Below are 60,948 nucleotides of genomic sequence, written 5' to 3'. Positions count from 1 at the left end.
GTGATAATAAACCTGATTCTGATATGGGTCCCTATTGTGGACTGAGAATGGGAAGGGGGCGGGGAGAGGGAAATCATGGTTGGGAAAAGGGGAAGGGAGAGGGCAGGGAGTGAGGCCTAATCATACTTTGTGTAAAGATTAACTTAAGAGCAATTTACTTCATCAACATTAACTCAAAATTTCATTCTCCACAAATTCTGCCTAATCTTCTGGATATTTGTAATTTGATGTCATCAGATCCATTTAGTTGAGGATGTGCTCTTAATCACCATACCAACCAGAATGAGTTACTAAAAGTCCATAAGGGGTAAGTTCTGTCATGCATACCTATTTTCACCTGCTGACTGTCCACTTCCAATAAATGGTAACTGTAAAATTATGGAACAATTTAACACACCAGTCTCATCAATCTTTAATGGTAGCTTTTCTTCCCTGGGTAGCAATACTTTATTCCCTAAGGGCATAATGATAACCAATGCAATAGATGTATGTTCAATAAAATTTATCTTAATGAAAACTTGTTATAGACAATGCAAGAACTAACCCTGGAATCAGCTAAGAGATTTATTGTTATTATTTCAAGATTGTTATTTTAATATTGTCCAGTGCTTAAATCAAAAAAACTTAGGGTTATTCCTTGTCCTTGGACGTGGGCCCTGCCACCTCAAATGCTCTCAGGCCTGATCCCTGCCACCTCAATTCATCCCGCATCTGGCCTTTCCGATTCAGGCTAGTGCTGAAGTCAATCAAACCTTGGGTCTTTCCTCACTCTCGGGCCCAGGATCTACCTGAACTCTGCCTCACCTCGGTTCTGCCTCATCGAATTGCCTCCACGTCCATCCAGCAATGGTCAAACATTGGCTCATTCCCTGCTCTCATGCCCAGGCCCTGGTGCCACAATTTGGCCTATTCACACCATAATGCCACTGTCCTACTCCTCCAAGACTTCAGTTCACACTGCAAAAATACCAGATTGTAAAGGAAGTTCCAAACCTCAGCTCCAACAAAGAAATTACAGACTATTGTTTACAGTGATCATTTAATAAATGTAATTAATGAAGTATGTAGTTGTTTTCTTTGTTTTATTTGCCACCAACAAGTAGTCACTGATATTCACCAGTGCCACCTTATACTAGATACAATGGATATAGCTCTAAGTAAAATAAAAATAAAAAATAAATGCTTTGTTTTAGGTCTGCAGTAATAATTTTCACACACCCTTTTCCTTAATTAGTCAAAATCTGTGCTTGTTCATCGATGAGGATTTTCATCCTTGACAGCTGTTTTTGTCAAGAGGACAATTCAACATGCGAGAAGTGGTCCAAATTATCCATCATTTTGCCAAGAATCTTTTTTGTCGGAGGGTTGTGGTACGCACCTCAGTAGGCTGGTAGAGGACTTTTATATTGTTAATGTTGTGTGTAAAACCCATTCTCTGACATGTTTCAGTGACATCAGCAATGATGGATGGGAACACGATGCCCCAGTGCATTGAATTGGCTTTATTTCTTACATCCTTCATATGCATGAGGAGTAAAAATCTTTACATTACATCTCTATCTAAATATGCAATGTGCAGTTTATAGTAATTTGTAATAAATAATATGTACAACAGAACAGTCAATATAGCATTGAAATACAATTGTATCAGCCTGAATTAATCAGTCTAATTGAAGAAGCTGTCCTGGAGCATATTGGTCCTGGCTAATATGCTGCAGTACCATTTCCTGGATGATAGCATCTGGAAAAGTTTGTGTCTGTGGTGACTTGAGTTCCCAATGATCCTTCGAGACCTTTCTACACACCTGTCTTTGTAAATGTCCTGTATAGTGGGAAGTTCACATCTATAGATGCACTGGGCTGTCCACGTCACTCTCTGCAGACTCCTGCGATTAAGGGAGTTCCCATACCAGGCAGTGATGCAGCCTGTCAGGATGCTCTCAACTGTGCCCCTGTAGAAAGTTCTTAGGATTTGGGGGCCCATAACAAACTTCTTCAACCATCTGAGGTGAAAGAGACGCTATTGTTCTTTTTTCACCACACTTCCAGTATGTACAGGCCACATGAGATCCTCTGTGATGTGTATGCCAAGGAATTTAAAGCTGTTCACCCTCTCAACCCGAGATCCATTGATGTCAATAGGGGTTAGCCCATCTCCATTCCTCCTGTAGTCCACAACCAACCCTTTTGTTTTTGCGACATTCAGAGAGAGGTTGCTTTCTTGACACCGCTATGTCAGGTTGATGACTTCTTTTCTGTAGGCTGCCTCATTATTATTTGAGATAAGGCCAATTAATATAGTGTCATCAGCAAATTTAATTAGCATATTGTCATTGTGGGTAGCGACACAGTCATGGGTATACAGAGAATAATGGAGGGGGCTTAGGACACAGCCCTGAGGGGCGCCTGTGTTGAGGGTCATAGAGGCAGAGGTAAGGGACCCCACTCTTACCACCTGACGATGAACTGACAGGAGGTTTAGGATCCAGCTGCAGAAGGCAGGGTGAAGGCTGAGGTCTCTGAGCTTCTTGTTAAGCCTGAAGAGAATTATGGTGTTGAATATTGAACTATAGTCCAAGAACAGCTTTCTCACATAAGCATCCTTCTTCTCCGGATGTGAAAGGATGGTGTGTTAAGCTGTGGCTATTACGTCATCTATCAATCAGTTGTGTCGGTAGGAAATTTGTAGGGGGTCCAATGTGGGTGGTATCAAGCTGCAGATGCAGTCATCGACCAGCCTCTCAAAGCATTTGCTTATTATTGAGGTTATTGCAGATGCAGGTGTCATCTATAGGCTGCAATTCAGCTACTGAAGATCAAGTGAGGTGTGGTCTCTAGGATGAATAGTTTCTTATTAGTTCTGAACATTAGCTGCACTCCTGCAGGATGAATGTACAGCATTGTAGTAAGAAATATTGAAAAAAAATTCAGAACAGTAATGGAGACTTGTTTGACAATGGTTGCCACTAAGAATAGTTCTGTTGCAGGACCCATTGGTAGAATCATTCTTTACATGCACTAAAACAAATATCATTAGGTAGCCAGACTTTATGAGAATATTCCACAGTTTCTCCCAATTGAGGAAAGGGAAGTGGATGGGAGAAAAATGTATGCACTTTGGCAGAAGGAGTGAAGGCATAGACTATTTTCTAAATGGGGAGCAAGTTCAAAACTCAGAGGGGTAGCAGAACTTGGAAATCCTTGTTCAGGATTTCCTAAAGGTTAACTTGCAAGTTGAATTGGTGGTAAGGAAGGCAAATGCAATGTTATCATTCGTATCGGGAGGAGTAGAATATAAAAGCAAAGATGTAATGCTGACCACACTTTTGATCATACCGCACTTGGACTATTGTGGGCAGTTTTGGACCACATATCTAAGAGAGGATGTGTTGGCGTTGGAGAGGTTCAAAGGAGGTTCAAGAGAATGGTCCTAGGAATGAAAGGTTTAATGTATTAGGAACATTTGATGGCTCTAGACCTGTATTTGCTGGAGCTTAAAAGAATGAGGGAGGACCTCACTGAAACCTATCAAATATTGAACTATGTAGATAGAGTGGATATTGAGAGGATGTTCCCTGTAGTGGGAGACTCCACGACCAGAGGGCACAGCCTCAGAATACAAGGACATCCTTTCAGACCAGAGATGAGGAGGAATTTCTTTAGCCAGAGGGTAGTGAACCTGTGGAATTCATTGCTACAGATGACAGCGGAGGCAACTTTATTGGGTATATTTAAAGCGAAGGTCGATAGGTTCTTGATTAGTAAGGGCATCGGGTGAAGGGATAAGTCAGGAGAATGTGGTTATGAGGGATAATAAATCAGCCATGGTGGAATGGCAGAGCAGCCTCAATGGGAGAAATGGCCTTAATATGTTTCTATATCCTATGGTCTCATGGTCCTGTGATGGAGTCAAAGGTTTTAGTAAGGTCAAAATATTCTTGTGTAATGATGGTTGTTGCTCCTACATCTCTCCTGGAGTTATCATATTCTCCCATATAACTATTTAGACAAAGTCCACATTGTGATTTGAGGAACATAACTTATAACATTTTGAATATACTTAGAACTAGACTGACAAGGAGCGATATTAATTTTGCAATAACATTGATGAGAGATCATTAATTCAGTGTCACATGTTCTACATTACAATAAGGTCCATATCTATCCTCAAGTTTGACCATTTCCTACGATGATGAAGGCTATGATCACTCTTCAATGGTTTTTAGGAATAAGCAAGACAAACAACTTTATAATCACCATTTACAAATACCATTTGAGTTATAACTGAGGTGTTAAAAATAACAATTTACTTATAATACAACACGAGTGAATCTGCAGATGCTGGAAATAAATAAAAGCACAAAATGCTGGCAGAACTCAGCAGGCCAGACAGCATCTATGGGAGGAGGTAGTGACGACATTTCGGGCCGAAACCCTTCATCAGGAGTGACGACATTTCGGGCCGAAGGGTTTCGGCCCAAAACGTCGTCACTACCTCCTCCCATAGATACTGATGGCCTGCTGAGTTCTGTCAGCATTTTGTGTTTTTATTTATTTATAATGTGGCTTTAACATAGTAAAATATCTCATCGTTTTATTTAAGGAGAATTCACAGGGAGATACTTATGCAAGGATTATTAAGAAAACCACTCTTCAAAAAATAAATTAACAAAAGACTTTTCCCCCATTCACACAATCAGCCTAAGGTCAGGGGAAATGCTGCAAGTAATGGATTATTAGAGTTCATTGGAAAGCTTGGCTCCAGTGTGACTGAAACTGGGTTAAAAGTGAACTGATAGCAAAAGAAACTTCCATTTCTTTATAGAGCACTTGGAAGCCGAGCAATGTATTTGCAGTAGAACTAGATGACCATAACATCTCATCAATATTAGAGAACACAGTGTTGTGGTGTAGCACAGTCGCTTTACTGCGCCATTGATCACAGCTCCAGGTTTGATTCCCGCTTCTGCCTGTAAGGAGTTTTTTCATTCTCCCCGTGACTGCGTGGGTTTCCTGTGGTGCTACCATTTCTTTCCACATTCCATTAGGGTTAGTAAGTTGTGGGCATGCTATGTTGGTGGCGGAAGTGTGATGACACTTGCGCGCTGCCCCCAGCGCTTTGCTTGGACTGCGCTGGTCATTGACACCAATGGCGCATTTCACTACATGTTCAAAGTTCAAAGTTCAAGCCCACCACTCCTATGCCAAACCTTGTGCCTCTCTATACTAGACCATGTCCTCCTATTCCTTTCCTATTTTGGAGATTGTCTAAATTCTTCTTGTATCTAACTTCTCCTCCTCCTTTGGCAGATCATTCCAGATATCAGCTTCACTTTGTGTAAGACATACCCCACAGATCTCCTTTAAAACACCTTCCTCCCATCTTCAAGCTATGCCATCTTGTTTTTGATACTCCTACCAGGAGAACATAGTTTAACTATCTATCTTAACTGTGCCATTCATTTGCAGTATCTATCACATTTCCCCTCGACCTCCTTCACTCCAAAATAAACAAGACTTGCCTATCCAATCTGTCTTCAGCCTGAAGTCCTTCTGTCCAGGCAACTTTCTGGTGATTCTCCTCTGCGTTCTCTGCAGCACATTCACAATGTTCCTATGACATGGCAAAGAAAAGTGCACACAATGCTCAAAGTATAACTGAACCATAGTTAAGGAAAGTTGTAACATAACATCTCAACTCTTACATTCTATGTCACAAACGATGAAGGTGGGCACATTACCGGCCTTCTTCAACTCTCTGCCAATCTGTGTTGCTGCTATCAGGGAATTATGAAGCTGACCACTATGTGTCTGTTTATCAACAATCGTTTGAGCCCAACCATTTATTACATGTGTCCTATCTCTACTTCACTTGTCAAGTGAATTGCATCACACTTCATGTGATTAAATTCCATCTGTCGACACTCTACTCAATCTGATCTACACCTTACCATAGACAACCTTCCTTGCTAATCACAACGCCAGTATTATTTGTGTCATCTCTAATGCCAGTGACCTGGGTTCAAATCCCATCATTGTGCGTAGGGAGTTTGTACACTCTTCCTGTGTCTGTGTGAGATTCCTCTGGGTGCTCCAACTTCATCCCATATTCCAAAGATGTATGGATTAGTAGGTTAATTGGTCACATCGACAGCATGGGTTTGTTCGGTCAAAAGGACTGGTTGCCATGCTTACAATTTGCTGTTTAGACTATTTAAATGCTGCCCTAGATCAGAGGTGAGAGTGAATTTTATTCACTCTCCATGATCTTCGCTCCTTCTCCAGGGTGTAGGAGCTTTTCACTGTTCCGCTGTGGGGTCAATTTAAATGCCAGCCTAGACAGACTGAAAAGACAAGGGCATTGGTTGGGACGAGAGCCAATTTCGCTTGTTCTCTATGGTAGCCATCTCCATGGCACTGAGGCTATGAAGGCTGCCCCAGCTGCTGTGCTCCATGACCACTAATATGATGAATTGATAAGTGAGGCTTTGGGCCTACTCCGGGGCTCAGATACGGCAACTTAATTTTTGGTTTGGAATGTTGTTGTTGATCGCTTCAATTGTTTGCATGATTAAAATTTCTTTTTTCTTTCTCTTGCACATCGAGTCTTACTTCTATATTTTCATTTTTTTTTTAATTGGGCTCTTTTGGGTTTCTTGCTTTGTGCTACCTGTCAGCAAGCAAGTCTCAAGGTTGTATAATTTGTACATTCTTTGATAATAAAAGCAAGCAAATCTCAAAGTTGTATAACTTATGCATTCTTTGATAATAAATTAATCTTGATTCTTGAATCTTGAAATACCACTTCTATTCACATCCAGGTCATTAGTAACCATTACAACGATGAATGGTAACCACACCAATCCCTGTGTATTCGCTTGTCAAAATCTTCCTATGTGAAAAACATCCTATCTTCTGCTTCTATCACCAAACTAATTTTAGATCCAATTAGCCAGCTCACCTTGGCCCCAAGTGCCTTAACCTTCTGAATAAGTCTACATTTGCCCCTATAACCCATTTAAACTATTCTCTATTATTGTTTATTCCTTTTGTCTTATCCATCTTTCCTGCCTCCTTCTCTTTCCACAGATGCGGCCTGACCTGCTGAGTATTTCCAGCATTTTTTGTCAATATTTTCCACCTAACCTCCTTTCAGCACACCTTAAGGTCAGGTCCTTAATTACATTGGACTATTCTGAATTAAACAGAGCATCTGCTGTTTAACACATGACCCAGACAGCTATCAAAGACAGCAATTTGGTATTCCACTCCACTAGTTTTAAGAAATAACTTATCATAATACAAAATACATAATATCAAAATACAGTCACTAAAAACGATATTTACTCAGCCATTCCTTAATGGCTATTCTTGTAATTAGCAGAGAGCTGGAATCATAAAAATATGAATATCAGAGTACTGTAATTCATTTTGTCACAAGTTCCACCCCATTCCTACAAGTATGCTTCCTGAAACCAGTGAAACTCAGTAGAGTTGTGCAAAGATATAAAATAGGAACAATATCATATGCTTCACAGGATTCAAAAGCAGTAAACCATGGACTTTGTGCTTCTTTACTTCATGATCTCCCTGTCAGGTAAGTGACTGCATCTGTTCTTGAAATCACATTGGTATTTGATAATATGCAAGTTAGATTTTAGTATAACTAGGGACAACTAGAAGAGTCTGCAATTCAGCAGCTAATTTAAAAGGATGGAATATCTTGCGATCACTATCATTCAATCTCTCCACCTCCTGGATATATCGTTTCCTAGAGAATTGGACATATCCAACCATGGAGACATGAGGATAAAAATTAGTGCCTTATATTTCTGGATGTATGTGCAAACTTGTACACAAATCAGCCATCATACTTCCTTCATTACAATATGACATGGTTTCAAATTGCTTTGGGATTTTTTGAAGATGATCCAAGTTTTCCTTACTTTCATCAGCTTTGTGCATCATCTACTCCAGATAGATGTATTTATATTTAAATGATTACATATAAATAACTAAAATAATTATTAATAATTATAAGCTACTTTTATAATTAAATAATTAAAGCTACTTTAAGCACGGCCATGTCCCAAGCAAATGACAAAGGCTTATTGATCATCTATTTTTTAAATCACTTTCTATTTTTTAATGCACAAAGTGGACTGTTACGAGCCATATTGTACAAGTATAAAGCCCGTTTGGTGACTGGGCCAAAATTAATTGCAAAATGTTATGAAGAATTGCGAAATTATCTACTTTTGCAGGAAGCAAAGAAAAGCAGAACATTTTGTGTATGTTTTTTAAGAGGTGAGAGGGTGGTTAAAACTTGGAACTTCCAGAGATCTAAATTGCCCTGTGTATGAAACTGCTCCCATAATTAGAGAAATTTAGGGCCCGAGGAAAGGTGTTTGCAGCAATTTACAAGGATCGACAGGTGATATAAGGAAAACTAATTTAGAAATTATAAAATCTAGGCAAGAATCTATGACCTGCCAGTAAGTTTCTCAGTCCCCATGAAAGCCCATGCATTTAAAGGGTAAACTGAAACTGTTGATTAAAATGCAGAACAGGCTATGAGCAAAACAGCAACAACTTTTTAAACATTTCAAAGTTCAAAGTAAATTTATTACCGAAGTACATATACAGTATTACTCCATATACGACCCTGAGCTTAACTTTCTTGTGGGCATTTACAGCAAATAGAAAGAAATTCAATAGAATCGATGAAAAACCACACGGGGCAGAGAAAGTCAAAAATCCAATCTGCAAAAGACAACAAATTTTGGAAACACACAAAAAAAGAAAATAATGATATTAATTATAGTATCTGTGTAAATCTTCAGAAAGCCACAATACTAAACAGCACTAGAATAGTCCTAAAGTCCCTAGTAATTGAGAAATGAACAAACTTGGCTATTCCTGTATCCCAGGTTTTACCAGCTTAAGCTGAGAAAAAATAAATTGCAATAATAAGATACAATACAACTGATGGATAAATATTAAACATATAAGTATCTGGGATATCAGCAAGCAAAGAAAAAGCATAGATCATAGTGCGAGGAAGGAAAAACTTTTGACAGAATTTAGCTCAAGGTTTAAGAAAATCTACCAATCAGAGCTCAGCAGTAAAAACATAACAAAGACATTAAACACCTTCCATATATCTATATTGATGTATCCTTTCGACATGATACCCTAGTCTGAAACAGATCTGGAAAATTTACAAAGAAAAATAAGAAGAAAGAAATGACAAATTTCAGAAAACGTTATGTACACTCAAATGCACTTAGATTAACACTACTGTGGAGGGAAGGAGGAAGAGGAATAACAGAGATTAAAAACTTCTGAGGACATATTATCATCAATGAAAACAGGATTCAATACTCCATGTGAGCATATGCAATTCTGATAAGAAGTACATACCATTAAACTCAAATGAGAGCAATACACAGAAAAATGAAGAAATTATCACTGTTAACTAATGGAAGAGCATGACCCTTCATGGAACACATGGAACACATGAAACACATCCCCATGATCTGTGCAGACTAGATGTTGACAAGGATGAGTCAAACGCCTGGCTCAGAATTAAAGACCTCTTCCCAGAAACAGAAGGATTCCTTGTGGTAATATAGGACCAAGTGGTTACCACAAAAACAAAACAAAATACATAATAAAAGAGCAACAAATTCAAGATGATAAATATAGAAAATGTCAAGAAAAACCATAAATAATCCAAAACATTACAGGATCCTGTAGCAGTTTAACTCAGTCTGATTACTTACACAGGCACAATCAAGTAGCAAACATCATTCATCATAATCTTGCTTTAAAATACAAACATAAAAAATCATCCCTTACAATAAATACAAGCCTGATCGAGCTTTCAAGTCAGAATACCAAAAATTATATTACGACTGATCCATTATTACAGATAGGACAATCCATAATAACCATCCAGATATAACAATACAGGATAAGCAAGCAAGAACAACCTGCTTAATAGATATAGCCATTCCAAACACACAAAACCTACAAAAATCAGTAAGTGAAAAACACCAGAAATATGCTCAATAAAAAGAGGAAATTGGAAGATAAGACTTTGGGACATGAACAGAGTATACATTGTCCTAATAGCAATATCTACAACTGGTTTCATCCCAAATACACAACACAATAGCATTAAAGAATTAGGGCTACACTGCAATTTCTATACAAATCTTCAGAAAGGCACAATACTAACCACCACTAGAGTAGTCCAAAAGTTCCTAACAATTGTAAAATGATTGTGCTTACCTCTGCCCGCACTTCAGGTTTTACCAGCGTGAGCTGAGAAAAAAATGTTTCTGTCATAATCATAAATAAGCAATAAATATCAAGACCAGTAGAATCCTTAAAACTGAGTCCATCGATTGTGGAATTAGTTCTGTGATGGGATGTGTGAGGTTACCCTCTCTGATGTTCCAAGGGTAATAACTGGTCCTAAAATGGATTTTTTATTTGAATAGCACTTTTAACATAGACAGCACCATGAGGCACCTCACAAGATTAAACAGCTAAGATGCTGACACCAGGCTATGTGATGAGATGTAAGAAGTGAAAGCAGAAATCTTTTTGCTCAGTTGGTCAGGTAGTATCTGTGGAAAGAAGGAACATTAATGTTTTAGCTTCTAGGTCTTTTGTCAGTCCCTTCTAGGGTGGACACAAGAGAGGGCAATACACCAAATACTGCAGGTACATTTTACATCCTGAAATCTCAACTGTCCATTATCCCCCTTAGATGCTGCCTGAAGTACTGAGTCCCTCCAGTGGTTTGAATGCTCCTGCTGGGGTAGAGCCTGACGTGTTAATTGCTTCACTGTCCTCTGACGCTCCCTGACCAGCAGGGTGGTTCCAGCACTTCCTGCTTATATTTCAGAATTCCATCATCTCCAGTGCTTCTTTTTTTGCTTGATTTTCCTCTGCTGACGTGGGCAAGGGGGTCTTATGGACAGCTTAAAAGGGGAGAGAGTTGGAGATGAGTAGAAGGGCAACAGTTGAAGGCATGCCTGCAGTATTAGAGGGTCAAGAGGCCGTATTTAGAGGAATGCAGAGATTCTGGTTGTTAAAAGGCTTGAGATTCTGGAGATGGGAACAAGGCAAGATAACGCAGTAAAATGAAAGCAAGGATCAGTACTTCGAAGATACTGTTTAACTAGAAAAGATCGGCAGATTGACATCTATCACAAATAGGATTTATATAAGAATAAAAATGAGCCAATTTATCCTTGGACATATGGGCCCTATGTACGACCTTAAACTGTATTAGTGAATGTTTGGCACATATAGATGATGTATTAACTAATTGAAGAATTCTATCCCAATTCTCAATAGGAATAATAAGGTTAAGCTCTCTTTCCCAATCATTTTTGTCTTATAAAGGGGCTCTGAACGTATCTTCATAATTATATTATAAAGTTTTGATATAAGCCCTTTCTGAAAGGGGTTTAATTGAAACAAATTCTCCAAAATACCTGAAGACACAAAATTTGGAAAAGTAGGAAGTACAGTATTTAAAAAATTCCTAATCTGTAAATATCTAAAAAAATTAAATCAAGGCAAATTATATTTATTAGATAATTGCTCAAAAGACATAAAACTATTATCCAAAAATAAATCAGAAAATCGTAGTAATCCCTTAGTCTTCCAAGCCGAATAAGCTTGGTCTATAATTGAAGGGTGAAAAAAACAATTGGATACAATAGGAATATTTAAAACAAACTGAGTCAACCCAAAAAATTTCCAAAATTGAAACCATATACGTAAAGTATGTTTAACTATCGGGTTGTCAATTCGTTTCGGCAATTTAGAAAGAGCAAAAGGGAGAGAAGTCCCCAAAATAGAACCCAGTGCAAAACCTGGTACCGATTTAATTTCCAGGCCAATCTTTCAACCAACATATCAAATATCTGATATTAACTGCCCAATAATAAAATCTAAAATTAGGCAATTTTAACTTATATGTTCTGGTTGTGTCCGCTTTTGAAAAAATATTGGAAAGATATTTTTGACATTATCTCTGTGGTATTGAACATTGATTTAAAACCCCATCCTATCACCGCAATTTTTGGTTTACCAATGATGGACTCACTTCATTTATCTTATTCCGCCTGTCAAATGATTGCATTTCTTACACTAATGGCGAGAAGATCTATTTTGTTGAATTGGAAGGAAATTAATCCTCCTACTGTATTTCATTGGTTTTCTCAAATAATATGTTTAAATTTAGAAAAAATTAGAAGTGGTGTATTTGACACTTCTACTAAATTTGAAAAGATATGGAGACCATTTATTCAATATTTTCATATGATGTAATAGGACCCTGTTCCAGGCCCATTTGATTTTCCAATTTTGATTTCATATATGTCAAGAGGATCAGAGTTGACAACACTGATGATTTTGTATTTTTGTGAGATATTATAAACAGCCCTTTATTTTTTCGCTCTTTTTTATTTTCTCTTTTATTTCTTTTTTGTTTTTTTTCTTCTATTAGTTATTAGATTTTTAGATTAGTTTTGTTTGCATAATGAATTTTTTTTCCTTTTTATTTTTTCTTTTTATTCTATATTATGATACCCCCAGCTTTGCCTTGTCTATTTGTATATTGTATCTTTTACGATGTGGGAATACTCATTTATACTGTAATCATTGCTTTTGTAATCTTTTATAGTTAGTTGAAATATGTACATTTTGTAATCCCATTATCTATGTACCAATTTTATTTTGTTGTTATTAATAATGATAATAAAAAGATGGAAAAAGAAAAAGAAAAAGAAAGAAAAGATCAGCAATTGCAAAGATGTCAGGTAATTGGAGCTTGGTGCGAGTTAGGACACAAGGACCATAATTTCAATTGCTCTTAAGTGCTCAAGTGAACACTCAGAGTTATGAGACAGAAGAGCTTCTGAAGGTGCTGGAAATCTTGAGCAACATTCACAAAGTGCTGGAGGAAATTAGCAGATCAGGCAGCTTCTATGCAGGGAAATAAACAGTTGACATTTCAGGTGGAGACCCTTCACTAGGACTGGAAAGAAACGGGGCAGAAACAAGAATAAGATCACGGGAGGAGTGGGAGGAGTGCAAGCTGGTAGGTGATAGAGGAATCCATATGAAGAGATAGGTGGGGAGGGAGAAGCTAGGAGAGATGAGGGGGAAAGGGTAAAGGGCTGAAGAAGAGATGTGGATCATGGAATAAAGGGGAGGGGATGGGGAACCACAAGGAAGTGATGGGCAGGTAATGAGGGTGGGAGAGGAGAAGAGAAGGGATGAATGGGTAACCAGAATAATGATGGAAAATGGGGGAAATAAAGGTGGGGTAATTACCAGATGTTAGAGAAATCAGTGCAAAATGTAGGCTGTTTATTTCCTTCCATTGATGCTGCCTGATCTGATAAATCATTCCAGAAATTTTCATGTGCTACTGAGTTATTAATCTGTTGCAATTATTATACTTTAACATGTCCATTGTATTTTCACATTGAACAGTTGCAAATGCTACTCTAAGAGGACCACAAGTAGTAAATGGAAATGAGGGAGATTCAGTCCAGATTACCTGTACCTACCACATGCATTACCGCAACTATCAGAAATACTGGTGCAAAGGCAGGAGCAGGTCAGCCTGTACCATTCTGGTAAAAACTCAAGGCTCTGAGAAGACAATCTCTGAAGGCAGGATAAGCATTAAAGATGATAAAAGAGCCGGGGAGTTTACAGTCACAATGGACCAGCTAACTCTGAATGATCAAGACATGTACTGGTGTGGAATTACGAGATTTTTGATGGACCTGCAAACTCCTGTAAAACTGGACATCTTTGAAAGTAAGGCTTGAACATACTTCTGTAATTATTCATGCTTTTTGCATAGACTGCTGCATGGTTTAATGCATAATTTGCTAAATTGTTCAAAGCTTTCAACAGAATTGTATTGTATATATGAGCAGAGAAAGGGCAGTTCATATTTAATTTGAAAAGTGTGAGGTGTTGCATTTGGGGAGGTCAAATGTAAGGGGAAAATACTGAGTGAATGGCAGGACCTTAAGACCATTGATGCACAGTGGGATTTTGAGGTCAAATCCATTGCTCTTGAAAGTGGCAACATCAAAAGACGCCACAGTAACATCACGGTTAGCACAACGATATTACAGCTTGGGGTGTCAGAATTCAGAGTTTAATCCCAGGGTCCTCCGTAAGGACACTTCTTGTGGGGTTTCTCCAGACCTCCCAGATTCCTCCCACACACAAATACGTACTGGCTAGTAGGTTAATTGGTCATTGTGATTAGGTTATAGTTAAATCGATTGCTGGGCGGTGCAGCTCAAAGGGCCTAAAGAACCTGTCCTATGCTGTATCCCTAAACGAAAATAAATAACCAGGATGATAAGTAAGGCATTTAGCATGCCTGCCTTTAGCTGCCGGGGTACTGAGTATAAAATTCTTGGAATCATGTTGCAGCTGTATGAAAGTTTGATCAGGCCACATTTGGAGTTACTGTTTGGTTCTGGTTGTCCCATAACATTAAGGGTGGAGAAGATTTGGAGAGGGTGTCTGGGAAGTTCACCATGATGCTTACAGCATAGTGGATATGAGCTATAAAGAAAGGCACATAGCATCTGGGTAACATAAAACTCTCCCTGCACATCTCCCCTAAATTTTCCCCCTTTAGTCTTAAGGTTTTGCCTTCTACTATTTGACATTTCCCTCCTGGGAAAGACTCCATCTACCCTATCTATGTTTCTCATAATTTTATAAACTAATAGATCTTCCGTCAGCTTCTAGTGATCCAGAGAAAACAATTCAAATCTGTCTATTATCAGGTTATAGCTCATACCCATTTATGTTGTGAGAGGTGGTGGTGCAAGCAGGCATGATTCGCTTGTTCATTATGTGCCATGTTGTAAGACATGGGCGATCATGATCCTTCCATGACCGTGATTGTTCTTGGCAAATTTTTCTACAGAAGTGCTTTGCCATTGCCTTCTTCTGGGCAGTTCCTTTACAAAGCTGGGTTGACCCCAGCCATTGTCAATACTCTTCGGCAATTGTCTGCCTGGTGTCATAACGAGGGCTTGTGATAAGCACCCTCTGCTCATACGACCAATCACTGCCTGCTCCCAAGGCTTCTCATGACCCTGATCAGGGGCTAAGCGAGTGCTACACCTTGCCCAAGGGTGACTACAGGCTAGCTCAGACATGGTAGAGACATACTTCCACCTTGCCACCGATAACATTGGAGCGATATTTAAGAGGCATTTAGACAGACTCATGAACATGAAGGGAAGGGAGGAATATGGATCATGTGCATGGAAGATGCAAGTTCTTTCATTTGGCATCATAGCACAGAAACAATGGAATGAAGTGCCTATTCATGTGCTGTACTATTCTAAAAAATAAATAAAAATCTATTAAGAAATTAAGCTATTTCCTATGGGTATTAATTTCATGCCAATATATTTTAAATACAGCACTTGCTTAGTGCAAAGTAAATGGTGCAGCTTATAATAAACATTTACTTGCCCAACCACCTGACAGATATTTCCCTTATTTTTAACAGGTCATCAGTTACTTCCTCCAGTCACAGATTACTTATCAGCACAGGAAATTGGGTAAAAGCAAAATCTTTATAAAATTATACCTTACAAGCACTCGCTGTATATCTGCACAACTGTAATGATGACTGCTGTACATGGGATGATTAATGATACTTCGAGGTTCTACAGGTCAAAATCAGACTCCAAATAAGGATTATTATCACTGTCTTGTGTGATGTAAAACCTGTTGCTTTGCAGCAGCAGAACAGAACAAAAACATAAAATTAATATAATTTACAAAATAAATAAATTGCACAAATAACAGGAATAACAAGATAGTATTCATAGGATTATGGACTGTTCAGAACTCTGGTGATGAAGGGGAAGAAGCTGTTCCTAAATAAGTGTAGGTCTTCACGTTCCCCTGTACCTTCTCCCTGATGGTAGAAATGAGAAAAGGCCATGTCCCCGATGATGTCATCATCAGTAGGCCGCATCTGGAATTTCCAGTTGGTGGACGATTTCCCTCCACGCCGCTCTGGCATATTGGGAAATCATGTACGTTGCCTTCTGCCGGGTGAGTTTTTTTTAAGAGATCACCAGCTCCTAACCCAGCACAGATGGAAAGCGTGCAAGGGAGCCAGCTGGATGAAAAAACTCAGGACCTCTCGCCCCGAAGTCCAGTGCTGATGCCACAACGCCACCAGCCAAGCACCCCAATGATGAGTGATCTTAATAAAGGATGCCACTTTCTTAACGCACCACCTCCTAAAGATGCCCTTGATGGTGGGAAGGTTGTGCCTGCCATGGAACTGGTTGAGTCTACAATCCTCTCCAGCTTTCTGCAATCTTGTGCATTGAAGCCTCTATACCCGGGTGTAATGCAAGCAGTCAGAATGATCTCCACTTTACATCTGTACAAGTTGCAAATCTTTGTTGATATGCCAAATCTCCTCAAACTCCTAATGAAGGAGAGCCTTCTTTGTAGTCACATTAATGTGTTATGAGCAGGATAGAAGCTTGGAGATGTTGACATCCAGAAACTAGAAGCTGCTCACTCTTTCCATCATGACTAGTCTCCTCAATGTGGACTGGTGTGTGTTCTCCCAATGCCCTGTTCCTGAAGTCCACAATTAATTCCTTGGTTTTATTGACATTGAAGGCGAGGTTGTCGCATTCAGCCAACAAATCTTTCTCAATCCTCTCTGCCTCTTTGTCATCATCTAGGATTTTACCTGCAGTGGTGTCATCTGCTTTAGGAAATCAAAGGTTTATTTTAAACTGTTTGAGTCAAGTGAATATTATTGATCATGCAAAAATGTAAAATGGGTGATAGGGAATCAATGTGCTAAATTTCTCCTGCTGATGCCTATGCCCTAATGTTGTGATTATAATGTAAACACTACCAGCACTTGCTGAAACTAGTGCAGCTTGCTGGTTTCAGATGATCTGCAGTTTAATTTGGTGGGACAGAAGCGATTACTTGAAAAGGAAACCAAAATTATTGAGAGACTGACTGAACAACTCAATACTGAATGCCACATCTCCAAATAATGGTGTTCCAAGTGAAAAAAAGTACATTATATCCTTTATTACAAAACCAGCAAAGACGAACGATTTTATACAGCGATAAACAATATTAATGATATAAGTAAATAGGCAGTCAACAAAAAAAAAATCCAAGCCCTGCTCAGTCTCTATCTCTAACTAAACTAACAACACAAAGGGTGAAAATATGACTGTACTCATTTGTTTGTACCACACCCAACCCACGTGGCAAATTATCATAACCCAAAATAAAGCTTGCAACATAAAATACAATACGTACAGACAGAAAATAGGAAAATAGAAACAGTACATGACTCCTACAGGTAGCACGCTAGAAGGAGTTTGGTTACATTAACAAACTAATATTCAGGATTTTGAGCTAGTATCAGTTTAAAAAAGCCCTGAAAATATTAAGCTTTATTGCATTAAATTTAGGCATATTTTTAATGGTCTACCAAGCCATTAGAGAGGTGAATATGGGGAATTCGATGCCACATACTCCTGGGGAGATCCAATCACTGGTTACATTTAAAACTGAGATTGATAGGTACTTAATTAGTAAAGGTGCCAAAGGTTATGGAGAGAAGGCAGGAAAATGGCGTTGAGAGGGAAAATAAATAGGGCACCACAGTAGCGTAGTGGTTAGTGTAGCACAAATATAGCCCAGGGTATAGGAGTTCAGAATTCAATTCTGGCACTACCTGTAAGGAGTTTGTACTATTTCCCCGTGACGATGTGGGTTTCCTCAGGTGCTCCAGTTTCCTCCCACGTTCCAAAGACGTGCTGGTTAGTGGATTAATTGGTCATTGTACGTTGTCCCGTGATTGGGCTCGGGTTAAATAGGTGGGTTGCTGGCAGATTCAGCTCTTTGGGCTGGAGTAACCTGGTCTGCGCTGTATCTCTAAATAAGTTAATCAGCATGATCAAATGACAGAGCACACCTGTTGGACCAAATGGCCTAATTCTGCTCCTATCATTAGTGATCTATGGACTTCTGGGAATAAATATTGTTTATAAAATTTACCAGTCCCTAAAAATTAATTTAATTTATATGGATAGGGTATTCTTATTACAACACTTTTGGCCAATCCCATCAATCCAGTCCCTTCTCTCTTTCAATAGACAAAAGACAATAGGTGCAGAAGTAGACCATTCAGCCCTTCGAGTCTGCACCGCCATTCTGAAATCATGGCTGATCATCTACTATCAATACCCGGTTCCTGCCTTGTCCCTATATCCCTTGATTCCCCTGTCCATAAGATACCTACCTAGCTCCTTCTTGAAAGCATCCAGAGAATTGGCCTCCACTACCTTCTGAGGCAGTGCATTCCAGACCCCCACAACTCTCTGGGAGAAGAAGTTTTTCCTTAACTCTGTCCTAAATGACCTACCCCTTATTCTCAAACCATGCCCTCTGGTACTGGACTCTCCCAGCATCTGGAACATATTTCCTGCCTCTATCTTGTCCAATCCCTTAATAATCTTATATGTTGCAATCAGATCCCCTCTCAATCTCCTTAATTCCAACGTGTACAAGCCCAGTCTCTCTAACCCCTCTGCGTAAGACAGTCCAGACATCCCAGGAATTAACCTACGCTGCACTTCCTCTACAGCCAGGATGTCCTTCCTTAACCCTGGAGACCAAAACTGTACACAATACTCCAGGTGTGGTCTCACCAGGGCTCTGTACAAATGCAAAAGGATTTCCTTGCTCTTGTACTCAATTCCCTTTGTAATAAAGGCCAACATTCCATTAGCCTTCTTCACTGCCTGCTGCACTTGCTCATTCACCTTCAGTGACTGATGAACAAGGACTCCTAGATCTCTTTGTATTTCTCCCTTACCTAACTCTACACCGTTCAGATAATAATCTGCCTTCCTGTTCTTACTCCCAAAGTGGATAACCTCACACTTATTCACATTAAACATCATCTGCCAAGTATCTGCCCACTCACCCAGCCTATCCAAGTCACCCTGAATTCTCCTAACATCCTCATCACATGTCACACTTCCACCCAGCTTAGTATCATCAGCAAATTTGCTGATGTTATTCTCAGTGCCTTCATCTAAATCATTGATGTAAATTGTAAACAGCTGTGGTCCCAATACTGAGCCCTGTGGCACCCCACTAGTCACCACCTGCCATTCCGAGAAACACCCATTCACCGCTACCCTTTGCTTTCTATCTGCCAACCAGTTTTCTATCCATGTCAATGTCTTCCCCCCAATGCCATGAGCTTTGATTTTACCCACCAATCTCTTATGTGAGACCTTATCAAATGCCTTCTGAAAATCGAGGTACACTACATCCACTGGATCTCCCTTGTCTGACTTCCTGATTACATCCTCGAAAAACTCCAACAGATTAGTCAAGCATGATTTACCCTTGGTAAATCCATGCTGGCTCGGCCCAATCCTATCACTGCTATCTAGATATGCCACTATTTCATCCTTAATAATGAACTCTAGCTGTTTCCCTGTATCCCAGCTACATATTCTCTCTCACAAATGCCTATCAACTCCCTTTGCATCTTTTTAACATTAACCAACACTAAGGGGCAGTTTACAGTGTTCAGTTTGCCAATCAGTAAGTCTTTTGGTGATGGGAGGAAACCAGAGCATTTGGGGGAAGGCAACATGGAAACTCCGCACAAGAAGCATCCAAGTTCGGGATTGAACCTCAGTCCATGGAAATGGGAGGTACCAGCACTAACTGCTCCACCATCCTGTCACGAGGTAACATTACCTGTTACTCTGCACAAAGAAAGCACGTGAGAGTCTGATTCACCTCACAGTCCTTCTCTTCACTACACTGTGCAACATGGACTGCAGCAAAGGTTTAGAAGCAAGGCAGTAATCATATCGCATCACTGATCTGGGAAATCAGGGGTTCAAATTCCAACAAATCAGATAAAAAATTAATACTCATTTAATTAATGACATTAATTAAATTGATATAGAAAATAAACTAATATCAAAAAGATATTTTTTGTGAAAATACGTCTAGTTTATCAATGTCCTTTAGGGAAGGAAGTCTGCCAGCCTTGCATAGTCTGGCATATGTATAACTCAGTACTCAAAGCAATGTGTTTGACTTGCAATTTCCCACTCATTGCATGACCTTTACATCTACCTTAGGGGTTCCCAACCTGGGGTCCATGGACCCCTTTGTTAACCGTAAGGCTCTAGAGCATAAAAAGAGGTTGGGAACCCCTGATCTACATGGTCAGCTGATGGCTCATGAGATATAGAAATAAAACATGAGGCATCAATAGTGCTGCCAGGAGTGGTGGTAGAGGCAGATACATTAGGGACATTTAAGAGGCCCTTAGATAGGTCAAATGCATAATGGGTCAATAACATAATGGGCCAACAGCATGATGAGCCTACAACATAACAAGCCCTCAACATATCAGGCCAACAGCATAAAGGGCCTACAATATAGCAAGACAACAACATAACCAGCCAAATGAATAACGAGCCCACAACATAATAGGCCAACAGCCTGCAAGCCTGCAACAAAACAGGCCAACAGCATAGCGAGCCTACAATATAACAGGCCAACAGCATAACAGGTCACCAACACCACAACTATCTTGCAATCAAATACAAATATTGGTTCACACATCCTTCTGTACATGTCATGAATGTTTTTGATTAAACTAGCTGCCTCTTTCCTCACAGGAAAATTAGTTCCAAATACCATTTCATATGGAACATTTTACGTTGGATCTTTTTTGTCATTCTTCTTCTCTGGGGTATAGTGGCCATGAGAATATAGACAAAGAAAACCTGGTAAGGTTTTTTTCAAGTTAATTGTTTCTGTACTTGTAAGTTCATCCTTAAGAACACCTAAGAGCTATTCTTTGGAAACAGCTGTTTATAAATACTTCAGAAATGAAAACACAAAGTATACTTTGTAATCATTTAAAAATGCAATAAAAAAAGTTTAAAAAAAAAGAAATGAAAACACAACACTGTAAATAGACCATAGACTTTAGAAGTAAGCATTTGCCAATTATAAAGTACCAATGGTATTTACATTGTTTCTATTAAAACAATTGTTTCTCAAAGTTTAAATAGCATGCAATGGACTGAATATGCTCCTGCTATGCCATAGTCTTCAATTATTCTATATCTGTGTTGATCAAGATGAGGGAGCACTTTGCTGTGAAACAAGTCCTCTTTCCTTCTTCTTTGATTACAGCTTGACATAACTAATGCCTTTTTAATGCCTCCAACTGCAGATTAACTGTTGACTAGAACAAAGACCATAGAACAGTACAGCACAGTATAGGTCCTTCAGACCATGATGTTGTGACGATCTTTTAAACTACTCCAAGATCAATCTAACCTTTCCCTCCCACATAGCTATTTTTTCTTTTATCCATTCGCTTAAGAGTCTCTTAGGTGTCCTTAAAGTATCTGTCTGCACTAACACCCCTGGCAGCGTGTTCCATGCACCCACTGCCATCTTCTATGTAACAAAAACATACCTCTAACATCCTTCCTACACTTTCCTCCAATCACCTCAAAATTAAACACTTTCCTATTAGTCATTGCCACCCTGGGAAAAAGGTGCTGGCTATCCACTCCATCTATGCCTCTTGTCATTTATAAATCTCTATCAAGTCACCTCTCATCCTCCTTCACTCCAAAGAGAAAAGCCCTAGCTCAGTCAACCTTTCCTTGTAAGACATGCTCTCTAATCCAGGCAGCGTCCTGGTAATCTCCTCCGCACCCTCTCTAAAGCTTCCACATCCTTCCAGAACAGAACATGATACTCCAAGAGTGGTCTAATCAGAGTTTTATGGAGCTTCAACATTACTTTGTGGCTCTTGAACTCAGTCTCCTTCAGTTTTTTTTTTGCATTTTCTCTCTATTTAGAAAACGTCAACATTTTTATTTCTTCAAACAAAGTGCATGACCATACACTTCCCAATACTGTATTTCATCACCATTTCTTTGCCCATTCTCCTAATCTGTCTGACCTTCTGTAGCCTCTCTATCTATCTACCTGCCCTTCATCTACCTTCCTATTGTTCTTCCTAATGAAGGCTAACACACTGTACACCTTCTTAATCACCCTAACAACTTGCAGGGCAACTTTGAGGAATCTATGGACATGGACACCGGGATCTCTCTGTTTCTCCACAGCGCTGAAAGTATTACCTTCAGGTTTGAACCTTCCAAAGTGTATCACTTCACACCTCTCTGGATTGAACTCCATCTGTTATTTCTCAGCCCAGCACTGCATGCTGTCTATGTCCTATTGTAATTTATGACAAACTTTTACTCTATCCAACACCATCAACTTTATGTCACCTGCAAAATTCTCTTGTAAAACTTTCAATAGGATTTACAGGCAGGCTGTCAGTTCCTTGACCTGCTGGGTATCTTGCACTCTCTGGTTTTATTCATTGACACAATAGTATCTTTTAATCAGCATGTGCTTAAATTAATGATTGTTAAGGAGAAATTGATAGCACAAAGCTCGCATTCTGCTTTGCAAAATATGAGTCATTCTTTGTTTTTGTCTTCCAGGGTGTGAGGGTCTGCTACATTACACAGCGGCTCTGTAACTCACCAACACCTTCAAGACTATATAGGCAACTAAAGAGCAAGAACTATCTTCAATGTGTTCGGATTCACCACACACACATTATGGACTGGCCCACGGATGCTGTGCTCTCAAAACCACTGATTGTCTTGCTGCATCTCTGCTCCCCAATTCAAGGGAAATACAGCACACAGGGAAAATGTTGCACGCTGGTGTCGTGCTGTGTAAAATGGAACTTCCAATAATCTCAGTTAAACCCATAGCTGGCCACTGGAAAGCAGAAATGGGGGGAACCAGTCTGTAAGGAAAGTCCAGGGCTATAAACCTACCACCATGTATTTTAGTTTCAATTACACTTAAGGGCACTCCTCAAGTTGTGATGACCACCTTTTGGATTTATTGCAGGAAGCAAAGGAACTTACTTCTCTGAGAGTAAGAGAGCTTCTCAATATGGCCTTCTCAATAGGAGCATCAGTGTAGTTGGTCCCAGCAGCTCCAAGACCTATAATATCAATAAACAATTGAATTTCCTCATCTTGCACCCTGTTTTGTTTTCAGTGGATGGGGGTGGAGCTTCACGACGGCAATACCTCTGTCCCAGTTTCAACCCCTTGTCCCTAATTACCAAAGTGAAATGCTTCACACTTTGTACGTTTTCTGGACTTACAAAATTTCAAATTAGCCTATTTTATATGTTATTTCCTAATAATCTTATCCCTGACTCATTATTCCAATAGGACAGGGAAGTTATAGTAGAGTACAGGAACCGTGGTGTACAAAGGCTACAATAAATCTAGTCAAGAAGAAAAGAAAAGCTTACAAAAGGTTCAGAGTGCTAGGTGATGTTAGATATCTAGAAGATTATAAGGCTACTGGGAAGGAGCTTAAGAAGAAAATTAGGAGAGCCAGAAGGGGCCATGAGAAGGCCTTAGTGGGTAGGATTAAGGAAAACCCCAAGGCATTCTACAAGTATGTAAAGAGCAAGAGGATAAGATGTGAAAGAATAGGACCTATCAAATGTGACAGTGGGAAAGTGTGTATGGAACTGGACGAAATAGCAGAGGTACTTAATGAATACTTTACTCCAGTATTCACTATGGAAAAGGATCTTAGTGATTGTAGTGATGACTTGCAGCAGACTGAAAAGATTGAGCATGTAGATATTAAGAAAGAGGATGTGCTGGAGCTTCAGAAAGCATCAAGTTGGATAGGTCACCAGGAACGGACTAAATGTACCCCAGGCTACTGTGGGAGGCAAGGGAGGAGATTGCTGAGCTTCTGGTGATGATCTTTGCATCAGCAATAGGTACGGGAGATGTTCCGGAGGACTGGAGGGTTGCGGATGTTGTTCCTTTATTCAAGAAAGGGAGTAGAGATAGCCCAAGAAATTATAGACCAGTGCATCTTACCTCAGTGGTTGGTAAATTGATAGAGAAGATCCTGAGAGGCAGGGTTTATGAACATTTGGAGAGGTATAACATGATTAGGAGTAGTCAGCATGGCTTTGTCAAAGGCAGGTCATGTCTTACGAGCCTGATTGAATATTTTGAGGATGTGACTAAACACATTGATGAAGGAAGAGCAGTAGATGTAGTTTATATAGATTTCAGCAAGGCATGTGATAAGGTACCCTATGCAAGGCTTATTGAGAAAATAAAGAGGCATGGAATCCAAGGGGACATTGGTTTGTGGATCGAGAAATGCTTCCCCAAAGGAGGCAAAGAGTGGTCATAGACAGGTCATATTCTGCATAGAAGTCGGTCACCAGTGGCGTGCCTCAGAGATCTGTTGTGGGACCTTTACTCTTCGTGATTTTTATAAATCAGCTGGATGAGGAAGTGGAGGGATGGGTTAGTAAGTTTGCTGATGACACAAAGGTTGGAGGTTTTGTGGATAGTGTGGAGGACTGTCAGTTACAATGGGACATTGATAGGATGCAAAACTGGGCTGAGAAGTGACAGATGGAGTTCAACCCAGATAATTGTAAAGTGGATCATTTTGATAGGTCAAATATGATGGCAGAATATAGTATTAATGGTAAGACTCTTGGCAGTGTAGAGGATCAGAGGGATCTTGGAGTCCAAGTCCATAGGATGCTCAAAGAAGCTGCATAGGTTGACTCTGTGGATAAGAAGGCATACAGAGCATTGGCCTTCATCAATCATGGAATTGAATTTAGGAGCCGAGAGGTAATGTTGCAACTATATAGGGCCCTGGTCAGACCCCACTTGGAGTACTGTGATCAATTCTTGTAGCCTCACTACAGGAAGAATGTGGAAGCCATAGAAAGGGCACAGAGGAGATTTACAAGGATGTTGTCTGGATTAGGGAGCATACCATAAGAGAATAGTTTGAATGAAACTTGGCCTTTTCTCCTTGGAGTGAAGGAGGATGAGAGGTGACCTGATAGAGATGTGCAAGATGATGAGAGGCATTGATCGTGTGGATAGTCAGAAGCTTTTTCCCAGGGCTGAAATAGTTGCCATAAAAGGACACAGGTTTAAGGTGCCAGGGAGCAGGTACAGAGGAGATGTCAAGGGTAAGTTTTTTACTCAGAGAGTGGTGAGTGCGTGCAATGGGCTGCCGGCAACAGTGGTAGAGGCGGATACGATAGGGTTTTTTAAGAGGCTTTTAGATAGGTACATGGAGCTTAGTAAAATAGAGGGCTATAGGTAAGCCTAGCAATTTCTAAAGTAGGGACGTATTTGGCACAATTTTTTGGGCCGAAGGGCCTGTATTGTGCTGTAGATTTTCTATGTTTCTTATGTTTCTTCTGGCCCTTTGAGTCACTCCGCCCAGCAACCCCTGATTTAAACCTAGTCTAGTCACAGGACAATGTACAATGACCAATTAACCAACTAACCTACCTAACTGTTGTGTCTTTGGAATGTGGAAGGAAATCAGGGAACCCGGGGGAAACCCACACGCTCACGGGAAGAACATACAAACTCCTTACAGACAATAGCGGGAAACGAATAACAGTGATGACCATTCATAGCAGTGGCTCTGACTGGCTTCTGCATAATAGCTAATAATTTAAGATTCAAGATCCAGTATAATGTCAATATCAGTATACAAACGTAAATGAGAACAAAATATTTTTTACTCCAGATCCAGTGCATCATAAAAAAATGATAAGATAGGAACTCATTAATAATTAAAATGCACTCTATCTAAGGTAACATAGCTTATATACATAGATTGAAAGTATGTCCATGAAGTGACGCTAGGTGTAGGGGGGTCTGTACATAAGGTGAATCACAGGAAATGATAAAGTAGTGGTAGTTGGAAGTGAGAAGGGGTGGGTAAGTAGGTGAAGCAGATAATCAGCTTCAGAGCTTGGGGGAAGGAACTGTTGTTTTAGTCTGGTGGTCCTGGCGTGCCGGCTTCGCAGCCTCCTCCCTGATGGGAGTGGAACAGACAGTCCGTGAGCAGTGTGGGTCAGATCCTTCATGATGCTTCTGGTGATTTCCAGCACCTCCCCCGTTTCTATGTACTTGATGGTGAGTAGGCTGGTGTGATGAACACCAGTCTACCAAAGAACAGATTAATCAGTCTTCTGTATTGTCAACTGAATTTTTAAAAGCCTTTCTGCCTTTCATTGTGTAATCTAGACTGTAAAATTGTCAAGACTTCTCCTGATCTCCTTTCATACTTTCATGGCACTTACCTGCAAGGATTCCCTGATATACAGAAGGACAATAGAAGATTTCCTTGGAATAACAAGAAATTTAATGTCATGGCATAGTTAATCTGATTCTGATTCTGATGTAACACTACAATAATTTTATGTCTGGTGAGACACAATTACAGCTGAGGTTGACGACATTGGGAAATCAGAAACCACTTCTTCATTCTTTGAAGCAAATGTGGAAGTCACTTTATCCACACAGCACTAAGATTGCTGATGCACCCTGCAAGCTGTTACAGATCTCTGAAGCCCAGTGCTGGGAATTCACTTCATCGTTTTGCATAACGTCAGTATTTCTTGTGTGCCCCGCTTGTAGTCAGTTTAATTAAAGCAGGTCACTTTTGCAAAAGTATTCATTCGTCAATAAAGCAGTTTCTGAATACACAAGGCTTAATAAAAATGGGACTGTGGTTAAATTACTTAATAGAAATAAGTCAGCATAGAATTGTCTTTTTTTAAATATCACCACTTCTTCAAGCAATCTGTCCAAGCTATTGCCGAGTTGACAAGTAGTGAACTTCCTCACTATAGTCACTGTTTTTTTTTTGTTTGTGATTTTGGGGATCTAGGGTTTGCTGCTAAGGACAGAACTTATTGTCCATTCTTTATTGTCCTTGGTTAAAGTGGTGGGTAGCTGTCCAGCTTGAACCACGGCAGCCTTTTTGGCAAAGGTGTTTCCATAGCTGATCAGGGAGATCGAGATACATTTTGAGTTATGATAGTATGTGACTTCAGCTTATGATTCAGAGGCATGATCTGGTGACTCAGAACATAAGTAACTGAAGTTGTCTGTCCCTAATTTAATCTTTAATAAACTTTGATTTTTGATCAAAGTTTGAACATTGATTTCTCTAACTTCTGGTAACTTGAAGAGACAAAGGCTATGGGACTAAACCCAGACAGCAAATCCGGAGCCCCTAAGGTGGCTGAACATCACTGAACATCTTTCCAGTCGTTCCTGCAGCCAAACTGGTTCGAACATATTGCTTCATAAGTTTTCCTTTGGAGTGCACTGGTGAGGCTGACAGGGGGGATCTTGACGACTGGGCATCTCAGGATCTCCATACCTTCTGCCCAGGTTTACGATGATCATCATCACCCATTGTCCTTCGAGACAGACAGATGCCAACCAACCATACAGATAAGGAAAAATTTCATTCAAGTGCAAGTTTAATGGTCATTCAGCTTACGAGAATATCCATGAATACAGACAAACAAAACCATATTACTCCAGGGCCAAGGTACAAAACATAGTACTAACAGCCACACACAGTACAAGGCTCATATAAAATAGAAAGCACAAGATATCAGTAAAATGCAGTCACACAAAAAAATATTTAGTCCAGAATGCTGAGTCCATGGATATTGTAGGCGTCTGCTTTCAAAGACATGAGTTCTGCTAAGGGAACACTGGCGAGCAGCACTGACTCCAGCTTAGATGCCACACCACACTGCCTCTGAAGGAGTGCATTGACTCTAATGCCTCTCTCCTGGGCAGCTGCAATCAGGTGACACTGCTGCTTGAGGCCTAGTCCTGACTATGACCAGACCACACAGCTCTCCTGCCGTCTGCCCCTGCTGTTCAGTATTGAAGTATCAAGTTAACCACTTACTCAAATAATGCAGAACAAAGAGGCTTCCAGAGCTTTCCAGAATTATACTTTGTATAGCCACCAGAGGCATATTAAACTGTTATATGCACATAGGAACTATTTCAAAAATAAGCAAATATTTAATTGCTAGACTGCAAAGAAGATAACAATTAAACAGTCTAATCTAAGAATTAAACTCTAAGAAATAAAAAGCTGGCACCAGTGGTTTTTGCAGACCCAGACGACTTCTTCCAGTTCATCCACAAAGCAGCTTATTCGTCGTCTCTCATGTCTTTCTTTTCTTTTCAAGGTGGTTGGTGTTCTGTCAGAGTCCGTGATCAACAGCTCAAACTACAGTTCTTCAGACTGGCTGCATAGCCTGCTGCTTTGCTATCTCTAGGAACGGTTTGGAAGACATGCACCTTTGGGGAGCGGAGAAGACCCCTGCACTCCAGCAATTCCTCGCTCTTTCTCTCTCTTTTTGATGGAGCCTGTCGATCCTAGTCAGGTTGCGTGTGGGGTGGGGGGCTGCTTGGAGGAGTGACCTGTAAGGTTGTAACATTGAAACTGCAAGTTGCTGGTCTCCACTCTCGCTGCAGGAGTGACCTCTCTCTCTCCCATGATGGAGAGATAGAGAGCCTTACTGAGATACTGGAGTGCTGGGTTATGGACTCAGCAGGTCGGGCAGCATCCGTGGAAACGAGCAGTCAGCGTTTCAGGCCGAGACCCCCGAAACGTTGACTGCTCATTTCCACGGATGCTGCCCGACCTGCCGAGTTCCTCCAGCGCTGTACGTGTTGCTTTGACCCCAGCAGCTGCAGTGTACTTTGGGTTATGGACTGTAGTTTTTGATGGATTCTAGATCAAGATCTCTTTGAGGGGCTTGTGCTGTTGCTTGCATGGTGGTGGGGTGGGGCTTGGTGCTACTGCTGGCAGAAGGGGTGGAAGAAGTGTCAATGTTTTTGCTGTTGCTTGTGCTTGGAAGGGGGCTTTCTGATCTATCATTCATTCTTTGGGGCTTCTTGTTTCATGACTGTGTGTGAACAGTAAGAATTTCAGGTTGCATACTGTATACATTCTCTGATATATTACATTGAACCCATTTGAGGCATTTAAGCAAAACTTTCATTTCCCGTCCTCCACACTGAATGGCTATTTCAAAGAGCAGTCAAGGCAGTCATGTTCTGTTGAACATTGTGAGCCTCCAATGCTGGCACCAAAATGTGTAATGACAATATTTAATCCTTTCTGCCTTGGAGAAGCCAGTTCATCTCTGCAGATGTTCAGAAGCAAATGACTTGGATCAGTGTGGAGCCACACTTCATCGAGATAGAGTGAGTATATAAAACTCCCTTCTAATATAGCATCAGTCAACCGAAAGGACTCTATGACAATTCAGTAGCTGCATGGTCACTATTACTAATTACTTAACGATTGAACTTAAATTCACCAGCTGCCTAGAAGTACCTAGAATTCAATTCCTTGGTCAACATTCCAGGATTATGAATCACTATTGTACTAATTTTACAGAACTGCCATGCTCTGTAGTTTAAAATTCATTATTTTATCAGATCATAGGGTTATCCAGCACAGAAAGAGTCAACTAAGCCTTTGTAATTCAAATGTTCGTGCATATGCTTAAAGTCACAAGCCCTTCAGACTAATCAGTCTATGCTGATCAAGTTGACCACCCGGCTAGTCCCCATTTCCTGTTTTGGACAATATCCCTTCAAGCCCAGGCCCCCCATGTACCTCTCAAAGTGCTTTTTTAAGTGATACAATTGAATTCATTCACTTTCTCTTGCAACATGTATCCACCACCCTCTGCGTGATAAAGTTTCTCCACAGATCCCGTTTAAACCCTTCATCTTTCACTCCGACTCCTTAGATTTCATGAGAGTTTCTACCACCGATACCCCCTTGGGTATCCCAGACTCACCCCAGAGTCGACCCACACACAGTGTGAAAATCAAACTCTTCCTCAGCCTATCTTATCTGGCTCTGAACACTTATAATGTTTAAATGAAAGTGTTTAAAACCTTCCAAGCACAAAGACATAGACAAATACTCTCAAGAAAGAAAATGGACGATTTTTTCAGCAAATATTAAATCAATTCATATCTTTAAAATGCATTGTGCAGGGTTGGAACTATTTAATAGAGATTGCAAAAGCTGTAATTTTTAAACTCACAGCAGCCATTTTGTCACTAACAATTAAACAGTTGATACAATTCGTCCAACAAGGCTCAGAAAGAAAACAATTAGGCTTTCACATTGGCCTGGGTGTTGTACAATGAATGCCTTGGTACTCATTTATTCACACAAAACATGTTGCAAACTCTGGGGCTGTCAAAACCCAAACCTGCACTTTCTATTCTCAGTTTCAGTTGGAGGTCATGATCTGGCAAGTGTGGAGGGGAAGTGAAAGTTTGGACACAGCAGAGCAGAAGTAGGACTTGTGCAAACAAAAGGGCTGTTTGCAAATTGGAATTAACAACAGTAATTAAAAATGGGTATGACTCTTCTATTATTGGTGGCTTTCCTCTCAGGTAAGAAAACATTGATCTTATTTAGATTTTTCAAAGCATTGTAAATGTAGTATCGTGTTGTGAAATATTGAGTTAAAGAAGTAATGTAAGTTTGCATCTATCTGACCAGAACTGAAATCTGTGAGGAATTCTGGCAACAGAATTTTTGATGCCTATCAAAATAGAATTTTTCCTTAACTCTCGGAGAAATGTTAATCTGTGCCACTTTTCAGCAGTAATAACAGAGAAACAAAATATTTGGCATAATTGCCAGGCGACCAGAATTTAAACATGGCCAAGTTGAGGTCCGTCATCCAATAAAGCACTGCAGACAGAATCCTGGACTAAAAGGGCATTGTGCTTCATTTGGTAAAATTTATAGCGATGTACCCCATTTATGTCACTGATTTGTTAAACCAGATAAAATGTAAATAATACTCCTGTCAAGAGCATAATCGAGAATGTAAAATGATCTTTTAAAATCAATTTAAGTGCAATGTTTTGGAGAGTCATAATTAATAAACAGAATATATCTAAACCCAGTTTTAAAGCTTTCAGTTCCTGTAATATCCTCAAATAACAAAACTGAATTATAAAGATTTTTGTTACCATTTAAAAACACTCTTAACCGGGAAGTAAGATTTTAACTGCTAGTTAACATAGTATAACATTGTATAACTCTGTACAACACAGAGGCAATGTCTGACATCTGGCTTTGCTGATTTGTAATAAAGAGCCATTAAGCTGTGGCTTACATGAAGCAACCTTATACACTTTTGAGCTGACAAGGGGATTTCAGTTCCTGGCATCTGTCAGACTGGTCAGCAACCAATTAGTTAAAAGATTCAGCCTCTTTATAAGTAATTCTGCTCAGCTGATTTATATGAAGTGAAATCACTTCTTTATTTGTAATAGGCCAAGTTTGCTTAAGGTTGATGTCTTTGGACAACACTCAGTAATATGAGCAGCAGAGCTTGGTTCCACTCAAGTTTCAGTGATGCCAGGGTTTACCAAGCTTTTTTATTCCATTGACTGAGGGGCCTGTGGACACCTAGCTGGGAACCCTTGGGTTATGCCGATTTTACTTGGGCATTTCTTAAGCAATAGGCAGATACTTTTTTCATCCCAATGGTAATTACAGTATCACTGTAGCATTACAAGTGCACAGATATGCAATAAGACCAGCACTTTGAAATCCATGATACTGCTCTTATACCAAACACAGATTGCTTTTATTCATTGTTTTGTTAAAGAATTACGGTTTCTGTAAAATATCACGTTATTGCAAGCACCTTTTGGCATTATCTGTGCATTCCACCAAGGAGTGTAGTGCAGCCAGAGTTAGCATCACTCAGAAGAAACATTAAAAAGACCAATGATAGTGTTTCTCCTAAGAGCATAGAAGTCAGCCCTTTCACAACCAATTTTATTCCTTAGTCAACAGCATAGAAAATAACCTGGTTATAAGCACATAACCGTTTCTGACATCTTGCTGAGCACACATAGCTGCTAGGATTCTTACATTAAAATGGCATTTGCTCATCAAAAAGAAAGCATTTCCTTGTCTAGAAACACTTTGAAACAATGTCAAACCATGGAAGGTATTACAAGTACAGTCTTCTGTTAATATTATCATCTGCCAATAAATTATTCTAAATTTTATGTATTGAGGTGATAGACTGAGTCATTATGTTTCATGATTTAAAAAATGTGCTAAGAGCCTTTAAGAGGTTGCTGGTAGGACTGGGTGGTGGACTGAAATTAACTTGTTAGAATCTAAGAATCTCCAATCTCCTGAATTGATTGGTTTTAACTCAAAGTGTCATAATCAGACTTGGCTAAATGCTCTTAATAGGCTGGCCTGGTAGAATGGAATTCAACATAAATAACAAATTCAAGAGATTCTGTAGATTTTGTAAATCCAGAGTAACGCACAAAAGCTGCAGTAACTCAGCAGGTCAGGAAGTGTCTACGGAGCAGAATAAGCAGTCAATGTTTCAAGCAGGGACCCTTCATCAGATCCTGTCAGCCTGTCAAAATTGAGGTGGTTTTCCATCATTGACCAGTGTACAGATATTTCTGTGTAAACCTTTAGCATAGACTGGAAGAAATCTTCAACATATTATTTGACATTAGCTTCAAAACAGACTCCAGAATTCGAAGCACAAGAGGTACTGTAGATGCTTGACATCTAGAGCAACACACACAAAATACTGGGGAATAAACAATTGATGATTTGGGCCGAGACACATCCTACCCATAGATTCTACCTGACCTGTTGAGTTCATCCAGCACCGTGTGTGTGTGTGTGTGTGTGTAGTATGATTACTGATGTAGAATTTTATACAGCCTATTGAAAGCATTGCAGATCAAATAATGTTTCTGTTCACTTTATATTCGACATTAATCCCATTGGCTAAAAGGGGAGGGATTTTCCAAGGAGTCTCGGAATGCCAGCCTTATGAAAATGGATGCCAGTTTTTTTTTGGTCACCCATTACAAACCAAAGAGGAAGCTCCACCTCTTGAAGATATGTGATGCATTAAGTCCATAGGACGCTGGAGCAGAATTAGACCATTCAATTCATCAATTTTTATCCACTGTTTGATCATGGCTGATTTACTATTCCTCCCTACCTAATTCTCCTGCCATCGAGGCATTAAAAAAATACAGCCTCACAAAGCAGTGGTGAGCACACATAAGTTGTATGGTCACCTACTTCCCGGAACACTTTGAGCTACTTAACTATGAGTGAGATCAAGTTCTTTTGTATTTGAAAACTTTACAGAAACATTTGTCACAACAAGACCTTCCATTGAAATGACACATTCAACAAAGCAAGCCGCTTCACAGGATTGCTAACAACTAACTTTGGATGCCAAGCACGTAAGCAGATATTTGGACAGTGACCAAAGATTAGTTGGAGGTAGTTTGAAGAGAAACGTAAGAGAAAAAAGAGGTAGAGAAGCAGGAGTGGCTTAGGGTAGGAGCTCAGGGGCTTGAGGGCCTAGACAGCTAAAGTCATGGCCTCTGGTGGGAGAAACGATAGATCAATTTAAGGCCAGCAATGAATGTGTTCAGCGATATCAAAGAAACTGAATGGAGAAAGTGAGGATGGGAGCGATGGAGGAGAGTGAGAGCTGGTGGTGTTACTGTGAGACAATGGAAAGATTTAAAAGCAAGGAATCAAAATCAGAATCAGGTTTACTATCACTAACATATGTTGTGAAATTTGCTGCTTTGTGGCAGCAGTACAGTACAATACATAAAAAATTACGATAATTTACAATAAAAATAAGTTAACAAATAAATAAGTAGTTAAATACATACATAGATAGGTATATATGGATAGATAGATAATGCAAAAGAGGAATAGTGTGGTTGGGTTTGTGGACCATTCAGCAATCTGATAGCAGAGTGGAAGAAGCTATGTGTCTTCAGGCTCATGGACCTCTTGAGGAACTGCCTTTCGAAGACGTCCTCAATGGTGGGGAGGCTCGTGATTATGGTGAAGCCGGCTGAATCAGCAGCACTGCATTGTCTTTCAATCCTATGCATTGGAGCCTTCATACCAGTTCATGATACAACCAGTCAAAATGCTCTTCAGGTAAAATTGCCAGCTTGTTAATGTGGCCAGCCAACACAAGAGTAATGGATGGATGAATGGAACTTCTGGTGACTTTGAGCACAGACAGCAGATCTGTAGATATCCTTGAACTCAGGAGTCTGTTGGAAAGTGTGTTGGTGAAGTCAAATAACAAATGAGCAGGAAAGGATTTCACAGCAAACAAGCCATGGCACTGCAGAGCTTAAATAAAAAATAGGTCAATATTATCATGGCTAAAAACTGAACGACTTTTTACCATCAATAAACATCTTAATGGTTATGATTGCAGAGTGACTGGAGAGACTTGGAGAACAAGACAGATCATTAAAACAAAATTAAACCAAAATCACCGCACAGACTTCCACAATGTGCATAATAATGCAAGTGTAGTGGCTTTCAGTCTGACTCATTTCCTTTTCTTGTAAACCTTCAGACCAAGGTATCCTATAGTTGACTCTGGCCTGTGTTGATCAGTCACAGCAGCCAGAATTGTGGGTTGCTTCAGCTCCTGCAAAGGTAGCAGCCAGCTGATGATTACTTGGATATGAGTAGGCAGCTTATTTCTCTGGATAGTTCAAGACGTACAGTGGATAATAACATAAACTTGATTATTTTTGATAAAGTGGCATCAGTGTCCATGAAGTTACAGGATTTTAATAAAAATCAACACTTCTCACTAACTGTCCTCTGATAAGGAAACCTGCCACATTTATCAAGTTTGGCTTATTTCTGACTCCAGACCCATAAAAACATGGTTAAATGTTAACTATTATTGGAAATGGCCCAGCAAAGCTAGAATTCAATCTGTGGCGACATTTGCCTGTGGCTACCCCACACCCATCCTTAGGCTATATTCATTGTTAATGCAAACATCACATTTCATTGTACGCTTGATAAATAAATGTAAACCTGAATCAGCTCTTTATCCGAGTATCATATCATAATGGCCCTCATTCTTCATTCACTCACATGCGCACTGCAAGTGACACTAGACACTACAACACTAGAATACTACAGCACAGTACAGGCCCTTCGGCCCTTGATATTGTGCCGACCCATATATATTCCCTTAAAAAAAGTACTAAACCCATTCTACCCCGTAACCCTCTATCTTTCTTTCATCCATGTGCCTGTCCAAGAGGCTCTTAAGTACCCCTAATGTTTCAGACGCCATCACCCCCCTGGCAAGTCATTCCAGGCACCCACAACCCTCTGTGTAAAGAACTTACCCCTGATGTCTCCCCTAAACTTCCCTCACTGAACTTTGTACATATGCCCTCTGGTGTTTCCTATTTGTGCCCTGGGAAACAGGTACTGGCTATCCACCTTATCTGTGCCTCTCATAATCTTGTAGACCTCTGTCAAGTCCCCTCTCATCCTTCTGTGCTCCAAACAGGAAGCCTCAGTTCTGCTAACCTTGCCTCATAAGACTTGTTTTCCAATCCAGGCAACAGTATTAGATGTTTTCACCCAACTCCAAGTCCAAGGGCTGGATTTTAGTTACAGATCAGAATTTACCCCACGTACACCCTCCAGGCCCACTGCGAATTCCCCAGCTGATCGCTCATCCAACATTCCTGACCCAGACTGTGGTCTTCAAGCTAATGTGGTTTTGTAATTCTTTGCCTGTTAGACTTTAGAAGAAAATAAAACTCAGCAACTTATAGATCTGTGCATGGACAGATGTAATCAACTATAAGTAAAACAGTTAGACCAGAAGATAGCCAGGCAGAGAGAGAGTAAGTGTGAAGGGCAAGGGAAATGAAAGACAGGATCAGAGGAAGGAAAATGAGTGGAGCAGTTAATGCAATGGCGCTGAGAGGGATAATAAATCAGCCATGGTGGTTTGGAGGAGCAGACTCAATGGGCCAAATGGCCCGATTCTGCTCCTATATCTTATGGCCTTATTGACATACACTCAGAAGCCACTTTACAAGGTACAGAGGTACCTAATACAAGGGATGATTGATAAGTTTGTGGCCTAAGGTAGAAGGAGTCATTTTTAGAAAACCTAGGACATTTATTTTTCAATATATTCCCCTCCTACATTTACACACTTAGTCCAGTGGTCGTGGAGCAGACGGATCTTGGACCTCCAGAAAGTGCCCACAGATGGGTGATTGATAAGTTTGTGGTTTAAGGTAGAAGGGGATGAGTTATACAACTCTTGTTACATGCACATGCAGAGTAACTCTTCGATTATGCAGAAAGTTTTAAGTTAATAACTCATCTCCTTCTACCTTATGCCATGAACTTATCAATCACCCCTCGTAAGGTGGCCAACGAGTGTATATGGCAATTACATGAGGGTTTCAATTAAATGGATTCAAAGACTCATAAAGCTCATAAATAGCCCCTTCAGCCAACATTTCCATGCCAACCCTTACTTCTTTATATAAGCTATTTTGTGCACAGCAGTATAAGCATTTACCTCTTGTGCTTTACAACATGTTATATTTTCACACTTACAGTGACATACGCTGACATAACTGGACCGAGTGTGAAAACTGGAACGGTGGGACATAGAGTTGAAATCGTTTGCAAGTTTAACACGTTTTTCAGAAACTATCAGAAGTACTGGTGCAAAGGATACTACCGCAGGACCTGTACTGTTTTAGTACAAACGCAAGGCCCTGAGATGAAAAGTGGAGATGGCAGAATAACCATTGCAGCTAACAACCTAAAAGGAGAACTTACAATACAAATAGAGAGATTAACAAAAAGTGATAAGGGTTGGTATTGGTGTGGAATAGAAAAGCCTCATCTTCTGGATCCTTTAAGTGCCGTAGAACTTAAAGTTCGTGAAGGTAAGGTATTACTCTGACCTGCAAGTCCCAGACTTGTATATCCTTTGCATAAATTTAAGATATTCTGCAGATGATGGAAATCCAAAGGAACAAACACAAAATACTGGAGGAACTCAGCAGGTCAGGCAGCATCTATGGAGAGGAATGAACAGTCGATGTTTATTCCTCTCCATAGGTGGTTCCTGACCTGCTGAGTTCCTCCAGTATTTTGTGTTTGTTCTTTTATATGGTCATTTTTTTGTTTTTTCCCTCTAACTGCCTTTATTAACCTATCAGAGTGATTTAAAGCACAAGAGGTTCTGCAGATGCAGGAAATCCAGAGTGACACATACAATATTCTGGAAGAACTCAGCAGGTCAGATAGCATCTATGGAAATGAATAAACAGTTAATGTGTTGTGCAAGACCTTTTATCAGGTCTTGGCCTCAAGTATTGAATGTTTATTCCTTTCCATAGATGCTGCCTGTCATGCTGAGTTCTTCCAGCATTTTGTGTGTAACAGAATGATTTGTTTGGTCAAATTTATGTTTGTTAACATGTCTGACATTCACCTTTACATTTTTGTATGTGAGAAACTGAGTCAAATTAGTTACATTAGTGGGCGACATGTTAGTATAGCAGTTGGCATGACTCTATTATAGTGCCAGGGAACCCAGGTTCCATTCTATCACTGCCTATGATGAGTTTGTAGGTTCTCCCCATGACCGTGTGGGGTTCCTCCAGGTGCTCTGGTTTCCCCACACATTCCAAAGATGTACAGGTAAATAGGTTAATTAATCACATGGGTATTGTTGGGTAGCGTAGCCTCATTGGGCATGTAGTATGCTGTATCTCGACACAAATGGAATAATCATTAATTCTCTGGTCCCAAGATCAGGACAGAGGCTGGGTATCTCACCCGCTGACTCCCCAGTGCCAGTTCACCATCGACAAGGTAGAAATATGTTGGAGTCACCTCCATTTGCCTGAAAGAATGGAGCTCTAATCGTACAGAAGAAAACTGATATCACAGAGGATAAGTGGACCATTTTAATAGACAATGAAAATATTTTAAAAACTGCAAATGCTGGAAATCCTAATTAAAATCAGAAAATGCTGAAAACACTCAGTAGGTCAGGTAGCATCTGCAGAAAGATGGTTTGTTTCAGTTTGAAGGTCATTCATCAAACTGGAAAACTGAATATAAAAAAAGTAGTTTTAAGTTGCAAAAGGATGAGGTTGTGATATATCTGAGAGAGTGAGTGCAGAATTGCCACGGTGATATGTTGTTTATTAAACCACTTGGTTGACAGATTATGAAGGCAGTTGGAGAGTAAGAAACAAAGCTGTGTAAGATTATGAAAGGTAGATCAAGTTTTATATATCACTTTGTTTTCTCCTTCTCCATTTGCTCTTTTCCTTATAATGGATCAAGCAGAACTCAATTGAAAATGGTGGTAACAATCAGCAGGGTAGGGAGCATATTTGGAAAGAGATACAGAGTTATCATTCAAATTGAAGGTCATTTATCACGTCAGAAGGTGTGAGAAAACTGTTAGTTTCTATTTTTTAAGCTTCAGAGAAACTGATGCACCATCAATAACTCTCAGAGACAGGAGGTGAATGATAGGCTTTTATTAGCAGCAAAATGGAGCACAGCATCTCGGAGACTGAGGGGGGAGCAGTGCCTCCAATCGCCTTTATACAGGGGTCAGTGGGAGGAGCCACAGGAGCAGTCAGCAGAGGGGCGTGTCCAGACAGGTATACATAGTTTACCACAGAAGGTGCTAAAAATAGATAGGACTAAGGGAAATCTCTGAGAAGGTGATAACAGAGCCGCCAAAGTGATGTTCTGCCTATGGAGCTGAACAGTTGGTAAATTAGTAAAAGTGTGTTGGAGAAAGAACAAAGAAAAACCTGAAATTCACAGATTATACATCTTCTTCTCTGTTTTCTCTTGAAAATTTCCCTTGTTAGTCTAGCACAATGAGCTTTTTATTTATCTGTATTTCATGATAACAGTTGAAAATGAATCAAGAAATGCATAAATAGCAAAATAATGCTTTTATATGTTTTTAACAGGTCAAAAGTTACTTCCTACAGACAAACAAAAACTCAGGTAAATGTCCATTTTCTTGTTGTGGACCAACCCAAATACAACAAAGTAATAAAATGGGATATTACTGAGACCTTAATGAATCTGTGTAAAAGACTTGGGCACATACAGGTACATACGAGTATAGCTAGGCTGCCAAAGACTTTAGCACAGCTCTGTATTTGTCAATGTGAAGTAGGGATCGAGTTTGTAAACCTGGTGGGAGCAGAGGATTTTGGGCATGGTGAGGGTGGAGTGGCGTGGGAGGGGTGTGGAACAGGTGGCAGAGAAGGAGTGCCAGGGGCGGTTGGGGGGAAGTTGCGGGTGGACACATACTCAGACCACCAGGGAAGGTCACTTGATTCCAAACAACTAGTTTATTGATCATTACAGAATGTCTCTCTAGTTCTTCCCACTTCCTCCCCTCTCCCTTCCCTTTATCACAACCACGATTCCCCTCTCCCTGCCTCCTCCCCACTATTAGCTCACAATAAAGACCCACATCAGAATTAGGTTTACCATCACTCACATTTGTCCTGAATTTGCTTCGTGCAAAAGCTGTACAGTGCAATAAATAAAACTACCATGGTACTGTGTAAAAATCTTCGGCATCCTAACGATATACATGTGCCTAAAACTTTTACACAGTGCTGTAGAGTCATAGAATCGGTGAAACGTACAGCAAAGAACAAGCCATTTGATCTTCCAGTTATATACTGGTCATCTTGCTTATCTATACTAATTCCATTCAATAAGTTCAGATCCCTTTATGTCATGCTCAGTCAATTACCTGTCTGGATAAAAGTCGTTAGTTTTACTGCTCCACTATCCCCTTTAAATCTCTGCACTCCCACCTTTACCCTTTGCCTTTAGACACCCTTACCATGGGAAACAGATTATTTTCTATCTACCTCCCTGTGCCTCTCAGAACTTTATTTGCCTCATCTCTCAGCCACCTTTGTTTGAGGGAAAATGCACTCTACCTATCCAATCTGTTAAAATTTTCACCCTCCTACATATCCAACTTTATAGATTAATACCTGGAAGTCTTTTAAAGGAAGTTTGGGCAGATAGTTTGTATCCACTGGAATAGGGAAGTTTGAGAGGAAACTAGATGAAAACATGCAAGAGTGTTGAGAGTCTGGACATGAATATACTACTCCCTCTTGTGAGAGAATCTAGAATTAGGAACCACTGTTTAAAATTCAAGGATCATCCATATCAGGCAGAGTTAACATGAAGCCATTTCTCTTAGTTTACGAGTCTTTGAACCTTTCTTCCTCAAAGGGTAGTTCAATTGAAACCTCTGAATTTTGGAAAGAAGTATTTGTTAGGTAAGGGGGTGAAAGGTCATAAGGGACAGGTGGGTATGTTGATGTTACAACCATGCTGTTATAAGTGAGATTTATTATCACTGACATATGTTGTTTTGTGGCAGCTGTGCAGTGCAAGATCATACAAATATAAAAATGCACAAAAATAAACAAATAAATAATGTGGAGAAAGAACAGAAATAAAATGAGTTGTGTTCATGGGTTCAAAGACAGTTCAGAAGTCTGATGGCAGAGAGGAAGAAGCTCTTTTCTAAAATGTTAACTACAGGTCTCCAGGCTCCTATACCTTCTCCCTGTTGGTAGTAATGATGATAGGGCCTGTCCCAGATGGTGGAGGTACATAATGATGGAAGAAGTCTTTGATAGTGGGAACGGCTGGTGCTCCAATTTTATGTGGGCTCAATTTTTTTTTCAGTTTTCTTTACCATCAAGGAGATAGCTTCCTTGTTGTGGACTGTACACATGGAGAGAAAGGGCACCTACTCAGCAGGGTTTTCATTGCCCTGAGCCCAGCTCCCATCTCTTGTGAGATGCCAGCAGCCTGATTTCTCTTATGTAGCCACAAGCTTCCCAGCGTCTCACCCATCTCCTCACTCCTGCTGCCCACCTTCCCGAAAGAGCCTTCTGTGAGTGGTGACCCTGCTGTGGAAACTTGGTCAGGGCAACCAAACAACCCAATACTCCTCAGACAGCTTGCCCTGCCACAGTCCCTTGCACTGATTCCAGGTTGCTTTGAAAACCATTTGAAGAAAACTATGGAGTGTTTAATAAAATAAATCGATAAGGGATGGCACAGTATTGTATCGGTTTGTGCAATCGCTCTATAGCATCAACAATCAACAAACAGGATTCAATTCCCATTGCTGTCTGTAAGGATTTTGTATGCTCTCCTCATGACTGTGTGGGTTTCCTCTGGGTTCTCCAGCTTCCTCCCGTTTTCTAAAGCTGGGTGGATTAGAGTTGGGGTTAGTGAGTTATGGTAATGCTATGTGGGCACTGGAAGCGTGGTAACACGTCCAGCTCAATCCTCGCACTGTATTGGTCTTGGATGCAAAATGCTGCATTTCACTGTATGTGTTAGCACTTCGATGTACATGTAACAAATAAGCTAATTTATAACATTGATAAAATGTTAAAAATTGTCAATGTGTAAATGGATGAAAATTTCAAGTGGGAAACATGGGTAATTCCAGGTACTTTTTTTGTGAAACTCAATGACTCCCCACTAAGCAAAATAGGATGTTGCCAGATGCACCAGTTTTGCGAGGGGTAAAGCAGAGGGGAAGAGTTTGTGGCCATCCTTGGCTCCACATGTGCCCTAGTGCTGAGCTCAGTGGTCGACCTTAGGGCCAGATGACTTGCCATTCACCTGCTAGTGCATGCCATCAGTTCAGTGCAGCACAGTATTGAGGGTTCATTTTTCTGCCCCCACCAGTTAACTGTTACAGAGATTCACAGATATTCCCTAATTTCCATCGATTCCTGTTGAACCATCAGCTGAAGAGTGAAAATTGACCCTCCCCCATCAAGTTCAAGTTCAAACAAAACAACGTTCCTCCAGACCAAGGTGTACAACACAATACATATACATAACTCACACAACACATAAAATAATATTACCATACATAAATTAACAACTGATAAAATATATTCCAGAAGACTGACATTAAGCGTAATCTGGTGACAATCTCGAACAGCATCATTTTCATTAATCACCAGCAAACTTGGAGATCAACCTACCAATAAACTATCAAACTGCCAAATTTGGGGTGTCTTTCCATCTTTCACCAGTACCCAGCTGGGTCTGCACAAATCTTCAGCATAGACTGGAAGAAATCTTCAACACATCATTTAATATTAGTTTCCAGAATTCAAAGAACAAGAGATTCTCAGTTGGAAATGTTGGAAATCTAGAGCAACACACATAAAATGTTGGGGAATAAACTGTTGACATTTCAGACCGGGACCCTTCATCGGGACCTAATGAAGACTCTTGGCCCAAAACGTCAACTGTTGATTCTTCTTAATAGATGCAGCCTGACCTGCTGAGTTCCTCCAGCATGAGTGTGTTACTCCAGAATTACATTTTCTACAACACAACCTCATTCAGGCTTTTGCTTTTACTTTAGTTTGCACCCAAATATAATATATGTCATAAACCTACTAAAGGGAATAAAACTAGAAAGTGCAATTCACTAATTTGTAAATTAGCAATTGGTTTAGTAAATTGTCTTATTATTATCAGGTGTACAGAGGGACAATGTAAAATATTGTTTTGCATGCTGTCCATACAGATCATTTCATTACAATGGTGTATTGAGGTAGTCCAAGGTAAAACAATATTAAAATGAAGACAAGAAGTGTTACAATTACAGAGAAAGTGCAGTGCAGTCAGACAATAAGGTGCAAGGTCATAACAAGATAGATTATGAAGTTAAGAGTTCATCTTTTTGTTTCAGGAGACTATTCAGTAGTCATACCACCAGATGGCATGATAGTTGCTGTCCTTGAGCCTGCTGTCAGGTTTTTATATATTTTGCCCAATGAAAAGAGAATATCTGAGGTAGATTTTATGATATCACTGTTCGATTTAATAACAGTACTACCACTGTGAGGGTCTATCTGTCATTATAAAGTTAATCTTCATGGCATTTGTACTCTGTGTATTTATGCCTATGATAGCAATATCCATGAGCATGTTTCAGCAAAAGCACATGCCGGCTGAGACTATAAAAATTGTACAGAGGATCAATCAATTGTGAAATAACAATTGCTGTTTATCATTGTAATTTTTCATTGATTCTATGGTTTTTCTTTGCTCTGCTTTGAGTTCCTGCTTGAAAATGAATCTCAGGGTAGTATTTGGTGACACTGATAATAAATTTACTTTGACTGGAAATTTTTTTTAAAAAGCTGCAGTAGAGTCATTTATGTGGTTGAGGAACGAGGAAGGGAGTTCATTTTTTTTATATTCGGTCGTAAAATCATAGGTCTCTCTGTGGCTGAGCAGAATAATGTTGGTAACTGGTAAGAGTGAGATCAATTGTCAATGGGCTTCTAGGGAATGCCACTGTTACCAGTGAACCAATGTTACTTTATGATAGAAGGAGTTCTGATAAAGAGACATTGATTATGTCCTTGGGGCTTCAGCAAGGGAGCGGGAACGCAATCAATGTCTCTTTATCAGAACTCCATCTATTATTAAAACATTGTGGAAGGATCACTGACTCAATGCCACTTTGCTTTTCATGGGGGAGGTGGGGTAATTCCACATTGGTTGCTAGGGTTAAACACATAAAAAAATTATTGACTGCCAGTTGAACACACTCCCAACATTCAGCTGCACTGAAGTTAGCTTCAGTGTCCTAGATTGTAATCTGATGTTAGCCATTATATCAGGTAAATTATATTTCATAAATGATTAACCATCATCTTTCATGGTGCATAATTGGCTGATACATTCTGTTCTTACTGTTCTTTTTGCTCTCTTTTTCATAAAAACCAAGGCTTTTCATAATACTTGGACTTGTGTTCGGAATACTAACTACGGTGTCCCTTGGACTCCTGGTACTAGTTTTGAAAAAAGTGAGAAAGCAGAAAAATAAAGGTAAGTTCAGAAAATAAAGCAAATTTTTTTGCATTAAGGTAAATCCTTACTACAAAGAAACACTAATCACATGATGTAAAACAAACTTAAATTGTTATATCTTGATTTGCTATGATGCACTTGCATTTGAACTCAAGAACTATATGTGTGTTGTCAGGCAGAACTCTTCTCAGAATTTAATTTAAATAACCTCACTTTTTTTTATTTTATTCTGGCATAGATCTCAATAAAAGAGTCAGCCAAAAGTGATGGAACCTCCTTCATCTCTCTGGGAAGAATAGGAGTTCTGTTGCACTGTCTATTCAGCACAATATAATGGTGACAGGCTTGCCAGTGACATGGCGACAATTTGTGTGTGACACAATGCAACGTGCATTGTTTCTTGCTGATGATTAACAAAATGTTTGGGAGTCACGTTAGCAACACAAAGGTGATTTTTATTTGTTAATTAAAAGGACTGCTTGTCAGCAATCTATCAGAGTCAAGGCCATCCCCCTGTTTGGTACTGCAGAAAGAAACAAAACAATTATACTTTCTTGAACAATTATCAACACACTGAATAAGTGAGCTGGAACACATTAAATTGTTCTTTTGTTAAAACAGGCACTATCTGATTACCTGCTAAGTAATTTTATTGAATTGCTTTAATGCATATATTGCATTTTTGGTCTGTGAGGGGGGTTTTTCCTTTCCCTTTCTCCTATTGCCCACTCTCCTCATCTGTCAGATTCCTTTTTCTCCAGCCCTTGACCATCCCCACCCTACCTTTACCTATCATCTTCTATCTAGCATCCTTCTCCTCTTCCCACCTTTTTATTCCGGCATCTTCTGCCTTCCTTCCCAGTCCTGAAGAAGAGTCTCGGCCCAAAACATCGACTGCTTATTCACTTCTGTAGATGCTGCCTAGTGTGTGTGTGTTCTATATTTTTGTTTGGTTTGAGCAGAAGGATAGTTAGATGAGGCACAAATTACATTAGTCCAAAATTCCAACATATCCAATATCCTACAATATAAGGAGGGTCTTAAATTCAGTGATTTCTGTGTAAAATTTGATCTTAAGTCAAGTCACTTTTCATTGTCATTTCGACGATTAAACTGCTGGTACAGTACACAGTAAAAACGAAACAACATTCCTCCAGGACCATGGTGCTACATTAAACAACACAGAACTACACTAGACTACGTGAGACACAAGACTACATAAAACAACACAAAAACTACACTAGACTACAGACCTTCACAGGACTACATAAAATGCACAAAACAGTGCAGGGCAGTACAATCAACACACACAAAATGCTGGTGGAACGCAACAGGTCAGGCAGCATCTATAGGGAGAAGAGCTGTCGACGTTTCAGGCCAAGACCCTTCGTCAGGGTCTCGGCCGAAATGTCGACAGTGCTTCTCCCTATAGATGCTGACTGACGTTCTGCGTTCCACTAGCATTTTGTGTGTGTTGCTTGAATTTCCAGCATTTGCAGATTTCCTCGTGCAGGACAGTGCAATGATTAATTAATTAATTAATAATAGCAAGACAGTAGGCACAGAAGAGGACAAATTTCAACATAATAATAAATGATGTAGTTGTCAGTCTAGACTCTGGGTATTGAGGAGTCTGATGGCCTGGGGAAATGAAGTTGTCTCCTTCAAGTGAAGCAAAGCTGAATAGTAACCAAATCTAGCCCAATCAATATGATTGGTCTAAAGTAGTTTACAACTGGTTCACTTTTCACTGGAATGATAATTATTGACTGGGCTCAATCTTTGAGGGTCAGCCTTTGCATTTAATTATTCACAGCTCTGAATGAACATATGGATGGCTGCAAAGTGGAATTTAAAGGGATGCAGGCAATTGAAGGGCAAGAGACAGGTGAGTGGGATCAATTCTAACAAGAGTTCAAAAGTCTCAGGAAAGGGCATTTTAACATATGCATCAGTAGCATTTTCCAGTATGATAGGGAGATAGGATGCTGGTATAACCATCAGACAGGAAATGGTAAATCTGCAGAGTAACAGTTCATATAAGTTCTGCCTTGCATTTGCCTCCCTGTTCTATGAAAATGTTCTTGTGTGTGTGAGTTGGATTTAAGTGGAGCCAACCAGAGAGACTACAAGCCAATACTAAATGAATCCAGTGGATACTTACAAACCGTGATGGAAACTCAGAAAGGAAGGCAGACGTGTAATTAGATAAGGTGCAGAATTACAAGATTAGAGAATAAATGAGCAGCCGGCAACATCAAAATAAGACCAGTATTGCAGTTCAGATGCCCTTGAAGGAATTCTTCCATGGAGAAATATATTTATACTTGGAAATAACTCGGAAAATGTGTAGCTCAGGTGGTTGATGGTTGGGTTGAGTCGTTCTCCGGTCTTGGCATCCATCTTCAAACATTTCATCACCATGTGAGGATGATGTCCCCTTGTGATGGAACTTTGCAAATAAATTGCCAAGATCAGAGAACAACTGAACCGATCAGACTTATACATATATTGTACATTTCTCACCACAAATTGTCCTGACTACTTTATAAAGAATGAATAATGGTTGAAATGCCATCACAGTGCTATTGGAGGAAAATATGGCAGTCAAGGCAAAAGTACAGCAAAGAGCAAAGAGATAACGATGAGATTATCTGTTTGGTGGCGTTGGTTAAAGGATATCAGGATTAGCTTCTGCTCTTCCAAGTGGTGCCTTGGTAATCATTTTTGTCCAACTGAAGGGCATTCCCTTGATGTCACATGACCATACGATATAGGAGCAGAATTAGGCCATCTGGCCTATCAAGTCAGCTCAGCAATCTCATCATGGCTGATCCATTTTCCTTCTCAGACCTAATCTCCTGCCTGCTTCCCACTTCCCTTCATGCCCTGACTAATCAAGAATCTATCGATCTCTGCCTTAAATATATGTCCATATTGAAGCATTCCCTCTGGTTAGCCATGCAGCATCAGTCCAGATTATGGAATCAGAGAATGATTACAACACAGGAGGAAGCAATTGGGCCCATCATGTCTTTGCCAGCTTTCAACCAATGTAACTCACTAGTGAGTTCCATACCAGCCCATTCTTCAAATCATTCTTCGCCACACATTTATCTAATTCTCTTTTGAAGGCTACAAGGAAGCCTACCTTCTCCACATCTGCAGGCAGTGCAGTCCAGATTCCAACCACATGTTGCATAACAAAGCAATTCCTGACATGACTTTTACTTTTCTTCTCCTTTATTTTATATTGATACCTTTAGTCCCTGACTACTCTGCCAACTGGAACAGCCTCCCACCATCCAAACGCACAAAATGCTTGAGGAACTCAGAAGATCAGACAACATCCATGGAAAGAAATAAACAGTTGACATTTTGGGTCGAGAACCTCCATTGAGACTGGAAAGAAAGAAGCCAATCTGGCTTTCTGCCCTTCCTTTCCAATCCCAATATGTCTCAGACCAAAATGACAACTGTTTATTCCCCTCCGTAGATACCGTCTGAGCTGCTGTGTCCCCCAATATTTTGTGGGCATTACTCAAGATAGCCAGTTTCTGCAGTCTCCCATTATCCACTTTGTCCACCAACCTCAGCACTTTATATGCTTCTATCCAATTATCCTCTCAGCCTTCCCCAAAGAAAACATTCCCACTTACTCCAGCCTTTGTTTCCAAGCAAAGTCCTTCAACCCAGTAACCATTCTCATATGGACCTTCCTTGAAACAACAAGGAATGAGACAGTTGCCTTTTACATGCCCATAAGAAATTTGAATAGACACCTAATACATTATGCATAGAAAAAGGCAATCACCAACTATACCCAAATCTGAAAATTATTATACAATCTAGTTCACAGTGAATGAATGGGAATTAAACAGTGCAACAGATTCAGAATATATAAAGAGATTTAAGTTCACACACATGACTGACGTAGTTTGCTTAACAATAGCCAAAACAAAGTCCCTGTTTAACACTCATGACTTCCATGTAAAGATTTATTGTGAGTAGTGATTTAAACCATTACACAAAGTCTGAAGTGTTGTCAACTTACGAAGAATAGATCGGATTCTTCCAGAAAATTGACACACCATGTATTTCAGTTCTCCTTTTCCTATCTGAAGTTCCAGTGGAAGTTAAAATTTGCATTTGACTAAGCATGTTTCAAGCTGGTCTTATTTATTTTGGTTATGTTTGTATTTTTAGATAAGGAGAAGGAGTCAACTGCTGAGAATTCTATTCCGAAGTCAAACTCTGTGGTAAGGCTGCACACTCTTGACAATGCACAAAATGCTGGTGGAACGCAGTAGGCCAGACAGCATCTATAGGAAGAAGTACAGTCGACATTTCAGGCCAAGATCCTTCATCAAGACTAACTTCTTTCAGTTAGTCCTGACGAAAGGTCTCAGCCCGAAATGTCGACTGTACTTCTTCCCATAGATGCTGCCTGGCCTACTGCGTTCCACCAGCATTTTGTGTGTGTTGCTTGAATTTCCAGCATCTGCAGATTTCCTTGTGTTTGCACTCTTGACAATAAGATGTTTTGGAGTCGGCCATACCATTTGAAGATTACGTTACCCATTTCATGATTCAAACTACATTTATTATCAAAACATGTATGCAATATACAACACCAAAATTCGTCTTCCTTACAGGCAGTTATGAAACAAAGAAAAGCACGGAACCCATTCAAAGAAAAACATTAACTCCCTTCCCACATGTGCAAATAAAAACCAGTCGCACAAACGGCAACCAAAAAAAATGAGTGAGAAACAGAATATAAAGCACAAAATCGAGAGGGTCCTGGCATATTCAGTTCAGCTTAGTTCATTATCTGCAGGCTGCCCTGATCAAAATTGCCCAAAATAGCAGCAAAAAAGTGATCAAAAACCAGAAACACATCATAACATGAACTAGTTCAATCCATAAACCACATCAATTAAACCTTGCCCAAGACCCAGAAATCCAATTACATTAAAAAGATTACATATCCCATTTAAAGAATACATTCCCACTGTGGATATGATATATATATAAATAGCTCTGGTGTGTGTATGTGTGTGTATATATATATATACAACATTTTGGTGTTGTATATTGCATACATGTTTTGATAATGTGTGTGTGTATATATATATATATATATACATTTTATGTTTTATCTGGCGATACTGCACAGTACCAGGCTCTTACATCCCGACGAGCCCACAATGCCAAATTACACCGATGTGACCAAGTAACCTACTAACCTGTAGGCTGTTGGAATGTGGGAGGACACTGGAGCACCCAGAGGAAGCCCACACAGCCACTGGAGAATGTACAAACTCCTCATTGGCAGCGGCAGAGAATGAATCCAGTTTGCTGGCATTGTAATAACATTACGCTATCCTCCATGCACTGTGCTGCCCCAAATCAACAACTGCTCTGTGTTTACTGCCATCAAAGTAGTGAAGCATCTCACATCACTTCACGAGTGTAACAACATGTTCACACTAAGCTGCAGAAGATTTTGATACATTCGTGTGCCTGGCTTCTTGTTCTGAGAGTGAGCCCCATTGTTCCATACCCTTCAGCTCAAGAGAACAGCCTCCCATCTTCTACCTTCTCCTAAACCGTGTACTCCATGAGCTTAAGATCACAGCACCATAAGGTGTAGGAAGAGAATGAGGCCATTTGGCCCATCGAGTGTGATCCACCATTCCATCATGGATTTTTTTTTATTAAGAGATACAGCCCAAGCAGGCCCTTCTGGCCCAGTGAGGGACGCCACCCAGCAACCCCCTAACTTAACCTTAGTCTAATCACTGGACAATTTACAATAACCAATTGACCTACTAACCAGTATATCTTTGGAAGGTGGGAGGAAACTGGTGCACCTGGAGGAAACCCACACAGTCACAAGAAGTATGTACAGACCCCTTACAGATAGCGACGAATTTGAACTCTGAACTTTGATGCCTTGAGCTTTACTAGTGTCACGCTAACTGGTCGCTACTTATGCCTCTCAAGCCCATTCTCCTGTAACAATTTACTGTATTAATATTTTTACCTTGTAGTACATCAATGCACAGTCAAACTAAATTGATCTTTATGGGCAGTATGTAAAGCAAAATTTTCACTGTAATTCAGTACCTGTGAAACTGATAAACCAATTACTCATTTGTGCCAATGCAAGACAACATAGAGCTGCTGACTCACACATTCGGATACCGGGTTCAAATGGTATTTGTGTAGAGTTTCCATGTTCTTCCTTTTACAAAGCTAGTTTCTTCAAGTGCTTCAGCTTCCCCCAAATCCAAAAGATGTGCAGAACATGTTAGTAGAGTCAAATAATAAGACGATAAGACGCTAAGATATTGGAGCAGAATTAGGCAATTTGGCCCATTGATCTGCCATTTCATCATGGCTGTTCCAACTTTCCTCTCAGCCCCAATGTCTTGTCTTCTCCCCGTATCTCTTCATGCCGTGACCAATCAAGAATCTATCAACCTCTGCCTTAAATATACAAACGTTTGTACATAGACTTGACCTCCACAGTTACCTGTGGCAAAGAATTCCACAGATTCACCACTCACTGGCTAAATAAATTCATTCTCTCTGTTCTAAAAGGACACACCTCTATTCTGAGGCTGACCTCTGCTCTTAGACTCTCCCACCATAGGAAACATTCGATAGGTTTCAATGAGATCACTCCTCATTCTTCTGAATTCCAGCGAATACAGGCCCAGAGCCATCAAACACTCTTCATATGACAAGCTGTTCAATCCTGGAATCATTTTCGTGAACCTCCTTTGAACCGTCTCCAGTTTCAGCACATCTTTTTTAAAATAAGAGGCCAAAAACTGCTCACAATACTCCAAGTGAGACCACACCAGTGCTTTATAAAGTCTCAACATTACATCCTTGCTTTTATATTCTAATTCTCTTGAAATGAATGCTAACATTGCATTTGCCTTCTTCACTGCAGATTCAACCTACAAATTAATATTTAGGGAATCCTGCACAAGGTCTCCCAAGTTCCTTTGCACCTTAGTTTTTGTACTTCCTCTCCATTTAGGAAATAGTCAAGCCTTTCATTTTTTTCTACCAAAGTGCATGACCATACACTTCCCGACTCTGTATTCCAATCTGCTATTTCTTTGCCCATGCTCCTAATCTGTCTAAGTCTTTCTGTAACATCTCTACTTCCTCAAAACTACCTGCCCCTCCACCTGTCTTCATATTGTCATCAAACTTTCCAACAAAGCCATCAATTCCATCATCCAAATCATTGACATGTTACGTAAGAGGAATCGGTCCCAACACAGACCCATGTGGAACACCAATAGTTACCAGCTGCCAGCCAGAGAAACCTCTCTTTATTTTCGCTCTTTGCCTCCTGCCAATTAGCCACTGTTTTATCCATGCTAGAATCTTTCCAGTAATACCATGGACTCAAAACATGTTAAGCAGCCTTATGTGTGACACCTTATCAAAGGCCTGAAAATCCAAATACACAACATCCAGCGATTTTCCTTTGTCTATCCTGCTTGTTATTTCTTCTTGGAATTCCAACAGATTTGTCAGGCAAGATTTTCCCCTGAAGGAAACCATAATGACTATGGCCTTTCTTATCATGTGCCTCCAAGTACCCCCGAGATCTCATCTTTAATAATTGACTCCAACTTCTTCCCAGTCACTGGTATCAGACTAACTGGCCTATGGTTTCCTTTCTTCTGTCTCTCTCCCTTCTTGAAGAGTGGAGTGGAGTGGACAGAACCTTCAGTGAGTTGAGGATGAAGTGAATTAGGGTGGATTAGTGTAAAGATGGTTGCTTTATGGTTGCATACACTGAGTGGTGTGAAGGAATGTTTTTGTGTTGTTTCTATGATTCTATGGGATCACTTCTTGGTCTTCTAAAACTCCCCTCTGCATTGGGTAACCCTCTCCAAGGAATTTATCCCAGATATCAATATTCTTAACACTTTGTTCCCTGGTTAATTGAACGTAGAACAGTACAGTGCAGGAAGAGGACCTTCGGCCCACAATGTTGTACTGGACCACCATTAGTGATGAAATGGCTAACTAAAGTAATCCCTTTTGCCCGCACAAGGTCCATATCCACCCATTTCCCTCACGCTCGTGTGCCTCTCTGAAAGTCTCTTTAAATTCCCTAATGTGTCTGCCTCTACCACCATCCTAGGCACTGTATCTCAGACACCCACCACTCTTTGCAAAAAGAAAACTTGCCCCTCACATCTCCTGCAAACTTACCCCGTCTCACCTTAAACACATGCACTCTGATATTAGGCATTTCAACCCTGGGAAAAAGATACTGTCTGCTCTGTCTTTGCCTCTCGTAAACTTATAAACCTCTATCGGATCTCACCTCAGCCTTTGCCATTCCAGAGAAGCAATCCAAGTTTGTCCAAACTCTCGTTGTAGCACATGCCTTTTAATCCAGGCAGCATCCTGGTAAATCTCTTCTGCACCCTCTCCACAGTCTCAACATCTTTCTTATAATGGGGCAACCAGAACTGTATACAATACTCCAGGTTATACATCTGCCCTCTTGATATGGAGACCACAACAGTACCTGCTACACCAAAGTACAATACTGTAGATATAGCGATTATGTAGTTTTATACCATAACCCCTTTTTTACTCTGGGAGTAATTAAAGCCAATATAATTTTACTGAAGAGTTAACAGTTCGTCTCATTCTCTGTCTGCAGCTCTCCAAAGAGAAGGAAGCTGGAGTTACCTATGCCACTGTGGCGATTCAGCCTACTGGCCACCCTCAGGAAGACTCCGCCACGTACGATAATGTGAACCCTTCCAGCAGCCCGGAGGAGAGCAAGCCATCAGTTATCGAGCCTCCAGCTTCAGAACAAATAGAGTATTCTACAATTGCATTCAAAAAGTAAACATTCTGCTCCACCTAACGTCTGCCCCGTTTTCCGCAGAACAGCGTCCTTGTAAATCGTAATTTGCTCCATTTGGATACGTTTATCACTTAGTGCGTTCTATCCAGCCACCGCGTATCAGATAAGTCACAGAACACACTGCCAGATTTTCCCAATGCGTACCCATGCCATGAATCCTAGGCACTCATTTGCCCTTTGAACTTACGTTGGGTGGACAGAGAGAATCTACTTCATTTCGGGAAGGGCTCAGGATTAAGGGGAAGTAAGCTAGAACTCAGTTTTTCAGGGGCAATATTAGACATCATTTCTTCACCGAGCATGGAGTGGAAATATGGAATTCTCTCTCCCAAAAATCTGCTGAGGTATGCATGCTTATGGGGTGGGGGGGGGGGGGGTGAAGGGGGTGTCAATTGAAAAACTCAGAACAGAGATTGTTAGTTATTTATTAGGCTGGGTGATCTGGATCCAAGAAACAAATCAGCCGTGATCCAATTGAATCACGGAATGACCTTTCGTAACTGAATGAGTGGATGGGCCGAAGGGCCGTTTCTGTGCTGTAGCGTTCTATGACTCTATGACCTACTTTTTCACCTACCTACATAACCTAATAGTCAACACTGACTTCCTTAGTAACTAGAGAGTTAGTCTCAGACAAATAGTCAAATCAGGGACAAAGAGAAAGCTCCATTAGATTAGAAGCGGGGGAGTGAAAGCATGAAACACAATAGCTAATGGTCAGTCCTAAGTTTTTCTCTGGTGTCTCATGTACTATGGCTGTGCCATTCTGATACATAGTGCCCCAGAATAACATGCAAAAAGGTGCACAACTACAATTTCTTCCTGACTCTTCACTATTTAATATTTAGTTAAGCTTACACCTAACTGTGCTTCATTGTCTGAAGGTAGTGCATATGCTTGCACTCAATGCGATTTAGATACTACGACTGGTGTTCTTCACTTCAGGTTTTGTGCTGTGTTAAAAGTGCTCAGATACAGTAGTTGCACATGATTTGCTGTGATGCAGCAATGTGAAACACTTCCTTGCACTCTGTTGGCCAACCAGACTGTCCAGCCCTTTGCTTCGCTGCCAGCCTCCAGGCTGAGCTACTGATAAACAAGAGGAGTTCTGAACAACTGGCCCATGAGACTTACCAATACTGCCCCTTGGTAAAAGCTTCTGTCAAAACTGCACTTAATTACTGCAATTGTGAATGACACACATACACAAAATGCTGGAGGTACTCAGCAGGTCAGGCAGCATCTATAGAGAGGGGGATCAGCAGTCCTTTCTTTATCCCTCTCCATAGATGCTGACCGGCTCAGTTCCTCCAGCATTTTGTGTGTCTCTGTTGTTCTGGATGTCCGGCATCTGCAGAATCTCTTCTGCTTTTGAGTTGGAAATGAGGCATGAGCACAAATGGTCACTGCAATTACCATGATTCAATAAAAAAGAATGGCTAGGGTAACTGGAGACAGGTTAGTAACCCCGGTTCAAAATGAGTGATATTGATACGTAATTCTTGGTGCAGATGGGAGTGCATGTTGCTAATAGCACTGGGCAATGCAACCAAAAGTCATTAACATAATTTGCAAAGAGAGTTGTCAAAGAATGGTGATGATATCATTGTCTACTGCAGATGGAATGAATGGCATTGTCACGATTGGTTGTCACAGCTGACAATAAGGGATGCTTATGATTGTTTGCTGCAATTGGGGATGCAGAGTGTCGAGACTAATAATGACTGAGCAATGGTCCGTGATAGTACAGTATTAATGTTTTTCAATAGTTAAAGAAGTGTAACATGGGTTACCATTTGATTGGGAATTAGTAATGGTTGTGGCAACTGAAGCTGAGTGGTGTTAAACCAGTTGGTTACTCTGGTTGTCGGTTGCATTATTGTTAAAATAAGTTAGAACTCCGGGGTGTGAACACTATTAATAAGTACAGCACTGATAATGCCATAAACACAAGAGATTCTGCAGATGCTCGAAATCCAGAGCAACACACATAAAATGCTGGAGGAACTCAACAGCTCAGGCAGCATCTATGGAAAGGAATAAAGAGCCGACATTTTGGTCTGAAACCTTTCATCCTCTCCACAGATGCTGCCTGACCTCCAGCATTTTGTGAGAGATAATGCTATTGTTAGTTACTGCAGTTGACAATTAGTTGCCATTTACACTATTGTTTTCCTATTTCAAGTTGTTAATGGGAAATGTTTAGAGTATTAGTTACTGTAGTGAGGCAAAAGGGATGTTAGCAATAATGGTTTTCAAAACTGGGAATGAGTGTTGATAAAAGGGCCTCGGCCTGAAAAAGGCGACTGTTTATTCATTTCCATAGATGCTGCCTGACCTGCTGAGTTCCTCCTGCATCTTGTGTGTGTTGCTCGGATTTCCAGCACCTGCAGACTTTCTCTTGTTTGTTATTTACTGTAGTTGGAAATGCATTGTGTTGCCATCATTAAATATTGCAGCTGGGTATAAATGGTATTATAGCTATTGTTGACAGAATTTGGTAGTAGGAGGTAATATACCATTGATTACTAAATTTGGTAATCAGTGGAGATAACACAAGTTGTTACTAGATTGGAAAGAACTGGTATTGACACAATGATCTAGTGATTTTGTGGCGTATATTACACATAAACTGTTCTCGGGCTTCCAGTTGGGTCCGGGTGTCGACTTTAAGTGACATTTCAATGACAAGCTCCGTCATCTTCATCAGGGAGTCTGTCATTGAAACATTGGTTAAAATTGACACCTGGACCCGGCTGGGAACCTGAGAAGTATTAATGCAACGTTGACACAACTTGCTATTCCAGTTCTGAATGAGTGCTACTCATATTCTTCATTAGCGCATTTAGAGAGGAGTAGAAGTTAGACTCTTGTTTCCTACAATTGGATGCCAACCCTATCTTGCTGTAACCAAGAGTACAGTGGCAATAATCAAGCACCAATTAACCACACATTGCCAATTGCAGAAACGAAGAGTTAACAATTTACAACTGAATATTGCTAAAAATCATTTGTATTACAGTCAGCAATCATAAAGCGTTTGTGTTAGCACCACTCTGTCACAGCATTTGACGATGAGTGGTGGCAGTTTGAATTATTCTTATTGACACTACACAGTAGATCAACTGATCATCACAAACACAGATTCTGCAGATGCTGGAAATCCAGATTAACACACACAAAATGCTGGAGGAGCTCAGAAGGTTACCAATTTCCTTGGTGTTTCTCATTTTTCTGACATTTCCTTGATGTGGAGTGTTGACTTAGCAAAGATAATGTTCCTTAATTTAAGATTAAAGCAACACTCTCAAAATAACAGATTTAAATGGCCTTCCCACACCAGGATGAGTTCCATCCTGAAAATCTTGAATTCATACAATTAAACATTTATTTCCCAGTAAATCTTTGATCAGCTTTGTTCCAGTACTGCTCCATTTGCAGAAAAGACAGATAAATGGGAGTTTTGAGCAAGGCAGACATCTGTGAAAGAATATTTTTCATCATTCATTTTAGATTAAGCAGGCCAATGAGTAGGGAGAATGTAGAGTGCATCGCAAAATGGTGTGGTAAAGGTAGATAATCGTTTCCTTTAAGAACATAAATGATAAAGGACAGAATATGTAGTAATAGAGAAAAGCTGTACCTGGGCTGGGGTGAGACTCATATGAAACGTAAACATTCGAAAGGCCAGTTATTCTTTCATAATTTCTATATTGAATGGTATAGTCAGAAATTGAATTTTCACATGATCTTTATATTGAATGCAGTCTGATTATTATCCTCAAGGTACAAACTCCAACTAATTTCACCAAACATCAAACTTGAAGTATTAATTTGTCCGCAGTTCGACATCATGCATTGTCCATACACATCTGTGGAGGTTTATGTCTGCAATGTGTAAACGAGATTATTTAAGAATTAACATTAATTCCCATTAACATTTAACTCAAATTGGAATTGATGAGGACGCCTGTGTAATACAACTTGATCACCAATTAGCACCATTGCAAGATGCCTTCAAGTGGAGAGCCAATTGGCATCCAGACAATTGGATACTTTAATCACTGAAAAATCAGGTAGAATGATTTTTCTCTTAATTTAAGTGCTATAACCTTAGACTATGTAGTCAAAACCCTTTGCCTGGCTGAGCAGCGTGGCTTATCTGTGTGACATTGAGTCTTACACTTGAGTGTAAGAGTGTAAAGAAGAAACATACAGTGTATAGTGTAAAACACACAATCAATCAGAGGCAGAGAATGAACTGGATCTTCATAATTTATCACGTAGGGGATCTGAGGCTTCATTGAATCTATTAGTTGTGCTAGAATGGGTAACTGGGAAGAAGACAGCATTGCATTTTATGCCAAGTTAATAATAAATTGTTCTCTAAACTCTTTTTGGTCAACAAGAAGTGTTCCCTGACATTTAAGCAACACTGGAGTCTGCATTTCTGCAAATGAGACTTTGAAATCCAATTTGTTTTTGTACATTTTCATCTAGAACTTGACAATAACCTATAGAATTATGTTTTAAAATATCAAATGTAATAGCTACTGAATTTAAAACATGAAATCTACATTCAGTTGTTTAGAAATCAGAATATAATTTACCTAATGTATTTTCTATAATACTATTGACAAGCTGGTTTACATTTTTTAAATCTAATTTCACAGCTGAAGAAGGATTTACTAGTCTCTAGGTTTTTTTATTATTTGTGTGATCACTTTTCGTGTTTAAATGATTGTGCTATTCTTTACTTCCATGATGATATTAAAATTTTACAAACACTTGTTTATTGTACGTGGCTTTCCTTTCCATCTTTCATCACTTAGATATCGAAGCCTGCATTCAAAGTACAAAGTGAATTTATTATCAAAGGACATCTATCTGTACATCATGTGCAATCCTGAGATTCCTTTATTGCGTAGGCAATCACAGTAAATACAAGCTACACAATAGAATCAATGAAGGACCACATCCAACAGGACAGTCAGACAACCACTGTGCAAAAGACAACACACAATGCAACTACAAAAAATAAAGAAAAAGAAAGTGTAATAAATAAGAAATAAATATCAAGACAATGAGCTGAAGAGTCCTTGAAATTGAGCCAACAACACACACAAAATGCTGGTGGAACACAGCAGGCCCGGCAGCATCTATAGGGAGAAGCACTGTCGATGTTTTGGGCCAAGACCCTTCGTCAGGACCTCGTCAGGTCTCGGCCCGAAACGTCGACAAGCGCTTCTCCCTATAGATGCTGCCTGGTCTGCTGTGTTCCACCAGCATTTTGTGTGTGTTGTTGTTTGAATTTCCAGCATCTGCAGATTTCCTCGTGTTTGCTCTTGAAATTGAGCCCATAGTTTGTGGGAGCAGTTCATAGTCATAAAGTCATATAACACTACAGCACAGGAAGAGGCCCTTCAGCCCACCTGGTCCATGCTAAGCCATTAATCTGCCCGGTACTATTAGCCTGCACAAGGTCTATAGCCACTTCCACTGGCAGCTCATACCACACTCTCGCCATCCTCTGAGTGAAGAACTTCCCTCTCATGTTCTCCTTAAATATTTTACCTTTCACTGTTAACACATGACTTCTAGATATAGTCTCAACCAACCGCAGTGGAAAAAGCCTGCTTACTTTTACCCTCTCTATACCCCTCATAGTTTTGTATAGCTCTATCAAATTCCCCCTCTGTTTTCTAAGCTGTAAGGAATAATGTCCTAACCTTTACAAATTTGCCTGAACACTCAGGTCCTCAAGTCCTAACAGCATTCTCATACGTTTTCTCTTCACTCTTTCAACCTTATTTACATCTTTCCTGGATGTAGGTGACCAAAACAGCGCACAATACTCCAAATTAAACCTCAACAATGGCTTATACAATCTCAACGATTTATACAATCCCAACACCTCTATCCAATGCATTGATTTATGAGGGCTAATGTGCCAAAAGCTTTCTTTAATATGCTATTCCTGTGATGTATATGTGGCGCGTGGCCAAGTGGTTAAGGCGTTGGATTAGCGATCTGAAGGTTGTGAGTTCGAGCCCCAGCTGAGGCAACATTTTGTGTCCCTGAGCAAGGCACTTAACCACACACTGCTCCAGTCCCGAGATCTAGTAGCGGTGATCGACCTTTGAGACTCCAGGCAGAACAGCAAATAAGCAAAATGGTACCCAGCTGAAAATAGGTACCAGCAAAATGCTGGGGTTTAACCTCGCGATAGACTGGCGTTTATCGGGGCGGGTGGGGGGGGGGGGGGGAGTCTCGTAGTCTCAGTTGCTTCACGCCACGGAAACTGGCAAAAGCACCAGCCTGATGAGCCTATAAGGCTCGAGACAGATTAAAGTTTAATATACCTGTGATGCCATTTCCAAGGGATTACACATTTGTCTACCCCAATCACTTTGTTCTATTGCACTCCTCAGAGCCCAACATTCTGTATTTTGCAAACCTTTCAATGTTTCATTTCTGTAGAGTAAACAGTCAATATTTCATGCCAAGATCCTTCATCAGGAGTCCTGAAGAATGGTCTCAGCCCAAAACGTCAACTGTTGATTCTTTTCCATAGATGCTGCTTGGACTGTTGAGTTCTGCCAGCATTTTATGTGTATTACTTTGAATTCCAGCATCTGCAGATTTTCCCTTGTATGATATTATGTAGTTGAATTTCTAGGCACAACCCCCTCATTCATTGGCTCTGATTCCCGAGATCTAGTAGCGGTGATCGACCTTTGAGACTCCAGGCAGAACAGCAAATAAGCAAGCACTGAAATATCGCATGATGGAGTAAAATCTCGCTCCAACGAGAACGTCCAGTGACATTTACAGTATTATCTTTGCCATCAAATAACCTCGCAGGGGCTTTGCGCAATTGAGAACAAACATCATTTCATGATATCCAGATAAGAAGCAAATAACATTTTCTGGATAAAGTCAGACTGTGCGAAGTGGCAATCATGTTCTGTATTAGCAGACTATTATTAAACATGAAATTCATTCAACTTATATTCACCTTCATCAGCGTTTCATTGGCAGGTAAGCAAAACAATTAAAATGGTGTTCCATCTCGAATGTTAAGAGGAATTAAGTTATTAACTCTGCCCCCTACTTATAAAATGACTTTTAAAGCTTATGTTTCATATTTGACAAGTCTTGCATTACCTTATTACTCAGTGATAAGAATGGGTGTACTCAATAAAGTTGATACTGTCAAAATCAGTTTGATTTTAACAATCTATGACGACCAATCAACCTACCAACATACTAGTTGGTAGATAACTAGGTCATTGTAAATTGTCTAGTGATTAGGATAGGATTAAGTAAGGGATTGCTGTGAGGGGGTCATGAGGATCTTTTCTGCCCTGTATCTCAATAAATTAAATTAAATATGTGTTTTAATTCTCATTGAAGTTTAAATATTGAAGGAATATTTGCTTTCATGTAGCAATTTTTTTTAAGATCTCCAATGTCTTTATGCTTATAGAAACATAGAAAACCTACAGCACAATACAGGCTCTTTGGCCCACAAAACTGCGCCGAACACGTCCTTAGCTTAGAAATTACCTAGGGTTACCCATAGCCCTATGTTATATAGAGTAATTGTTGTACTGTAAGACATAGAACACAGAGCATAGAACAGTACATCACAGGAACAGACCCTTCAGCTGACAATGTTGTGTCAAACAAATTAAATTAGTAATCAAATGGCCAGCTAAATTAATCTCCTCTGCCTACACAATGTCCACATCCTGCCATTTTCCTCACATTCATGTGCCTGTCTAAATGTCTCTTAAGAATCTCTAACATATCTACCTCTAGAATCACCCCAGGCAGAGTATTCCAGGCACCCAACCCACTCCTTTTGCCCTTCACATTTCCTTAGATATTATACCCTCTCATCTTAAATGCATCCCCTCTGCAAGTCTTCAAGCTTCCACAGACAGCAATATAATAATGACCTGACACTCCTTCATATTCTTCCAAGTATTACTGGGGAATAACTATCACTCTTCCCTATAGTAGCATGTCCTGCAGTAGGCAGGTAGTGGAATGGATGCCTATTAATAGGAGCTCCCAGCAAACAGGGAGATTTACCTTTGAAGGCACTCTGGCAGGCAAATCAT

General features: G+C 40.0%; 2 protein-coding genes across 3 annotated transcripts; both read left to right on the top strand.

The window, feature by feature from the left end:
- Positions 1–7,557: 7,557 nt before the first annotated feature.
- Positions 7,558–20,895, top strand: LOC132380885 (CMRF35-like molecule 3). The gene is made up of 4 exons (XM_059949802.1): positions 7,558–7,597; positions 13,525–13,857; positions 15,590–15,641; positions 20,799–20,895. The coding sequence occupies exons 1-4, from the start codon at positions 7,558–7,560 to the stop codon at positions 20,893–20,895; spliced, it is 522 nt and encodes a 173-aa protein (XP_059805785.1).
- Positions 20,896–30,404: 9,509 nt separating this feature from the next.
- Positions 30,405–53,163, top strand: LOC132381276 (CMRF35-like molecule 1). 2 transcript variants are annotated; one of them, XM_059950658.1, is made up of 7 exons: positions 30,405–30,506; positions 36,564–36,899; positions 38,961–38,997; positions 43,814–43,914; positions 45,713–45,784; positions 48,103–48,155; positions 52,610–53,163. In XM_059950658.1, exons 1-7 carry the CDS (start codon positions 30,467–30,469, stop codon positions 52,799–52,801), a joined length of 831 nt encoding a protein of 276 aa, XP_059806641.1. In that variant the 5' UTR covers positions 30,405–30,466; the 3' UTR covers positions 52,802–53,163. The 2 variants fall into 2 exon arrangements, with proteins under 2 accessions (XP_059806641.1, XP_059806642.1); XM_059950659.1 differs by lacking the exon at positions 45,713–45,784.
- Positions 53,164–60,948: the final 7,785 nt, after the last annotated feature.

Source organism: Hypanus sabinus, chromosome 25 (genome assembly GCF_030144855.1).
Source record: "Hypanus sabinus isolate sHypSab1 chromosome 25, sHypSab1.hap1, whole genome shotgun sequence".
Lineage (NCBI taxonomy): Eukaryota > Metazoa > Chordata > Chondrichthyes > Myliobatiformes > Dasyatidae > Hypanus > Hypanus sabinus.
This window is presented reverse-complemented; position numbering and strand designations above follow the sequence as displayed.

Excerpts from the sequence above, each read along its gene's own strand:
- LOC132380885 (XM_059949802.1), top strand. The coding sequence starts at position 7,558 with ATGGACTTTGTGCTTCTTTACTTCATGATCTCCCTGTCAG. Across the intron at positions 7,598-13,524 it reads CTTCATGATCTCCCTGTCAG|TTGCAAATGCTACTCTAAGA; the intron begins GTAAGTGACTGC and ends CACATTGAACAG. Across the intron at positions 13,858-15,589 it reads AAAACTGGACATCTTTGAAA|GTCATCAGTTACTTCCTCCA; the intron begins GTAAGGCTTGAA and ends TATTTTTAACAG.
- LOC132381276 (XM_059950658.1), top strand. The coding sequence starts at position 30,467 with ATGGGTATGACTCTTCTATTATTGGTGGCTTTCCTCTCAG. Across the intron at positions 30,507-36,563 it reads ATTGGTGGCTTTCCTCTCAG|TGACATACGCTGACATAACT; the intron begins GTAAGAAAACAT and ends TCACACTTACAG. Across the intron at positions 36,900-38,960 it reads AGAACTTAAAGTTCGTGAAG|GTCAAAAGTTACTTCCTACA; the intron begins GTAAGGTATTAC and ends TGTTTTTAACAG.